Genomic DNA, 72,089 nt, shown 5'->3' on the forward strand with positions numbered 1-72,089 from the left:
ATATGTTTATTACCCCTCGTGGCCTTGTATTTCTAGAAGCACATCACTACAGCCCTCAGCCTATGGCCTCTAATGATAGCAATCTTTCTTGTCACTCCCGTAAGGGTAACAAGTGGGCACCATGGCCCTCATGATCAGGTAATATGTGTTTGGTATGGCCGTGAGATTCTGGATAGAGCACTGCCACCCCTGTGAAGAAAAACATTAGTTTCATATATTGATATATACACATGTGAGCGTTTCCCTATAATTTACAGGTAGATTTGTCGAACATTGGCATGAAACTGGAAGATTTCACTATTGATTTACTGGAAATGTGCGAGGACTTAGCCACAGTACGGACATTACTAAATGGTGCAAATGACCCTAATTTTTCATCGTTGGAGAATGGTTGTTGGAAAACAGTGACTGAGGCTATCGATAAAGATCAAAAGAAGGTATATAGAGCAAATTTAATGCAAAGACCGATTTATGTTTACATAAGTTAATGTAGCCCGTAAAGTGCCCTTACAGGTGAATATTATAGTCCGTGGGCTGGAGGGGCCCACCGTGCCCCCCGCCCCCATAAACCTACTACATGAGTATTTTTTTGTTCTTTTGGATCTGCTGAACTAGAAAAAAAGATGTTAACATTGGATATTTTGGGATGCACTACCTGTCTGCACTGGGGTTTTTTATTTGTATTTACTGCAAAAAATGGCGAAAAATGGGTAGGGGTAGGGGGTACTATATCCTCCCCTAAATTGAGTAAACTAGCATGAAATAGCGCAAAAAGCTTACATTGTTGGAAAGCTCAGATACTGCTCTTTCTGAGGAATACCAACTTTAGCAAAATTAATTTGTGTACATAGAATAGGACGACATTAAAATGAATTTTTTGACAATTTTGAAATTTTTTACCCAAAATACCATGTAACAATTGTGATTTACTTTTTATTAAGCAAACATTTCACAACTTTTTGTATTTAAATTATTTATTCCGACATATTAAACAAGAAAAAAGGTGTTAACATCAGATATTTAACTATACACTACTTTGGAGTCAATTGCGTGTATCTGTATGGGGTTTGCAAAAGCTAGGGGTAGGGGTACAACATTCTTTCCTTGATGAAGTAAACTGGCTTGAAATGCCATATACCTTATAGTTTTAGAAAGCTTAGATACTGCTCTTTCTAAAATGCATAAGGTTTTAGTAAAAAAATATAACGTCATAGAATTGGATAACTTTAAATCGATTTTCTGGTAATTCAGTATTTTTAACCGGAAGAAAATACGATAACTATTGTTTCCTCCAAATGAAGCAAATCAAACAGATTTATGGATGTTATTTACTAATTGCAATGTGCTGAAGAAGAAAATAAATGTCAAAATTGGGTATTTACAATGGATTGTTGTCTCTACTCACTAAAATTGCAAGTTTTGCTACATTGGTATATCGTGAATGGGCATTTTATTGTTATGCAATGAAATAATGCACAGCCTTAAAAAGAAGATTTTAAAACGCACACACATAGTCATATTGCCATTTTCTCCTTAAAGTCAATAGATTGTTGATGACTGTCTATTTTTAATTTTATAATTTATTTTTTAAATATTTTTTTTATAACATAATTTTGAAAAGACGTTTTTTGAAAATTGTCTATGCCTCCTTATCTTACTTATACAGCAAGCATTACTAACAATCTATTAGGCCGTGGGCTAGAGGGGGCGTCTACGTGCACCTTCCCCCCAACCCCACAGGATAACAAACCTGTATTTTCCAGAAGCCTTGGGATCCTTAGAATAAAAAAATAGGATTTTAACAGACAAAATATAGGGACTCAATAGCTGTTACGGTCATGTTTTGAAGGGTACCGCAAAAACACGATTTTGTGACCCACATGGATTTTTGTCAAACCTGTCTTCATGTGCGTCATCTGCTGAGCTTACTGTTTAACATGACCTGGCTTATGGGGTATCATTAGAAAGGTTATTTATTCTTCTTAAAAATGGTATATAGCAATATGCAATATCTTCTATAGTTTTCATGAAATATGGCCATAATTTACCCCATACCCCAAAGTTTATGTCGCAAATTACTGTCAAAACTAATCTAAATTCTACCAATTACTTACCTAGACATAATACATAATACATAATCCCAAGGCTTCTGAAAAATACAGGTTTGTTATCCTGTGGGGTTGGGAAGAAGCTTTCCGGCCACTGTAAGTTGATGGAAGCCGTCCAAGTGACACGGCCAGACAACAGAAAGCCAAAGTATACATTGAAATAGGTCTGCAGATGGGTTTAGGTTTCGAAAAGAATCGCTATATTGCAAAATTAACGTTTCCGCGTATCTGGTAATTCTTTTCTTCTTGAAAATGTTCTTGTCATTAAATTCATGGTTTATGGTCCCTTCGGATTTCGTTTTGGCCCTGTTTGTATTGTCAATGTCATATCAGCGCATGCATTCCTCGTTATCTGCAGATTTGTGTTACAAAACACATTGTTGCAACCTTGTAGACATGGAACGTCTTCATTCTTCTCACAAAACTTGCCCTAATCTGACCGCAAAAGACTTATTATCAATTTTTGAAGATACTTGTATTAAACTTGATAATTCTGCGTGTCAAATTGATATGATAGGCAAAGCAGTTATTTGTTTTGCTACTTACCCTACGTATACCTGTATTTCCTCCGACAGTTCATCAGCCATTCTCATACTCAAGAAATCCTACGGTCAGCATGGTTGAATAGCCAACCTAAGTGGTCAGAGTACCCAGGATTTTGGTGGACTCTCCTCTACGCCGTATTTGCAGTGGTTGTCTGTGGATTGTTACATCCCCTCCTTGCACTTTCGCACATTGCATGGCCTCATACACCATTCATCATGTCACCAAAGACTAGATTTATCTCATATTTGTTCTCGTGTTTAGCATTTGTATTCCATTTCCTAACTTCGACAAACTTTGTTCTCTACTTTTTGCAAGCATTAGGCTTTTCAGTATATGAACTGCAGCAAGCCATAGCCTTTGGTTTCAGCAAGTACATACGGGACGCTTGGAATATAATTGATATCTGCAGCTTTACAAGCATGGCTGTCATTGCTTTAATTGTAGTTATTCTTCGTCTGTCTGTATGGCATGAAAGTTTTCGTCCATTATTCGTTGTAGGGATAATTTTGTTAAGAGTACAAGTAGTTACTGTGGTATTTCTCAATTTTCGAATTCTTCAATATCTTTACCTTCTTAAGAAGCTTGGTTCAATGCTATTGATCTTTACTCGGATGTCGTCAGACGTGTATAACTTTTGTTGCTTGTTCATGCTTATAGTCATTGTTTGTGGGATTGGTATTTTTCAAAATTATAAATATACTGTCTTACGAAGTAACGAGGAAACCGAGAGCTGGGATAGGTAGGTGTGCAGTAGCAACTGCCCTTATATTTCAAAGCACGGCAAAAGAAATGATAGCATCAATATTTGGAATGCAGTGTAACCAATCCGTGACAAATCGCGGCCAATCTGTTTACCGCAACGAAATTTTAATAAAGAAATTTGAAAATAGATTTTTTTGTTGATTTTTCTTGTACGCTAAAATCTATTGAATACTGAAATATACTGATATTTCTATTTCCTATTTTCAATATAAGCGTATGATTTCGAAATAAGCATAATGGTAATTCCAGATAGCAGATTGCGGCCAACGCGAAGCCTTGTTCCCTCACCAGCCCGACGTAAATTGAAAATGGGAAATGCAGGCTATTTCCTATTTCCAATTTGGTGCAGACATGCGCAGTGGCATGCTGCGTCACCAACGCAGACGTCAGAGACGTTGCGTCGCACGGTAATTGTTACACTGTAACACAGTCCCTCGGAGGGACTGTGACTGTATATTACATTCATCGAATCATCAGCCCGGAAGTGGATTCGCATTTGGTGCCAGATTTGCTCTTCACAAAGGGGTTATAAACCTGATTGTGGTTCTATAATGGAAATTTGGATACCCAAGCGTGTTCTCAAAATCATGGAAAAGCGGGAGTTTTTTGTTCATCATGCAAACACGTACTTTTTGCAAAGGTTTATCCATGAAAAGATTGGAATAACACTTTGAAATCTGGTAAACAATGTTCTTACACGTACAACTATTTCAGCGCTGAGGTGAAAATGTGACTATTTTAATAAGGGCATCATCATGAACACTCTTTTCCCAAAAGTTGTCTTGTTGCCCCAGACTGTATAAGTGGTGGTCATCTGTTAGACAACAACAAAGATTACACTGATGTGTCAAGACGATGTCATTGGTCATTGACATGGTTGTAACTGTATCTGTAATTATTTCACTGACTCTTAATTAATTAGGTACTTTTTTCTGGTTCATGTTTCTCCTATATTTCGCACTATTATAAGGGTGTCTGTTTTCTTGAAAACCCCAGATCCAAGTAAGGAGTGTTTTGAAATTTTGCGTAACAAGCATAAGTACCAAGCTTTTTCTGTGAGTGCCAAGACCGTGTTCTGGGTTTATAAAAGAGCATTGCATATGCCAAAATGGTCCGCTATGTACCAGTCAATAAATTTATCAAACCAATCAAATGCCTGCGAGAGATGTTTTCATCTTGGAACAATTTGTCAAAGTGCCAACCTGTTGTCAGGGCCTGGTTGGAACGGGGCAAACAACACTTTGACTATCGACAGTCCCTTGTGCCTTTTCTTTTCTATTATTGTTATTGTCTCTCGCACATACGGGGTTGGTTTGGGGCCCGGGACTGGGGCCGCAAGCATAGCGCTGAAGGCGCTAGTCAGCAATGCCCCCGGTGGTGTCACTGTCGGGGGAAATGGGTATCCATGCGTGGTCCTAAAATCACGGGGAGGGGAGTGTTTTTTATTCCCTATCTCGGTCCGTGAAATCGAGAAAAAAAGGGTATTGTCGTGAATTACATTATTGATTTATATTTTATTGCAATGTGTTATTATTATTGTTTACATTGTTATTCAGTCATTTCCTGTTCAAACCAGTTGTGTTCTAGTATTACACTCGTTTCTGTGGGAAACCGACACAAACTTTATAGACCAGGCCACTCTAGCCAATCACAATGCAGCCCGCTAAAATTGTTTTGCCCTACCGAGGATATAAGCACGCATGCCATGTATTTTGGGCAGTGAGAGTGAGCGTGAGCGAGAGAGCACATGTAAGTCATGTAACAGTACTGCAGTCAATAAACGTGCGTTCCCAGTTACAGTTCAGCCAAGTGCCATTGTCTTGTATCGTCACCCACTCATTGCTGTGAAACGAACCCCCTTCCATTGTGGCTCACCCACAATTTGGTGCCGAGACCAGGATCACAGCTAACCATGCCGACTTTACAAGCTCTACTGAAAAGACGAGAAAAGGCGAAATTCCTTCTCATCGGACATCTGGAACCGATAGAAGATCTCATCAGACAACATGACACTACCACAACCAAATCAAAGGATTACCACGAAATCATCACTGGGAAACCCACACTCGATCGGAAACTTGAAAGCCTACTGACTGTCTGTCAAGAACTGTACGATCAATTAGACATTTCTCATGCAGAATTCGGAACTACCGCCGATCTCGAACGAGCTATCTCCGCCCGATACTCAAGCGTCGCCGTATTCATTGACACAGTCAAAGCTGCTGAACAGGTACGTACCACCGCCGCACAACAAGTCAACACCATTGATACCTCGCAACAACCGATTCCAACACAACAAAATCGACCGGCTACTCCATACAAGACTATACAACTACCAAAATTGGAAATCCCGATCTTCTATGGAGACTATAGACAGTGGAATCAATTTTTTGATAACTTCCAGTCCGCCATCGATGACAACGAACATTTGTCAGACGTGCAGAAATTCGTATACCTGCGCAGTTTCCTCGGAGGTGAAGCCAAACGTACTATCGATGGATTCGCGACCACCGACGCAAATTATGCTACCGCTGTCAAACTACTGAAAGAGAGGTACGGTCGAACTCAACTCATTATCAACGCACACATGAGATATTTGTGGGAACAACCACCCCCTTCGAACAATCCAGAAAGTTTGCGACAATTTCACGATGAACTGGAAACCACTATTCGCGAACTCAACGTCATGGGAAAGAATGAAAATGACTTCAGCAAACTACTCATCCCGATGCTACTCGAGAAATTACCAAAGGAATTCCAAATGCAACTTGCACGTGGTCGCAGCGACGATTCGTGGACTCTATCGGGATTAACCAAAGCCATGACCAAGGAAATTCGCGTATTATCAGTTGGAAGTAAACTCTCAGAACTGTCTACGGTTGATGGAGATAACACCCCCACGGTTTCTGCGTTCTACACAAAAACTGCTCGCGGATCTAACCACACTACCACTGGATTTAACCGCCGGAAATCGCATACTACTACTCCCGCGAAACGATCGCCACCTACTCAAAGAAAATGCGCGTTCTGTAGCGGACAACATTCTCCGAACAATTGTATCAAGATCTCCGAACCAAGTCAGAGACTGGAAATTGTCAAACGCGATCACTTATGCTTCAACTGTCTAGGTAAACATTCTGCGAACTATTGTAAATCCAGATTCACTTGTCGTGTGTGCAAACAGCGACATCATACCGCCCTTCATGATGAGAGCAAGGTCCGTTCAACCTCTCCAAACTCGGACTCCAAAGCTAACCAGGCGAGCGTCAATTTCACACACGCATCACGTGATACGACCTCCACGGAACATATGTCTCCTCCTCCCCGCATACTGTTGAAGACTGCGAAAATCCGCGCCAGTTACAGAGGTAAAGAAGCCATCGCCAACGTACTTTTCGATGAAGGCGCCGACCGATCATTCGTTACCAAACGATTTGCCAAATCGCTCAACGCAAATGTACATAACACTGAACTTTTGAAACTGAAATCGTTCAACAACTCGCACACCGACTACACGTCCGTTTCTGCCATATCACTGCAACTACACACGCCATATGGCAAACGCGTACTCATCGACCTCTTGTGTGTAGAGGAAATATCGGTTATGACCCCGTGAAGATTTTGTTTACAAATGTCAGATGGCGGGATTTGAACATCACGCTGCCGAGGCAATGGTTTGCGTTGATTGCCTTGTTGCCAGATAGCTGAAGTTGTATTCACTGACAGTATGAATTTTACCTAACGGTTAAGGGTTGGATTTAGCGGTTGTGGGGTCACGGGGTCACTTGTCCACTCGCAAAGGCTTTCGGAAGTAAACAAGCTATTCAAAATGACGGAGTGGCAATGCAAGTGCGAGTATTCGCTGGACAGTTAATTATCGCCCATAACTGGCAGATTTGAAAGAAATCCCGTAACCAGAGTAAAGATTTGAAAATACGGATAGTTTTCACTCGGATTCGAACCCACAACATACGGCATCAGTCGCCTAGCTGAGAGGCCACAGACAGAACCACTCGGCTAAATCTCCACCCCCAAAAAAGAGTGGTTCAATAGCCGGCTAAGTTGTTACATTTTTCTGACTGAGACCGCTCAACACGTTGTAGAGTCGTGAAGCACTCACGCACGCATGCTCACTATCATACATCGCACATACACACTTTATCGAAGCGAGAAACGAATTTCATCGCTTTAACTGGGCTAACGATAACCTCGGGGACAATTCTGTCCACCAGCAGTGTTACCAACCCAGGGTAGAAAATACGGATAGTTTTCACTCGGATTCGAACCCACAACATACGGCATCAGTCGCCTAGCTGAGAGGCCACAGACAGAACCACTCGGCTAAATCTCTACTCCCAAAAAAGAGTGGTTCAATAGCCGGCTAAGTTGTTACATTTTTCTGACTGAGACCGCTCAACACGTTGTAGAGTTCGTGAAGCACTCACGCACGCATGCTCACTATCATACATCACACATACACACTTTATCGAAGCGAGAAACGAATTTCATTGCTTTAACTGGGCGAACGATAACCTTGGGGACAATTCTGTCCACCAGCAGTGTTACCAACCCAGGGTAGAAAATACGGATAGTTTTCACTCGGATTCGAACCCACAACATACGGCATCAGTCGCTTAGCTGAGAGGCTAGGTTTGAAGGTATTTCCGACCGGTCGATGTAATTTTTTTTTAGGTATATGCTTTATTTCGTTTGTTTCGGGCCACCGGTCGAGTTTTCATGTCATACCTTGTATTCGTATACAGAACCGAGGTTTGGCCTTCGGCCTCACAGTGTCAGTCACTTCCCATCCGACGACGATCTACGAAACGTTCCATGGGCCTGTGCTCTCAGAGAACGACACTTACATACGACGGACGGTACCAAACATAACACTGTGAAAGTTGGTGACGTCGTTCTGATCCACAGCAACGTGGACAAACGCGTGAATTGGCATTTAGCTAGAGTTACACGTCTACTACCCGGTGAAGACGGAATCGTACGCACCGTTGAAATCAAGACCAGACTGGGAAAAACAAATCGCCCAGTCACAAAGCTGTATCCGTTGGAGATTAGCAGAATCCCGTCAACAGCTGATCTGACGTCACGTCCAGTAGGGAATCCCTTCAACGATGGCAACGCAAGGCAACCACAGAACACGGATGAAGCCACACGAACTGAACGCGCTCGTCCGACTCGCAAGGCTGCAGAAGTAGCCATGCAGAAAATCAAACATTGGACTTGTTGATTTTCGCAACTCTTGAATGATCATTTATGTACTCTTGACAGAAAAGGAACACATACAAGAGTTTAATTTGAACTCATTAAGTGAACTCAAGTTTTCAGTGAACATTGAACACTGAGATATTATTGTGTTCGTGTTACTAACATTGCAGAGTTATATTTCCATGATCGTTAAAAATATAGAATCAATAATCTTGGAGTTCTTTCTCGCGGCCGGGAGTATGTCGTGAATTACATTATTGATTTATATTTTATTGCAATGTGTTATTATTATTGTTTACATTGTTATTCAGTCATTTCCTGTTCAAACCAGTTGTGTTCTAGTATTACACTCGTTTCTGTGGGAAACTGACACAAACTTTATGGACCAGGCCACTCTAGCCAATCACAACGCAGCCCACTAAAATTGTTTTGCCCTACCGAGGATATAAGCACGCATGCCATGTATTTTGGGCAGTGAGAGTAAGCGTGAGCGAGAGAGCACATGTAAGTCATGTAACAGTACTGCAGTCAATAAACGTGCGTTCCCAGTTACAGTTCAGCCAAGTGTCATTGTCTTGTATCGTCACCCACTCATTGCTGTGAAACGAACCCCCTTCCATTGTGGCTCACCCACAGGTATTTTTCCAAAAACCTGGCTTAAGAAAGGTTTGAAATATCCCAGGAAATACCTATCAGACACTCAAACTTCACAAAAAGTTTCATTGTGCTTTTCCTATGCTTTGATGTGGTTTAAAACTGTAATTCGAAATCTAATGAATTTTATGAGTTTGACATTCCTGTTCCAAAGTTGACAGTTTCTTTCAGACTCTAATGTGTGAATTATGTGAAAACAATAATTCAGCATTGGCCTGATTCTAACATTACATCTCCCTCTCCTGGATTCTGTAAGTAAGGGGGTACTTTTGGTCGCATTTTCTTCCGTATTCCTCAAAATAAGGGGGTCGTTTTTGTTGAAAAATCCCAGATTAGGGTATTTTGAAATTTTGTGGAATAAGCATGGATGTCCATGCTCTCTGAGAGTGTCGCCACTGGGGGAATGCTAGCAAATGCCGAAGACTTGCACCCGGACATCGACCCTTTGAGTCAGCCCAATCCAGCGACGAAATGGCGCAAATGACTGTCGACAGTCTCAACAAACTTAACGAAACGTTGTTTCGTTTCAAGAGTGTCCGATTTGGGGGTCCATTTTTTATTGTATAGCGGTGTTATTACGTTTCGTGCATGCAATGCCTGTGCTAAATTTAGTTTGGCGGGCCATTGAGGGGCAAAGATCACGTGCCCTAGACGGTCATTCAAGTTAGAAGGGGGGATGACATTTATGATCTGCCTTCTCTCGTTTCGAGCTAATTACGCCAGCACGTACCAAAAGGGTCAGTGTATCGTGACGCCAAAGTCTGTTCAATTCGCGGGATAATCGTGATACATTTTTGTTACAATGTTATCATTTAATTACGTCGGAATCCCTTTACTGTCTGGGTTAGCGGCACTACATGTCATTGCGCATGACTGCACCAAATTGGAAATAGGCAATAGCCTCCATTTCCTATTTTCAATTTACGCCAGCCTGATAATAAACTGGACGGGGCGATTGGCCGCTTTCTGCCACGCAGTAGCACCATAATGCTTATTTCGAAATGATAAATTGATATTGAAAATAGAAAAAAAGAAATAGGGTATATTTCAATATGCGAAAGATTTTAGCCTAGCATGAACATCAACAAAAGATATATTTTCGAATTCCTTTATTGAAATAGTGTTGTAGTAAACAGATTGGCCGTAATTTGTCACGGATTGTAACCGCATAAGAATGCATTAATTTAGGAAACATTTAACATAGGGACATATTATTGTCTTTACATAAAAAATTAACCAAATTCTGATTAACTATCTCCGGGCCCATTTCTACTTTCTTCATCATGACACCCATTTGACAATTGATGAGTGATTTGCTTTTCAGGTTTTAGTTACTTTTTGATGAAACAGATTTGCTAGTATATTAATCCCCATTTGGGTGAGCGAGGTACCAAAAAATCCCTTTGCGAAGCAGGTTTGCATTTTACTCTGTAAAAAGGAATTGGGTTCATCTGCGTAAGATAACACGACATAAACGGATAGAATAATAACTTCATAAGACGCAATGTAAAATAAAACATACATATTAGAAGATCACTTGAGCAGTATTTGTTCACAGCATCAGTAAAGCAGTTTCATGTATTTCAAAATCATCACATAATATACGTATAAAAACTAAAACATTATTTAATATCTAACATTGTTAATTTTACTTCTGCTTCAGTTTGGATAAGGCTTTACCGAAACTAATATGGTCTGTCTTCGGCGCAAATTATAACGGCGAATTGAATATTTCTCCGATAAACATAAATGTCAATGAAACTGCTGAAATTAAGTATGTAGTAGAGCAACTCCAGGAAATCCAAGACTCGGTTATTTCCATAACCGGTAATATACTATACGGAATGTTTTGCTTATTCATGGTCGTCATACTGTTAAACCTCTGCATCGCTACGATGTCTGAAACCTACGCGAAAATAAAGGTAATTATTTTAATATACTTGTGAGTACACAATCCTCTACTTTGTTAGATACCAAATCAATATGTCTTGCTGAACTACACAGATCCTGCGCAGTGTGAAGTATATATTGATCTAAATTAACCAAAGTGCATCGATCCATGGCTTCTTTCCTCATTATATGAAAGTAAATATCTGCAACCTTGAGATATTTGACTGAATGAGGGCTTAGGCCTGATGGGGAATTACATTCTGATGCCCACATTTAAATTTTCGCTAAAAATACCAAACATCAGTAAAATAACTAATTTACATTAGGTGCTTCGACATTAAGAACGAAATAACATAATATATCGCGTTTGCTCTCTTATTATCTTGTGATTTCATAAAATATTATAGTAACTGTTTCGTCTGGATTTCCTAGGCTATCACTGAGCCTAAAATATATTGATTTTATTTTCCCGATAAATTTAAGACGGGGACGCCAGTCATTTTCAATGTCAATTAGTAGTAAATGATAAGAAATGTATATCTTTGGTACCACACTTTACAAGGCGACTCCTCATATTTATTCTTGACTTGGCGAAAGAATGGTTGAAGACACAGTTGCAGAAAGTTTCGTTCACTTTTGAGGCATGTACTACACGAAATGGTTGATTGGGTATTAATGCTACCACTACATGACGTAATACAAACTATATATAGGTGAATTGAAGTGCCATGGTGTTAAATGATTAAAATAGCTCATAACGGAGAAATGTGTTAATACAATGTTTAGGAGAAACATTAAAAAGCTAAGCAATCTTCGCAAAAATGCACCGATCTTCGCAACAATTGTAAGTTAAGAATTTTCTGACAAAATGTGCTGAATTTAGGATGTTACCATACACTAAACATTTATCAATTCTGCATTTGATTTACTACACCCGATGTATACAACTCACTTGGAGTTATGTTTTTTGTAGGAAAACATTGACATCGAATGGACTTTCTGTCGTACAACACTATGGATGGACTTCATCAGAGGACCCATCTTGCCACCTCCATTCAACTTGATCCCAACTAGCATCTGTATCACCAACATTTTCAAATGGATGTTCTGCAAATCAAACAGCACTAGTCCAGAGGTATACTGGTTTATTTCGTTACAGTATGCCGTAACGCTTTGCCAGAATCGCAAAACGGAGATGTTATCACAGCTTTCAAAAAGAATATACCTAAAGCATTAGTACAACTAACATTGTAGTATCATCTTGCTATGATCGGAATAACGAAATATTCATTTTTTTCTCTTCAGAATATTGAAGAAGGGGAGTTGCGCCACCAAGGTCATGGCGTAAACAATGAACTGAATTACAAAGATGTAAGTTGTGATATTTCTTCTTCTTATCGTTCATATTCTCACTTTCGCCACGTGTATGCCTTTGTTGACCATTTCAATTTTCAGCCGCACAGTTTCTAACAAGAGTGTATTGTGCATTCTCTAACAGGTACTCCGTGCTCTCACCATGCAATACGTCAGCAAGCACATCAAACTTTACAGTCATGAACCAGCACACAGACGCGGGACTACTTTACCGTCTGCAATGGATGATGAACTTAGCGATGTCGTGTGCATTTAAGATAGAATTCGCCTCGGGGACAGTCATTCGTACTCACAAAAATTTACATTGATTTCCTGATCTATCACTTGTGACAGCTTATTTTAAATATCTTAGAGTAAAAGATTCACCGTCTTACTTCTTTGAATTAAAAATTTAACCTTTTTGCATAGAGTTCACCTTAGGCATTGTGGCCATTTTTTATTTCAAATATCGGTAATATGTGTCAGGCAGTTTGTTTCTCCAGTAATTAACTTTTTACAGTGAAACGGGATAGTTATTATTGCTATTGTAAAAGAATTCTTGAAAGTGGGTTAAGGAAAGATTGAGTAAAAGTTTAAGTTTTTTTCAGTTTATAGGTTGCTCATGTTACGATGTTACATATTACAGTTCTGTACCATTTAGAAAACTTTATTTTAGTAAATATCTATAGGCTTTTGTTTTTTAAATTTTGCAGAGACTTAAATATCGTCTTACAAATCATGGGCATCTATGAATGAAGAACAAAATTCCTTTAACTTTAATGATATTTTGCCAGAAAATCTATTTTAAAGTAAAGACAATTTCAAAGTGGATATGTGATTTGAGTGACGAGTTACATATAATTACCAGAATGGATATTATTGCAAGTAGAATCCATATAAATCATTAAAACATGATTTGTGTTTATAAATTTTACTGTTGTTCCATGCTTTCCGTGTGAAAATGTTTCGGCAGCTCCTGACCTGCCTACTAGACATGCAGACATGCAGTAAAGGGCTCATAAGCATGTTATAACGGCAAATGATTGACACCCTGCATATTGTCTTGTCCCACCAGCTTTACTGTCGCAGGAGACAATCAATACACAACAATTACACTGCATTGTTATCATAATGTATGTACTTATTTACTCTGATTTTTTTTGTAATTTAAGAGGTTTTTAATCACTCTCCGGACAAGACAAAAATGAAAAGTCCATTAAAGTTTATTACAAAAGCAATTTGAAAGAAAACATTCAGCGATACTTTTTCGCAGACCTCAAAGTAATGATTTTTCATCGATAGAATTTACAAGCAACTATTTTAGTTCATAACGCTAGGTTGCACAATCAGTAAAGGTGACTTGCATACATGTCTTAACATGAAGCTTATATTGAGGAGCAAAATTTTGGTTTTTCAAATTAAATTGTCCTCTAACATTAAAGGATATTTCATGTTACTGTTTTAAATATAAAAGTTAAAAAGAATGAGCAAACTTCTGGATAGATTCTGCTTCATATGAGTACAGGAACAATTAGCGAGCAAGGGAGCACAATTGATTCCAATTGGTATTCATGTACATTGTTGGAGAATTTGTCCTCCAAATCCAACAAATATGTTGTCGATGAGGAAGTCAAGCATACTGATGATGGTTTTCTCTGTAAGAAATGTCTTGGCACCAGTATCACTTTAACAAAGTATGTAGCATTGTAACCTGAGACGACATACTTTAATGATCTGAACCGTTTTTGTAGACAAGCCCTTGATTGATGTTTTTCAAGCATTGTTCCAATTTATCTTGTCATGTTGTGTACTGAGTAGAAAAATCTAATGTTTTATAGATTTTATCTTTAAAAGTTATCTTGATTTTTAATTGCCAAAGAGTTCCTTGGAAATTTTTAAAATCAACATTTGATTTATTGATAGATGTTTTTAAGTGTCTCAGAATCAGTGATTTCAGTCAGTAGATAGTGTGTAACGAAAATGTGCTGAAATGGTGTTCATCTACTTTATACACGATTACATTTTTCACAGTCATTAAAAGCTCTCGCTGATGTATCCTAACTTACCGTAAACACAGAAGAGATATTAAGATTGCTACCGTAACGTTATGCACAGATTCGGTTTATGACTGTAGCAAACATAATTGAAACTAATTTGGGATAATTGGATCGTCATATTTTTCAAATTTCTCAAAAGTGTTAGGTTCCCTATAGCTGAATATTCCAATATTACAAATTACTCATAAAAACAAGTGTAAGCTTACAACTTACAAAGAAAATCAAAAACAGATGGGCTTTCATTTACGGATGAAACCGACATCACTTCACCAGCAAATTATCCAAAATTAATTCGAATCGTGTTAGTAATATAAATGTAATAAAAATGTATGTTTTACTTACTCCTTTCGAAGCTTTTATCATACCAAATGTTGGTATTAAGGTAGAATGCTCCTCGGCCTTTGTTCTTTGAAAACCGAAAGTCATTTTGTCCATAGCGTGAACACAGAAGTAGCATCCATTTTGAATTGTCTTAAACCGATAAATGCAATCTGCATGGTGACCCCTGATTTTTATTCTGATTTGGTAAGGGAATAGTTTTGTAAGGAAAAAGTTTGAGCAAAAGTTTAAGTCTTTCACTTTCGAGGCGTGTACTACCTTAATGCAATGCTTAAGGATTCGATGCGTGTGAGGTTGCATATGATATTGCTCATGTTTGCAATGATAGGACATTTTGAGCAGATGATATTAAGGTAATAAAAGATTTGTCATATACCTATGGTCAAAAAGCTAAAAACTGAAAGAGAAAATTGATGGTTAACCACATTTTCGGTTATACTTTTATTCCGCCATGCGTATAACATGAAACTTGATTTAAACAGGCGTCATTCACTGAAAATACAATATCTGTACTGCAATGAACACAACGTTTTACAGGTCTTCCACATCTCAACGAACATCACAATAAAAGATAACCGGACAAAAAACACCTCGCAGGGCCCAGGGACGAACTATGTATAGTTCCTTATTGTATTATAATCTCTATCCATCTACACTTTCCTTTTTAAAAACCCTCCCAATTTTGATCTTCGTGCAGAGTACAGGTAGACGGGCATTTGTTTTGTTTTGTTGACTGCTAGTATAACAGGTGTCACACGCGACGTCACATGGTCACGCCATGTACTCACTGCCTGTTTGGAAGAGACTAGTTTTTCCGTGACACAAATAACAAAAAAGTTCAATAGAACTACAGATTCGACACATGTTTGGAAGAGACTAGTTTTTCCGTGACACAAATAACAAAAAAGTTCAATAGAACTACAGATTCGACACACTATTACTGCGTCGTATTTTGAATACTGTATATTGAATAGAGCTCCCATCCATGGTATTTCCCATAAAATCTGGAATATAACAAAATGTTTGCACTATGTTACAGTATAAATAATGTAGCGAAGATGTTGAAAGTTTGATTTTAATTGCTTTCAAAATTAATGATCATTAGGCTGGACAAAAAATTGTGCTGTTCCGATAACCCGACCTACCCTATTTTTTACTTGCCGACCCTAAACTTTTTAGAGCTACGTAAACACGAAAGTAAATAAAAAGAAACAAAAACCCAAAAATCAAACGCTCTATACTTGGCATTTGATTTTTGCTTGAATGAGGATGTCTTTTATGTGTTTTTTTCCCTTTTGTATTATGTACATTTTTCTGGAAATGTTGAGGCCAGTGTTTGACGGCCCTGAACCCCTGAAAAATGCATATTTAAAGATATAAAATATTTTGGAAAAAAATGTTGCTGACCTACCTACCCTATTTTTGAAAACCATGTTATCGGAACTCATCTTGATTACAAACTTTGCCGATTTCATCAGTACGTCGTTGTGAAAGTCGGATACGCACGTCTGAGTCACTTACAGTCAGTTTCACTTCTTTCCTGCCACAAACAGACAAACAGAAAGACAGACAGCCTGATAGAGAAAATCAGGTAAGTGAGGAAATGGCACTGACACCGATGTTCACGACAAAAACACATAATTTTCACCTCAAATTTTCCTCAAGCAAACATCCAATCATTCCTTTCAAAACAAAGAATAACAATCGGGGTCGCAGTGCAAAGTGTGGTACTCAGTTGAGAAACGAATGAGGAAAGATTTCCTGATTCATAAAATTCAAAATGGCTACCTTCCCCGTGTTAATCCATGAAGAACCAGATATGAACTGAATATGCTCACGTGTTTTACAACAGGTTTATTAATAGTAGTGCCCTTCACAGAAGAATGAGATATATGTTATCACTATATGTAGCAGGTTTTTTCAACTTCGCACAGTACTCTCAGAGTTTAATCACTAAATACAAAACTTTATTTAATATGCAAATGAGCTGTTTATTAACTTGACACTGCTCAATGCTTTATGGGAAAATTTGATATCCATCAGATCAATATTTGTAGCAGGTTTTATTTAATTTAATGATGTAATTTTGTCACTCATTATAAAGTTCATTAAATATGCAAATAAACCCTAGATTAACTTGACACTGTTCAATGATTCATAGCACAATTAAATATATATGTATATTAAATCAATATCTGTAGCACGTTTCACAAAATTTTGGTGCCGAAATTTCAGAGTTACATACCTCATTACAAAGTTTATTAAATATGCAAATGTACCCTTAATTAACTTTACACTACTCAATGCTTTACAACACAGTTAGATATCTGTCATATCAGTATGTGCGGCAGTTTTCATCACATTTGATGCAGTTATTTCGGACTTATATGACTAATTATAAGACTTCATGAAATATGCAAATGAGCTAATTATTAACTTGACACTGCTCAATGCTTCTCAGTACAATTGGATATTTATCAGATCAACATCTGTAGCAAGTTTCATCAAATTTAACGCTGTAATTTTGGAGTAATATCACTAATTTCAAAGTTAATTAAATATGCAAATAAATCCTTAATTAACTTCACACAAGTATATGCTCTACACCACAATTAGATATCTGTCGGATCAGTATCTGCAGCAGATTTCATCACATTTGGTGCAGTTATTTTGGAGTTATATCACTAATTACAAAACTTCATAAAATATGCAAATGACCTATTAGTTAACTTGACACTGCCAAATGCTTCTCAGTACAATTAGATATTTATCAAAACAATATCTGTACCCAATTTCACTGACTTGGGTGCCGTAATTTCAGAGTTATATACATGATTACAAAGTTCATTAAATATGCAAATGAACCCTAAATTAATTTCACACTACTAAATGCTTTACACTACAGTTAGATATCAATCGGATCAGTATCTGCAGCAGATTTCATGACATTTGGTGAAGTTATATCGGAGTTATATGACTCATTACAAACCTTCATAAATATGCAAATGAGCTATTTATTAACTTGACACTGCCTAATGCTTCTAAGTATAAATAGATATATATCAGATCAATATTTGTTGCAAGTATCATCAAGTTTGGTGCAGGAATTTTAGAGTTATCTCACTAGTAACAAAAGTTCATTAAATATGCACATACGAAGATAATTGACATGACACTCACAGTATCATCATAATGTTCTTAGATTGTCATCTGTGAAAAGTTTTTTGAAATTTTGTGCTGTATTTCTTGATATATGTCTACACTGTCATTACCGTCTCCATAGGGAAACCATTGTACGGAAAAAAAACGATATTGCATAACTTCATTAATATGCCAGCCACACTAACCAAAATCTAATCAGTTCTTGCAAGTAGCATATGGTACCTGTGTACCAAATCTGACTTGAATCCGTTCAGGCGTTTTTAAGTTATCGTATAAACAGACAGACAGACAGACAGACACACACACACACACACACACACACACACGGACAGACAGACAGACATCGCTATGACATTAGCCCACGTGTTTACACACTTGAGCTAAAAATGGAAAGTGTAGACTTTTAAAAAACTCAAACCGTATTTTTTTCATTTGATTAGATTTATTTAGCACTTTCAAAAAACATATAATACAAGCAAGATAAAACCAGATATGAACTGAGTATGCTCACGTGTTTTACAACAGGTTCATTAATAGTAGTGCGCTTCACAGAACAATAAGATATATGTTATCACTAATGAGGCAGGTTTTTTCAATATCGCACAGTACTCTCAGATATTAATCACTAATTACAAAACATTATTTAATATGCAAATGAGCTGTTAATTAACTTGACACTGTTCAATGCTTCATGGGACAATTAGATATCCATCAGATCAACATTTGTAGCACGTTTTATTTAATGCAGTATTTTTAGAGTAATGTCACTAATTATATACATGATTACAAAGTTCATTAAATATGCAAATAATCCCTATATTAACTTGACACTGTTCAATGATTCATAGCACAATTAAATATTTATCAAATCAATATCTGTAGCACGTTTCACAAAATTTGGTGCCGTAATTTCAGAGTTACCAGTATATACCTAATTAAAAAGTTTATTAAATATGCAAATGAACCCTTAATTAACTTTATACTACTAAATGCTTTACAACACAGTTAGATATTGTCAGATCAGTGTATGCAGCAGTTTTCATCACATTTGTTGCAGTATTTCGAAGTTATATGACTACTTATGAAACTTCATGAAATATGCAAATGAGCTAATTATTAACTTGACACTGTTCAATGCTTCTCAGTACAATTGGATATTTATCAGATCAACATCTGTAGCAAGTTTCATCAAATTTAACGCTGTAATTTTGGAGTAATATCACTAATTACAAAGTTAATTAAATAGCAAATAAACCCTTAATTAACTTCACACAAGTAAATGCTCTACACCACAATTAGATATCTGTCGGATCAGCATCTGCAGCAGATTTCATAACATTTGGTGCAGTTATTTTGGAGTTATATCACTAATTACAAAACTTCATAAAATATGCAAATGACCTATTTGTTAACTTGACACTGCCAAATGCTTCTCAGTACAATTAGATATTTATCAAAACAATATCTGTACCCAATTTCACTGACTTGGGTGCCGTAATTTCAGAGTTATATACCTAATTACAAAGTTCATTAAATATGCAAATGAACCCTTAATTAATTTAACACTACTGAATACTTTACACTACAGTTAGATATCAGTCGGATCAGTATCTGCAGCAGATTTCATGACATTTGGTGAAGTTATATCGAAGTTATATGACTAATTACAAAACTTCATAAAATATGCAAATGACCTATTTATTAACTTGACACTGTCCAATGCTTCAAAGTATAATTAGATATATATCAGATCAATATTTGTTGCAAGTATCATCAAGTTTGGTGCAGGAATTTCAGAGTTATCTCACTAATAACAAAAGTTCATTAAATATGCAAATGAGAAGGCAATTGACATGACACTCACAGTATCATCATAATGTTCTGAGATTGTCATCTATGAAAAGTTTCATGAAATTTTGTGCAGTATTTCTTGATATATGTCTACATATATCAAGATATATGTCTACATACACACTAACACACACACAAACACACACACGGACAGACAGACAGACAGACATCGCTATGACAATAGCCCACGTGTTTACACACGTGAGCTAGTCAGAGGTATGACGTCACAAAATTCGCTGGTATCGACAAAGCTATAATATAATAGTATCTAAACTTTTCTGTTGACTCAACAATAACAGAGGGAGTTAACTCGAATACCAATGGTTGAAATTCACTGCTATTATCTGATTATGTATTTGGGTCACAAATATTGAAATTACAATTGAAGGGCCTAATTAAAGGTAGAGGTAAAATAGACAAAGATTATCGAGAGTTTCAAATAGCCATGACAGATATCGTACATGCTGTTGTTCTATCATATGGCACTTTCGTATCCCAAAACGCGGTTTGTATTTCAAATTTCGACTTCATCGTCGGAATTTTTCACAGATTTCGCTTTATTTCTGTTCTCGCTAACAACTTGATTGAGCATACGCTTCCTAACATCAATAGGTATTTCCACTGTGAATAATAAACTTTGGTAACCAATATAAATGATGTCGGTTGGCGGAAATCGACGGCCAAAATTTATGTTCCTTTTAATTTTCTTTTTGATGGTGTGTAGTAAACTACTTTTAGGCTAATATGTTTTAATTGCAGTTCGAATTTTGACACGTACGCCTGGGTGCGAATTTCTGGTTTACTAGAAAGGTATGTTTACAATCTTCAACGATAGGTATTAGACAACGAAAGGAAGTGTGACATTTTAGTTTATTCTTCACTCTTTGAAAAGCGTTGTGTTGTCCTGATATTTTAACATACGAAATGCACACATGGACTGTAGAGTTTTGTAACAGTTTATTTGAATACGTCAAAGTATGACTCAATTTTTGTCGTGCAGATCTACATTAAAGAACAATGAATGCCGTTTCACCGAGCGCATTGAGGTCAAAGGTCGAAAAGTATTCTGATATGGGGAAAGTGTAAATGTCTCTATAAATGCAAGTGAAGATAAGCTTATCGTTCCATATTCGTACGTCTGAACCAAAGGTGACCCAGGACCCAAATAAGGGCATACCAGGTTCAATTTATGTACGTAACATTTTAAATTAAGTACATTTCTGAGAATTATCAATATTTACAATGTTGGTGAAGGAAAATTTGATTTTACAGGGCATTAGTTCGTCAGTGGCCAAAACGTGGAGTCGTCACATCAAAAATTGACACTTTCATTAATCAATCAACCAATCAATCAATCAGTCAATTATAGCCAAGTTTACGCAGCGCAAACATCCAAAAACCAATGTTTTGCTCTATGACGTCCAATGGCTAAACACACTGTATTGTTCTGGAGAACATGCGTGCAATTTAAATTGTCTTGCTAAAGCTTAAATGTTAGGGGATTCTCTCGTGTTGAGTGGCAGTGTTTATGTCCAGCGTATGAAAATGCTCAGCCACCATGGGTGATGGTTTTGTAGGCTGTATATGTCAAACATTACTTGGTGGATGAAAGAAATGTTGGAATGTAGGACTGGAGTAGATCACTGATGTACGCTGGACTCTGGTAGTGAACAGCCTTGAAAGTTGACAGCTAAATTTTTGTAGTCAATACTGAGACGAACTGGTAACAAAGGCAATGGAAATGAATGAAATCTTGGCTGATCGGCGCAAATTTCCTGGTGCGTGTGATTATGCTCGCTGCAGCATTTTTAGTTCGTTGCAAGAGGCCGATCGTGTTACCTGGGAGTCCAGATAGACTTGAATTACAATAGTCAAGTTTAGCTGTCGAAGTTGCATGTAGGTTAAGGTTTGGCATGGTTCATAAGTGAGATAGTGTCGTCACAGATTCAATGCGTCTGAGATGGCTGTAGATTGATTTGCAAGGTTACTTAAATGTGTACAGTCACATGTATTCTACCGTATACGGTAATATTGCGAGCATATGAGACGGGAACGATGGAAGTAGAACCAACGTTGACACTGTTTAGTGGAGCAGGTGCACAGTTGAATTTTGAGCGAATCAGGAGGGCTTCTGTTTTATTTTATTTGAGCTAAAATTAACGGTGATACTGTAACCATTAATCTATGATACAACTATTGCTGTCACATTTGGTATATATACACCGGGAAATGCGTTTTTTTCTTTTAAATTGAATTAATTTGATATCAAACATGTTTAGTAACTGAAAGGTAGAGTCGGAAGTGATGTCAAATGGAAGTCCCTACCTGTCTGAGGTGAGGTACGGCCTGTTTCGTCACAAGCGACGCGAGGGCGTTGCAGATTTTACAAACACTCAAAATATGGAAGCAGTTGCCCTTATAGAGTTTATTGATACATTTAAGAGTTTACATTGCATATAAATAAAAAGTTTGGCAACAAAAGTATGGCAAAACATGCTGGCGGGACATGTGATGACAACAGATGGCGGCAAGCGCAATATTGCGGCAAAGATTGAACAACAGCGCGGTTCATACATTTAATAGGAAAGCATCGCTCCAATCTGTGCGATTGTAGAAGCTTTGTTGTCGGACCGTGTGGAAGCTCTCTGAGTCGGTGCTACGTTAGTCTTGCCAGAAGAATATGTGAAGCATTGTGTTCTTTATAAAAAATATAGAGTAATATTTGAGTTTTCATATTATACCAGAGGATATCACTAAGCAACGATTCAACCCCGGGCTGTACATTCCATGACAATTTTCGTTCTGTTTACGCAATTATTCTTTCGCACATTGACCCTATATTTGTCCAAATTCTATGTCAGCATATACTTTTAAAATTGGCAGGAACTTTTGACAAAATTTAGGATATATGTAGAAATACAGTTTTGAAAATACTCGAGGTTTGGGATATTATAGGAGGAATTATCTTATAATGTGACCGAGATTAGAGATTGCATGTTCGCTATATGGAATTTTTTGTAACTTTGGCCGTGGTCCAAATCTATGCTTGTAAACCCGTTAGGCCAAGATGTGTAAATTATTGAATTGTAATTTTTTAAAACTTAGTATAGAGGTGATCTAGTTGATGAACATCAAGAATAGAGACAGGGGGACATAGATCCGTGTTTGGTTAATTTTTACAAAGAGGTGCTTCATATTTTGGTACTCTGTGCTCGATTTAACTTGTGTCATATTAGAATTTGATTCAGTACAAATGACACTAATGTTGTTATCACAGAGAGCAGTTAATATAGAGTAATGGACGAGTTATCACACATCACTCTTGGACACTCATCTTTCCCGTTTTAGTTGCGGAATTGACCGTATTCCGATTTGTTTGTCAGCCGGAATGGAAAACGGAAGGAAGTTCAAAAATAGCTTGCAGAAACTTATCGTCAGAGAATTTCGTATTTATTTCGACTACATTTCAAATTCTTGAAAATAGATTGTTGAAAATAAAAATTCAAAAATCCAGTCATATCTCTTTCCCTCAAACCATTACTAAAGGTTTTAACTTTGAAGATTGGAGTATGCAAGACTTTTTGACAATTGTAGCAGAGGGACCATTGGGCGATAAATTGACCTAAATTTACACATTTTAATACTTTTATCCCATACGGCATGTCAGTTATGGCAAACCACCGTCGTACGCCGACATGATTTGCATTAATCCCATGAAAAACGCTCGGTACTTTATTACACTACTAAAGGTTTGGAATTTGAAGATTGGAGAACGCATGAATTTCCGACAATTACAAAACAGTGACGTTGGGTAAATTGACCTCAATTTACACATTTAAATACTCTTATCTTACATGACATCTAAGTTATGGCTAATAAGCGTTGTACACTGACGTGATTTGCATGCTCCGCTGGTTGAGTCGGCATAAATTCCATGAAAAAGCTTCGTCACTTTTATAATATTAACCAATAGTTTGTTAAGTGCGTCCCTACAGTAATGTTGGCCATTTCTACTGGTCGCATAGCTTTCATCACGGTAGTTCCCACACATAAATAGAACAGCTATGAGCTTTTTGAAAATACCTGTCTCGAACCTAAGGCACGTTTTCTCTGGTTAGACGCGCATGCGCGTATGACGAAAATATTGGAAGCACATTCTACAACAGTGGCTGTGACGCGCAACATGTGACACATACTAACAAAGTCCAACGGTTTGATATCGTATGGTACTATGTTGTGAACATCCTTTATTTTGAAGATCCTGTGAAGTTACGACTCTATCGGTAGGTTGTTTTACGAAAATATTTCATGCCGAACAAGCGTTGAGTAAGATTAGACGAGTAATATCGGTGTACTTGAATGAATTATCGCCCACGGCTGCAAATTGTATGAATGTAGCTAAAATTTTAGTTCAGGGTTTGTTGGTTTGTAGCAGGTTTAACGTGCATGTACATTGACAACTTATTACTCTGTAGCTAATGTTCTTAGTGATGTTGAATGTAGGTAAAATTTAAACTAACCATCTGCGATAATACCCGCACTATGTAATTATGTCCCGTTCTGCGTACATATCTTAATGTCCCGCAGGCATGATGCATGCCAAGTCTCAACGATGCCAGTTTATCAAATACGCGGCTTACCATTTTAGTTCTTACACTGCTCTCTTCAATTTTAAATGGCGCGCCCATAAGCATGTGCATGCAGTTCATATGGTGATTCTGTAGAGAGACATGGCCATCTCTCTTACAAACTGTTAAATCAAGGTTACACCAGAGCAAGACTTGTCTCTACATTCAAACGCTTTTTTGGCAGGTATCGCAAGCTGGTAAATAAATACAGCATCTCTCTTCGACAAATGATCGCTGATGGCATCGGTGACATTTGGCCTTAGTTAGTGACCACTACTATCTGACTTATAGATTGATATATGGCGGGTGCCACATGTGGGGCAGGATGCGCGTACTATTTTCGAATATACCTGACATCACTTCTTGGTCTTTTGGCCACAGGTCCATATATCTTTCTTTCATGATTTGACTTTGTTTGTGTACCGTCTATTTACTGTCTGTTCTGTGCTGTTTTGTGTCTATGTTTACAACTATTGTCTTACGAATTCTTACCTAGTGTTATTGGATTATGAATTGGTATGATTGCGATTATTTTTTTTCCAAGAAGTTAAACGATGTCTGGCGATTATTAAAGAAAGTATTAGGATTTATGATACTTTTCTGACCCGAAACCGTCATGGCCGCTCGCATATTAAGTTGTACATGTCATCTGCCGTCCAAATGTTTTGAGCCGTCGTTTTTTCGCTAACAAAAGGTTAAGGTGACAATATCATCTGAAAAGATCAGGAGAATGTATACAAATGGAGTGGAGCATAACAGCCCCCTGGGACAATGTATCTTATATTTTGTTCATCCGTAACAAAATTGTTGGAAATATTTTTAAGCAGTCTAATTTAAGTAAAACATCGCTACAAAGACACGCGTCAACGCTAACATTTGATAATAATTTCTCAATATGGAAGCTATATTAATAGGCTTTTCAGAGAAGACAAATTTCAGAAAAAATAGACACTAAACCCAAAAAATCTGTGGAAGCTATTGGACGAGTATTTTTAGAAATGATTGCCACCAAACAAATGTCTAAAAAGTTAAGCAACCTATATTTAAGAATTTAATTTTGTTTAAAGCAGAAAATTTTTACATCAGACGAAAAATTTGCTTGTGTAAGTTACGTCATCATTTGAATAAGCTCGGGTAAGATTATCCTGCGATTAGACCAGTACACTTTAAAGCTGCCCGATATGCGGATTCAGTGTGTAAGAGTTTTGAAGTTTATGTCGTAACATATAGAAAGATTCTGGAACTGACAACGAATTATGTTGTAGAAATTGAAGTTGTTTAGTGAATATGGAACCAGGGCTAGGCCTAAGGGCCGAGCCACTCATACACAAAGCTGAGAGTCTGCCTGTGAGCGTGTGGCTGCGTGATTCGCTCTCTCTACAGTTTGTCCTGTCTATGTGAGTGAGTGTCCATTTATTACAGTATCTTGGCCATAAAGAATACATTAAGATGATATACAATACTTAGATTTTTACCGACATTAGAAAAGACAAAAAAGTCCAAACTATCACAATTGCTCGTGCTTTGCATGCTACAATTATTTTGTTTCAAACCACGCCATCAATAAATTGAAATGATAAAAACAACTCAATGTTACAAGTGGTTGAAGTACAATAGAACATGGGGTAGTACGCAGAATACCTCCATGAGGAATAAGTTACTCCGGGGGAATTTTTTTAATGTGTAAACGAGTTAGACCATGTTGTCGATACCATGTTGGTAGTTAGTGGCGCCATTATTGTTAGAGTCCAAATCGAAAAGAATTGCAGCTTTATTAATAACGTCTAAGGACGTCAATGTATCTTGAGCGTGAAATATTTAATATTAGCGCCAATTAGTAAGATTATGTCATTCACGTAAGGAAATTGGAAAATTTTCCAACAATTAGGAAAGGTTAACGTTAATCTTACATTATTTGGACAAAATTGAATGTGGCGACCCTTCGTTCTCTGTAATCAATACTGTTGCTAACTGATAAGCGGTTTTTTACAAAAAGATCATTTACAATTCTCGTAAGCAAATTTGCATAATTTAAATGGTTGCAAAATTAGAGAGGCTTCACAATCTTTAGTATCAAGTATCAAGGTAATAGATGTATATTAATTTCAAGATATCTCAGTCTAGTACAGACAATTAGACCGATGTGAAGATATACGTACGTAAGTACATATAGACACACATAGATAGATAGACAGACTGATTGATTGATAGACAGACAGAGAGACAGACAGAGAGACAGACAGACATCCAGACAGACTAGATGCAAAGCAAGACAATGGGGACAGATTCGGACTCTTGGATGTTATACAATATCGGACTCTCGATGTTATACAATATGTACCTAGTCTACCACTCGTGGGGGTCATTTTGAAGCTAATACATTAAACAAAGTTTCAGTTTCAATTCGGAAAATATGGCCAACAGTTTCAGTCTTTCAGTTCGAGATGCGGACTACTTTAATATTAAAAAAAAACTACAATGATTCATCTTACTAGGATATAGCACTTGAAAACACTCAACCTTTATTAGTGACAAATAATCTGACACATTTACTGTGAAATAAAACTTTTTTAAGACATTCTTTTTTAAATTTAATGTTCATTATTTCTGTAATATTGCCGAAAATCATATTTATGCTGAATTGTTAATTTTTTTTTGTTTTCTTATCCCCTTTTTTGTCTGCAGTGGCGTCATATCTCAAAATACGACAATGACTGGACAGAGACACGTTTTATTCTGGGGAATGATTGTATTTGCGAGCTTTTTCATGGGCTATATGCTGGCTCAACTCGGAGAGCGTGCAAATCACTTCGGCGTACACTCCGAATATATCAACAGTGCACTCAGCAACCTTGATGACTGGAGAAAAGCTGGAATACGCAATAGGTGGGTTATAAAAATAAATGATATTGTGAAACAAATAACAATATCACAAAGGAGTGAGACGAATAAATTTATGCATGTCATTTTTCATATCAATCTAAAATAATATAACAGTAAAATGTGTTCATCGAAGCTTCCTTTGCAGAGGGCCACCGTGTTATTTTTACAATAAGTTTTATACACTCTAATCTTCAAGTTCCATACTTAAGTAAGTGCTTTTAGGGAAATAGATATGTCTGAATATTAAACTTATTTGGACTTTTTTGGAAATTAAGAGAGCGCAGTTGAATCGTCACGTGAGTTTAATCATCTGGAATTCTAATGTAAAAACTGAGCTTGTTTCCTTCTAATGAACAAAATGCTTCATTATTCTGTCAGCATGATCTGCGAAGCACTCTTATTCTTAAAGGGTCATTAATTCTAAGTTTTGATGATTTTTAAAATTATTTTTATTTTGCATGTAAACTTCAAGTTCTTATGCTACTCCTAAAGCAATGTTGAATCATCATTTACCTGATGCGTAAAAGGCACTGCCAATTTTTACATTTGAATTATACATGTACAAGCTGCGTTGTTATTGTTGATAAGTGAATTCTGCGAGCCATGTTCAAATTCTTCGCTAGTGTTTTTTTCAGTCGGGAGAACCTTCGTTACACCAAAGCTTTTCTAGGCATTTGACACAAGAATGCCTGAATATGTATAAATTATGTATGAATGGTCCTTGTTATGTCCCGCATAACCCTCTTACCGAGCTAAGCATGGCAACTATGTATTATCTATTTGCGGTACAGACATTTGCTTTTGAATATGTTAATGTAATTTTAAATGCTTTGGTATACCAAGGCAAAGACCTATATTTCGATGCTTACCTTTTGCTTGGCGAGGAAATTAATTAATCAATGATTGACCTGACAACAGGCTTAACTGTACGCGCTTAATATAGAGCGTATCGTCGGTCTCGGTGGCCATATGCATCACAATGAGTAAATGCGTATATGTATAAATTATGTATGATAAATCACGTGTTTCTGGATAATTCTAATGCCCTTAAATGCTCTTCAATCTCAGCCGATGTAAAAAGGAAAAACCATGGATACCGTGCATTTCTGCACTGAAATCTTCACATACACTCCACAGACTCGTCTTATGTAATGCATAGGGATGAATGTTTTCAACTGTAAGACTGCATGATCTGTTTCCTTTGTAATAGTACCAATTTTGAAAATGCGGAAATTCAAAATGACCGTTTAAATTTCAATTTACTGGCCAAATGTTTTGAAAAGGAATGGTTCCCTAATGCAGTAAAATCCCATATCCCTTCAGAGAGTAGAATTCAGAGAAAACCAGGAGAGAATAGGAATACATTTTGAAGTTAATTTCAAGAGTTACAGTTATTGGTGCTTTAAGTCTGTACATAAATGTGTCCTTGACCCACAAAAACTAAAATGACTAAAAATTTAATGGAAATTTCGTAAGCGTTTTTGAGTTTGCATGACGGAATGTGGAAGTATCATTTATCCATTGATTCTCTTTGTAGATTTAGATTTGTAGTTTATCCAAACGAAAGCTGATTTGCAACAATACACTTTAGGGACCAATATTTCGATAATTCTTTCAAAAAAAGTGTTAGAAAATTATAACATGCTTTTCATTTTGGTGAGATTACTCTCTATGAATAAATTCGTGCTGATTTATCCAAATAATAATGATTAACATTTTTTTGAACACTGGGCAAACGTTCTCATCTTTTTGATTGCCTCTTCCTCAGATGGTGTTTTGTCGGTTTCTGAGGCTTACTACATGAGTGTTTACATGATGTTAAAATTTGCACATACATTTTGGCAGGTAGAACAACATTTTGATTAAAAACATCTGTTCTTCAAACATACTCCTCTGATTGCTTTCAAATTCTTGCTCTAGGCTCCCTGGGATCGCTTGACCCTGATTGTGCCAAATAATGACATTTCCACATATTGTCATGTATCTGGAACCTTTTCTCAATTTCGACCACAACAATCACGAATAGCTTCGAACTTTTTAGACTAGAAAGGGCTTACTTCAGATTTGACAAAATGACGGTGAACTTGAAATTAATGAGGTAGCAGATGTAAATCAAGACTCCGACAAAGAACGGCAAGAATATAGAGCTAGGTAGTCTTATCTTCCTTTTATCCCTTTACCAATTTTTATCTGGAGAGTCCACCCCTTTCCATTCTGTTTAGCGCCATAGGCTTTGTATGATGCAGTCGCTTTATATCGCTGCTTTTAGCCTGCACAACAACTCGTCATCTGTTGTGTAAGTTTATATGTAGTTCACATTCTTTTACCGACCCAACTTTTAGTACTTTTAAGACTTTTTAATGTTTTCATTCCATGGCATACTTTCTTTAATTACCAGTTTTCATCTTCGTTATCTATTAATTCAGTTAAATTAGATTCCTGATGAAGATTCCGTGTGTGGAATCGAATCTTAGAATTTTAGAAATAAACTCTATTTTCGGAAAGAGTCGTGTTTCTCTATCAACTCAATACGAATCTCAAAACCGAGTTTCACTCTATCTAGTACCTAGCACAGTAGTTGAGACACGAGTTTTCATAGCAATATATGGCTATTGGACTAAATGGACTACTCGTTGGATAGTTGTCAAAGTCCTTATGTCAAACGTATAATATGTAAAAAATTATACCAACGTTAAATGCCGTTATTTTCTGTAAAGTGTTTTCTTAAACAAGTAAACCTTCAGCGGGAACTTCGATTTTAAGGTTCCTTATGACTACATGTTACATAAGATGACGTTGAAATCGGAATTTGCTCAGAGTGGTTGTCATGCTTTCTATTCTTACCACTCAACGTACGCAACCCTAAAGTGATCTACCGGCCTTACCTCACTTCTGTGCCACGTTCGTTTCGTCCTGTGAATTCCCAGGCAGTCTTTAATTTGCTAAGGACGAATTTATCATAAATGTTTTCGGTCACACGCATTCCTTTCATTAACCACACAGAATGATGTTGAGTGAAATATTTTTACTTCTGCTATGAAATAAAATGAGTTAATCCTGATCGAATACAATCTTTCATCAGCTTTGCAGAAGAACCAGATGATAGACAGCCAACAGTGGAAGGAAAAGGGTAAGGGTGAGAATCTGCATTCAAAGTTTAAAAGGTTGAAACTCAAAGCAGAGCTGATTTAAGTTTGTAGGACCCACTTCATATGGTAATAACAGTCCTGGGAGTCACCAAATATAGAAAATAAGATCTCATGATGAATTTTCACACAATCAAGTTTCTCTTTAAGATAGTTGACCCTTGCACTGGCTAAAGATCTCACTATGTTAAAATCATCCAAGCAAATAAATTTTAGAGAATTTACAAGTCGAAATGCGATTAAGAAAAAACAAACGGAAAATCAGATGAAGTGGCACAGCTGCTGTGTAATTGGTGCCACATTGCTTAAGAGAAAAATATGTTTTAATTTAATGATAATAATTAAATGGGAATCAGATATACCGGCACAGCTGTTGGGCGCCATATTTCATAAAATTTGTCCTATTGCAATTGCTAATATCGTGCCTAAGCCTTAAATTATGTGATAAAATTATGATATTATATTTAAGTCCATCGTGTTGAAAGTGCAACGACTAGAAAAGATATTACTATAGGTTACCTCCAATTTTATGTAAACCTGGCTAAAAAGTACATAATGCAAATTATACTATCATTTTAAAATCAAATTATAAATTTGACGACGAGCAATACTACAATTGATATTTCAAAGCTATCAGACAGAATTTTGAAAACTCTGAAATTATGATCTAATGTGAATAATCTTGACAAAAATATTTACACATTCAAAGTATTTCATTAGTTTTTTCAGTAAAAGCATTCGAACATAGCAATATACCAACTTTGAAAGTTATTAAGGGCACGAGAACCAATTTGTTTTTATCACAGATCTGGATGCTTTTAAAGCTACTTTGTTATCAAATTGAGGAGGCTACTATGTAAGAGGGGAAGATATTTTAACAAAGATGGGAAATGGCAACTCATAGGTTTATGTTTACAAAAGCAAAGCAATAGTTGTAAAAAGTGTGGCAGTTAGGGTGTCAGACTTATTTGAGGAGAATAATGTGTTCAAGACCTAGTAAATCGTGATTTAGGGACACTCATTTGGAAGGTTAGTCGATTTGGAATTTCATGACCCTAGACGAGTTCTTTTCTATGAAGTTGTTTTGTTGTTTTGCATTTATATTTGTACCTGAAACAATTTTACCTTGGTTGCCCCGAAATTAATGTTGGGAAACTTTCGTAATTTGCATTCTGAAAGAGTTTTAGCTTGGTTAGACACCCTCATACATTGCATGATCAAAAATGGCCGACAAAGGTCACTCCTTAAACTTCACTCTTAGCCCTAATATCCTTATATGATGTGTAATACCTCTCACTTCTCATGTTATTTTGTTAATCAAAGGTCAAATTCACAGCTTAAAGGTCAGTTTAAGGTTAAATTTTGACTCTTACCTTTACAACAATTGATAACAAAAGTTTCCCTAACAATTATGATTGACTTTATTCGATTTTCTTTATATAAGGAGAATGTTTTACACGTCACAAGAACTTATACTTAAATTAAAATGGTGTAAAATAACACAATAAAACAAGAAATGTTATTGTTAGAAATGAATTTTAAATGTTTATGTGCTTCCACGCATAATCAGGATCAAAAAGATCATCCCCATATTGTCATTGTTGTCACCATCCTCTTTGACATCATCTTCATCATCATCATCATTCCACTTCAATATCATGGTGTACACTAGCCTCCCCAACATTCACCAGGCCAAAATCCTCCTCATCTGTCGCTTGATCAACTTGTCTGTTCATGCAGTCATCTCCACCAGAGCAGTAACAGTACGATGCCCGTGACAGATGCTCTAAGTGTAAGGTACATGCTTCGGTAATACATTCCTTGACCTACACCTTACATGAACACTGGATCACGTCAATGCCTACACTGAATAACTTCGCAAAGTTTTGTCATCATAGGCTGCTTCGATGATGAAGAGGAACCGTAGTTAGAAAATTCGATTGTTTGGAACTGGAGATTTGTTCTCTGTAATTCAGAAAGAAAAAAAACTGACACAGTGGGCAATTAGTTTCTTTATGCAAACACATTGCATATATCGCGACAGGGTGAATAAAATTGATGACAATACAATGAAATACTAATGATAACAATACAGAAAGTTTATATTCAGATCGCCGAATAAGGCGTAGAGCAATGTCAGGCTTCCTGTTTTAATTTTTGATGCCACTATTTATACTTGAACTTACATCTCTCTCTCTCTCTCTCTCTCTCTCTCTCTCTCTCTCTCTCTCATATACATTAATGGTTGAAGACCAAGAAAAATATTTCTAGACTGTGGTGCAAATGTAGCTTCAACAGTCAATCTTTTTAGAGAAACATACCCGGATGCAAAAGAATACATCATTCACTCGTTTGAGATTGATGCAAGACTGATACCATATTTTGCATATTACCGGGACAAAGGTCACATACTTCACTGCCCTGTTGGTGTTGCTGAAAAGGACGGTAAGACGATAAACTTTATTCTTGTTGAACTTAATAGTATATATCTTTATTGCTCATAAAGGCCACCGGCCCAAATTGCAGCTTTACAGTACAAGTACAGAAACATTAGTAACAAGAGACAGAGTACATAACATAGTTAGAAAAACTCTTTTCTCAGTTTATCTGCTTTGTATACAAACAGTGCTAGCTTGAAAATGTCTGATCTGTTAGAGGAAGACATCAGAGAAAACAAACTTGTCTAGAGTTGGCTGTAAATAAGACCAACGTGGTAAATATTGGAATCTCCGACGCTAATATAATGGGCATATATATAAAGTGATATTCGTCCTCTATTTTATGCAAGTCACAAATTTTACAAGTTTTATTTTCGAAAGCAATACCCAGGGCTCTACCTTTCTCGACGTGTAGGTCTAGCCAAGAACTTCTGAGACGGGCAATGGCCCTCTTAAATCTGGAAAACATATTTGATGTTAAGTAATCTTCAGTGTAAAATACAGACTAGAAATTACAATACATACAAAGTTTGTCCTTACTACACACATCTGAATGACAATTTTGTTTGAAAATATCCAGTGCTCTAAATGTTAAACGTTTGGTGAAAATATTTAAGTCTCCTGCGCTTTGCCAAAAGCTGGCTTCTCCAAAACCGTGCTCACAAATAGTAAATGCTTCACATGAGTAGCCCAGGATTCTTTGTTGTTAGCATCAAGAGTCACGGCAATCTGATAAGCGTGTTTTGCCACTCTGTTTGTGGGCATATTTAGGAGTTAATACCGATATGACAATTTTTTTTTTAAATTGTAAATGAAGACAGGAAATCTACCGCAGTCCGCCAAAACAAATGCATCCGGTGTAGAGGATATGACTTCCATAAAAGCTTTGCAATATTTGAGTTGTACTCGTTCAGCAACACTATACATGCGGTATCCCCAGATTTCAGCCCCGTATGTTAATACTGGTAAAACCATTGTATCAAATAGTCTAAAATATTTACGAAAAGGTAAAGTATGGGTATTTCTAATCATACGGAAATTACAACCCATAGCTTTCCTAGCTTGATCTGATAAGGTAAGTACAGCTTTACTCCATAAATTTCTGCTGAATATCATCAGACAAAGGTTTTTGTAATAACTTTGAGTTTTCATTTGTTGTCCATTAAAACAACATTTTTCAGTCTTTTTCAAAACGCTACCTCACCTAAAAATAATGATTTGTGATTTGTTTAAGTTTACATTCATTTTCTATTTGGAGCAAAGGGACTCTAAAACTCGAAATAGTCTTTGTAATCCGACAGGAGTCTCACTAAAATTGTTACATCATCAGCATTCAATAATGAAAACAAGTCATACAAATTTTGTGTCAGTTGTAAACCCCCATGACCAGCATTTTCTAACATAGTATGCAATACGTTAATAAAAAGGGAAAACAAAAAGGGACTTAACATACATCCCTATCGCACGCGAACTGAACAGTAAAAATAGTCGGTTCTTCGTTGTTGGGATTTTACACAAGATTTGAGTCCATGATACATTGATTTTAAGATATTAAACATTTTACCCTGTATACCCTCGGAGCACAGTTTGTACAGCAACAGATTATGATTTACAGAGTCGAAAGCCTTGCTGAAATCCACAAATACACAATGAAAGCGCCCCCTTGATCTACTATATTTGAATCATGACATGTAACGTAAAAATATTATCCAAAGTGCTGTAACCACATCTGAAACCAGTCTGACACTCAGTAATGCAGCCAATCATCTCCATCCATTTGGTCAATCTCTGATTCAAGACAAAAGTGAAAATTTTACCAATCGAGTCCAGTAAGGTTATACCTCGAAAGTTATTCGGGTCGTGAAAACTACCCTTCTTGTGTAATGGGACGATAATACCCCTACTCCATTCACCGGGAAATACACCAGCATTGAAAATGGCATTATATATAAAAAGTATGAAACAGGAAGGAGACTATTTTGGCATATCTGAAAAATTCATTCGGTTTACAATCAGGGCCAGGAGATTTACCTGTTTTAAGCATATTCAAAGCGTGTATTATCTCATCATTACTAATGGGACGATTGAGTGTGTCGTACTCTTGTTGAAAATTTTTCCCCCTGGGAGGGTTCAATAGTATCTAGGAGATTTTCAACCATAATATCAAAACTAGTTTTCTGGCATGCAGAGTTAAGTAAAATTTCGAAATGGTTCATCCAATCAGCAGCTGAAATATTTAATATGGACTGACGACCTCCCTTAAAACTTTTGACTAGTTTCCAGATGTTTTGCCCAGTGCTTCTGAAAGACGCATACATTTTTTTCTTTGTTGGTTCTACTGTAACACAAGGCTTTAAAAATTGCCTTGTAATTCTTATAATTTCACGGACTCTCCTGGTCATTTGATCCTCTAAATTGACGGAGGGCCTTGTACAGTTTTGCTTTTGCTATTTCACGTTCTTTGTCGAACCATTTTGTTTGCAACACGCTACTGTCATCCCAAGTCTACCGTAAAATTACAGTAAGGCCAAAGTAATTAAATTCTTTGTTTTGCGTCCACTCTAAATGGGAAAAGGTACGCGTCTAAGTGGCTAAAAAACACACACAAGAAAATTAACACAATGTAATTTGATTGCAGCAAATGAAAAATTGTAACAAAATTTTAGTTCAGAAAAGCTAAGCGGTCATGTCCTAAAATTTCCTTATTCAAATAAATTGTGTGTTTTTTTCATGAAAACCTTCAAAACCTAGGCGGGTGGGGACGCAAAAAAAGAATTTAAATTACTTTGGCCTAATTTGCTGCAGCCCAAGTCAATAAATCATAAACTTTTGCAACTCGATCATTTATATAAGTCCCATCTAAATCAAGAATGTAGCTGATAAAACATTTTCATTAGATTTACCTCGTTTCTAGTTGTTCCATACTTTACATATTTTCTGGATAACATAGCATTTCAATATTCATAGTACCAGACAATGGAAAATGATCGGAATCACTTCTATCTTCAGCATTATTATCAGAAGTATCGTTAAACAATCACTAGATGCAATCATATAGTCCACTACACTAGTCCCCCTATTTGCAATACCTGTGAAATTGCCTACTAAATCATTCCCACATCTACCATTTAAAAAATGAATGGAGTGATCCCGGCATAATTCCAGTAGTCTTCTACCAAAAACATTACACACACAATCTTTTGATTTACGTTCAATATTAAAGTCATCAATCTCATACTCAGCCCAAGTCTCAGCCACCTCTGTTCTAGATGAGTGTGAAAAGATAGGCTGATATTCAACTAGCATTTAAAGTCATATAAATATGAGTAATCTGACGAAGTCTTCAAATATGCTGTGACAAAACGCTGTATTTTGTATTCTGTATGTTAAAATGTCAGAATAAGGTTAAATAAAGGGTGAGAGAAAAAGTAGGTGTTTCACTTCCCTTTTTTGTCTATTACTAATCCAAACAATATGGGAAATAAATCAAAAATTAGCGCCCTGCCGTTCATACCGAAGTAATCTATGATTAAGTGTATTACCTACTAAAATTTTTACCACACATGTCATAAAAATTAAGTAGTGCATCATAAATTTTCATTAGGGGACGACTGCATTAACTTGCATGGTACCTGAAACCCGAGTCCTTGCCTGAGCAACGCGGGTGACAAACAGAAGACTTTTAATCGCCTAGGTGTGATTGTTCCATTGTTATGTTTATCTAATCCAGCTGGTGCCATTGTAGTGCCATTGTAGGAAAGGCAGGTCTGTGAAATTGATCCTCTAGGGAAGTAGGGTATTCCTAAGTTAATGGAGCCTTCCCGTAATGTGGCAGCTGCTTTCCGCAAAAGCTGCTCGTGCAAAGTGGAAAGGCCCATTGAATGTGGAAGTATGATTTCTGTTTAAAAGATTAATGCTGGGATTATAGGATTACAGGGTTATAGCTACTGAAAATGTGAATGGGACACCCTTTCCGTTACACACACATCATTGCCTTGCAACATACAAGCCATACATCACCAGCGTTTCCACTTAACGGAATTTCGACTTGCAAACGTGTACATTACGAGTCGTTAGCACAAGGAGAATAGGGTCAAAAACAGATCCTAAGGCAAGGAAATCTTTCACATTGCATAGATTCAATCCAAATCCAAAACCGATATTGATCAAAATCTCGCACGGGAAAAAGGAATAGCTATCAAGATGAACAAAGTAAACGACGTGGCATATTGGACCAAACAGAAAAAAAATCCGCTGGCAACAGAATAAGCTTATTAGCAAACAATTGAAGAAAATTGACCGGGGTACACAAAGGGGACAAAATTAACTTCGGCGCTCAAAGGTTTAAACTAAAAATCCTGAAATATTTTTAATTTTTGATGGGATGGTCACTTGGATGGATATGTCTAAACATTTTCTCTCATTTCGATCGAATTATTCTAAAGTAGATATTTTAGCTTTTGGGTCAAAATTAGTATTTTAAACTTTTCTATAAAACCAATGATTTGATCAATTTGATGTAAGGTATGGATGTTCCTTGACTTGAAGTCAAGCAGTGTCAGTCAATCACTTTAGTTTTTGAACAATATTTTATCCATTTCTGGCTAATTTTGCTAATGTTACCGTTAGCACATGTGCATAACACAAGGGCTACATTTAGTACCTAAAATCAAAACCGACCCCTTCTTGTTCTCAATCTTGTCTTTTTTTGCGACGTTTTAAGGTTTTCCTCGTGTATTTAGGTCTACTGTACCTTAGTTGATCTGCGGAGCTCTCGACAAGCCGCCCATATAGTCTGCAGCTGAAATCTCATTGAAAAATCTCCAAGCAAGATGGCGCGATATTGACAAGAGTGATGCATCCTGGTAGCAACTGATCTACGATGTATTTACGTCAGGTAACAAGTGCTGATTAACAGAAGGTTATGGCTTAGTGTTTGGGAATTTGCTCTGCAGCGTTGAAGGAAGTATGCCAGTGTTACATACCTATTGTCGATGATCGGTAATTTTCAGGACAAATGTTTAATTTTAAAAGACCTACTATACAGTTTATTCATAACGTCAAAATTAAGAGGACCGCAAGGTAATTTGGCCTTAGTATGCTGGTAGTGCTTTTGTGTAGTTCACAACATTTCTTTATGAACTATATGAGGCTTATTTAACCACGCTCTACACTGCGTTCTTGAAAAGATTTAAAGTTTAAATCAGCCTAAAAAAGTCAAGAAATCACTATCTTTAATGTTATGTACTGATATAATGGTCACATCCGTGCAAGATAGTATAGATTTTCAAAAGATCCGTAAATGTTGTTAAACAGCAAGCCCGAGTCAATAGCTGATATTTTTTCTTGAATCTATTATCCCCTTACCTTACCAGATTATTTTGTATCCGCGAACCTTTTCAATTCAATCAATTTTACTATAAAATTCATGACAGGTAATATGACTGCGTATAACGAGGGAGTGTGGTTTCCAGGAAAAATAAACAGTGGACGGGATATGCAGTGGGGCGGTGGAAGTCTGTTTGTTAGTGAAAAAGAAGGCGTTGATAAACTAGATGGCGGCAAGAGGAAATTGTCTCGGCATGACGTCATCCCTACAGTTGACCTGTCGCAGTGGATTCAACGAAATGTCAACAAAGAAGACTATGTCATCTTTAAACTGGACGTTGAGGGCGCAGAGTATGGAATTTTGCGGAAGATGCTGACAGATGGGACATTTGCATGGATTGACAAGTTAGTATTGTTTTATCAATCGACAGAATCACTCATGACAAATCGACATTCGCCATACATTTGCCTTTACCTTTCTCCTTGTCATTTTCTGTTTTTTTCCTGTATTTGATTCTCCCCTTTATCTGTCTCTGTCGCTTACGTCTGTCTGTGCCTCTGTCACGTGGTATTGCCTGTTGATCTGTCTGTTTCTCTCTGTCTGTCTGTCTGTCTTTGTCTGTCTGTCTGTCTGTCTGTCTGTCTCTGTCTCTGTCTCTGTCTCTCTGTCTCTCTCTCTCTGTCAGACAGAGCATAACAGAGCAGAGCAGAACATTAAAAATGTAACAACTTATAGTATACTGATGCATTTTCAAACTGTACATTGAGCTGACGAATGCAACTCGAATTTTGTAATATTAGGACTTTTATGACTGCATTTATGAAAGCAAGTAAACCTCAAAACAGCATCACGGGGCCCACGCACTTGCAAACACTCGGAAAAGGTACCAGAATAATAATCAATAACCCTAGAATGCAACATGGTGCTTCAATCCATCAAATTTAAAGCATGTGGCACTTGTGTTACTTATTTGTAGGCATATTTGTTATATAAAGTTGAAAGGTCGTGTGGGTCTTTTGCTATTTTGGCAAAAATGTATTCCCAAATTTGTTCCTGTGTACAAAAAGTCAGACCTATAGCTCTATTGGCCACCTAAGAATAAGATATATACATAATTAATGAGGTACAGGATGTGGCATCATAAGACCCCACACCACAACAAATATCAATGGTAAAGAACTTGTGGTTACTGATTATAGGCGAATATGCATCTTTTAGGTCCAATGTCATCGAAGTCACGTGACATTGTGTCAAAAAAACGTTCCTCCGATGGTTATCCCTGTTTACCAAAAATCAGACCTCTAGCTGTATTGGCTTGCCAATAATTAGATATGTGCATAATTAATGAGCCAAAGTATGTGGCACTATAAGGACCCCTTTTACACCCAATATGAAGGATGTAGTACTTGTGGTTACTGATTTATAAGCATTTAGCATAGCTTATGTCAAACGTTATCGATGTCGCATGATATCTTGTTAAAAAATGTTCCTTCTTTAGTTATCCCTGTGTACCAAAAATCAGACATATAACTGTATTGACTCGCCCAGAATTAGATATGCACATAATTAATTAGGTACACGATCTCCCATCATGCCAAATATGAAGGGTGTAGTGGGTTATGGACATACGTGTATATTTGAGGTCAAAAAATTGTGTTCCATAGTTAGTCCTATATACCAAAAATCAGACCTCTATCTCTTATGGTAAGCCAGGAATTAGATATGTGCATAACAAATATGACGGGTGTAACACTTGTGGTTACTGAGTTATGGACATATATCCATATTTGAACTCAAAGGTCATTGAGGCCACTGACATTTCCTCAAAAAATTTTGCTCAGATAGTTCTCCCTGTGTATCAATACTCAGACCCATACGTCTATAGGAAGCCAAGAATTAGATATGTGCAGAATAAATAAACTACAGGAGTTAGCTGGTCATGTGACACTTTGTCAAAAAATCAGACCTTTAGCTCCACTGGGAGCTATAATTAGATATGTGCATAATTGGATCCATAATTTGATATGTGGATAATTAATGAGGTTCTCTATGTTACTGGGTCAAAGGTCAGAGGGCATCCCCAAAATTTTGCAATAAAATCGTCGTCCCCAACTGATCAATGTTCATTAGACACTGACCCTTCCGGAGTCTTACATAGGTCAGAAAAGCAATTGCAATAGCTAAGCTGCATAGGTACAACCCAGGTCAAAGGTCATTGAGAGATGTGAAAGATTATACTTTGGAAATCATCTTCTCTAAAGCGTTATGATCTGTGACCTTGAAATATGGCATTAAGGAGCCTTGACCTACTGTCGACAAATTTTGTTAACAGAACTTTGATTGATTTATGTATATGTGAATGAGATGCATTTAAAAGTTTCAATTGAAGAAGAAGAAGAAGAAGAATTTGTTGTAGAGGAGGAAGAAAGTTTAGGGCCCAAGCTCCTAAGGGGGCTTGGGCCCCTAATAAGCCTGAAAGCATCCCTCGCTAAATAATTGATACAGTACAATTGTAATATAATTGTCCGTTTCAGATTTTATGGGGAATATCATTCTTGGCAGCCAACAGGCGAAACGGCTGAAGAAAAGAAACGACTCACTGACGCTGTAGCAAAGGACCTAAGGCACATTATCACGTGGTCAGCAGAGACGAAAGAATTCAAAGACTTTGACATAGTTAACTTACCAACGGTAAGCAACAGAACTTCAAAATTTTGCTTTCAAATCACAGCATCGAGCTTACTTTGTTCTGTCAGTCATCCTGGTAGTGCTGAATTTAATCTCTGTACAATTTCAAGGTTCCATTGGATAACCGACTATGGGGCGATGGCAATCAGGCAAACATTGTTCACGGGTCATCGACTAAGGTTGTTATACCTTAACGACTACAAGCGCAGATCTAGTATAGCAATATTGACTGTTGCCATCTAGAAACAAGTTTATGGTGTAAAGCAAAGCACAAAACACGAAGAAGAATGACTGTATATTACTTTAACGCTGAGCAAGCACAGTTATTTTTGTCAAAATGATTTTGTTATAGCAACAAAGTGGTTTTGTACGTCTGACGAAGAGACTAACACACGAAAGTTTCGAAATGTCGTCGAGAAGAATCACAAGAAATTGATGTCAAGTGGCCAGGGTCAACCCACTATCTATTCATGGGTGTCTCACCGTGCATCCTAACATCAAAAAATAACCAAATACAACGATCCACTCACTACATCGTATCATGAACAACCGTAGACCGATGTGTGAAGTTTGCTTTCATTTACTCTGAATTGATTTCAGTCATGTTCTGATTAAACGCTCTTTTAAATGTGTCTTTTTACAGATTCCTGATAATACGCCTGGCTCAGAAGGGCAAACTATTAACAGCTGTGACGTCATCAATGATAAAACTGTCGTATCTATCGTTATAGAGGTTGGAATGAACGCCAAAAGAGCGCGAAAACTGATCGCTACAATAGAAGCATACCATATTGATGTCCCCTTGACCTTGTTCGTGTACGGTGACTTTGCAGAGGAATTCCCGGATCTTGTTAAAGAGTGGAGTAAAAGATATGAAATTGGAATTCGATTTGACGGACCGATGTCCTCTGGTCACTGGGAAATACAGTACCAAAATGCCATACGATTTTCAATAGTAAGCGCCGAGAGGCGATTGTCTGACATTGGTCTCCAAGCCCGCTATATTCTTCCACCTGGTGTTAACAAAGTGGTTTCTGACGTTGTTACGAAGAGGAAATTACGATTGATACAACCAACGACTACATTCCCTCCACAAGGTATATTTTTTCCCAATCTTGAATTCATTCGTTCTTATAAGCCGCCTTAAACACCACCGCCTAAGTGTTATGCAAATTCGAATTTTGCAATCTGTAAAAGGCACGTTGGACTCTAAGAATACGTTTATTTCGTCGATTTTATTTGACTTTACTGTGACTTATATAATTATTTTTTTTCAAGGTCGCAAAAAATGACTCCGAAATACTTTGAAGTCCATTTATAAACGTTTTGATGGCAAAGTATGTATGTATGTATGTATGTATGTATGTATGTATGTATGTATGTATGTATGCATGCATGCATGCATGTATGTATGTATGTCTGTACGTGTGTGTGTGTATGTATGTATGTATGTATGTATGTATGTATGTATGTATGTATGTATGTATGTATGTGCGTGCGTACGTACGTACGTACGCACGCACGCACGTAATGTAATGTTTCAACTGTAGTAGAATTGATTTATCTATGTTCGACTGGAATTTCTGCCCAGCTGATAATGGCACCTGACAGTGTTGGCAACACCTAATTTAGATAATATGTCTACTTTGCGTAATACCAATGCGCCTAAGAAAAGCAATATATATATATATATATATATATATATATATATATATATATATATATATATATATATATATATATATATATATATAATACTGTAATACCTAGAATTTCCTTTTTCACAGAATACCTCACAGACTCTTTGAATTTTTTCTTTCTTCAGCTGCAAGTGCCAATCTTACATCAGAAAACTACCACAACTTCCGAGATGTCGAGAGAGTTCCCAAGGCTTTGAAAATGATCCACGATGGATTGGCCAAGTCTGGAGGAATTTTAAGTCTAGACTCTGATTTCCCCGATAGTTACATGGTATCAGTTTTCTTGTTAGATTATCTTTACCAGACATCAGGACATGGAATTGTTGATTTTCTCAAATGTATTCAGTAGCGCCGACTTTTTTCGGGATGCCCCAGCTTGATATATAACCCTAGCCGGTAACAGGACAGTTACCCCCTGGACATTTAGTCCCCGGACAGTGTCAACTACCATTTACCCCCCGCTATTTACATGTACCACCGGACACTTATCACTCGGACACTTACCACACAAGACATTTACCACCCGGACAATTATCCCCTCTCTTAAAAATTAATCTTAAGTGACGTATGATTCATTATCTCTATTTTCAAACAGTTTCAATTTGTTTTCACATAGCATAGACACTGTGTATGATTCAAACAGCCTTATGTAGTGTATTATATGCTAGTGATGAAGGAATTAGTAAATATTTTATGAAACATCTAACGCACATTCTACAAGATGTGTGTAACATTCGATGCAACCCGGTTTTGACAAAAAAAAACAGACAAAAATGGAAAAAGAGGCAAATATAATTAGTTGCCTAGTGTTAGGATGAAGGTTAGGTTTCTGGTAAGCCAATAAAATGACTCGTATAGAGACATTATTTTAGTCCGTTAATACCATACAGTTGTTAATGTAATGTCATTTATAGTATTCATTTATCATATAATGCATGGTTAAACATACGGTGTCAAGTTCAAGATTAACATTTCAACTGACAGCCGCAGACAACTCCGCGTGGCGTAGTGATTGGAGTGGGGTCTTTAGTTCGGGCCTCCCAGGTGTGATTCCCTGTTGGGCATAGGGTAAACATTAGAATGTACAGTAACACTTGCGAGGCAAAGTAAAAGGTACACCATGTGTCACCCAGCAGGAGACAGTACTAGAAAAGATGCACACACAGTGTTCGCGAATGTTCGGGAACCTTCATTTTTTATCATTTTCCATTTGACATCATTTTTCACAAAGTTATATAGTCGTTATAAATAATGTTAGGTGTAAGTATCCCAGTGGTAAATGGTTGGTGGTAATTGGCCAGGGGGTAAATGTCAGGTGGTGATTGTCCAGAGGGTATTTGCCTAGGTGGTAACTGTCCTAGAACCACATAGGTCACCTGGTTTGGCGATGCGATTTGTCTATAAGTGAAGATATTAACCTGCTTCTATCTTAAAGCTGTCGCCAAGCGGATACTGTCACCAACTATGAATTTTGTTCTATTTGTTTTGTACTTTGCGTATCGTTTGCTCAGATTCCAGTAATTCCCTCTATTGGAATCATAATTATGTATGTGGAAAAGTTGCTTTTGCTGTTACAGTAATTGGTTTTTCCAGCATTTGTCCTTGGTGTTTAGTGAATTTTCTTGTCCTATTTCTGTACTCATGTCGACGAGATTATTGGTCGACTTGTAAACATTGGTTAAGTTCATGTAATACCTGGTATTATTGTCTGAAACGACTGAAATAATTTTGTAAATTATCAATGACTTGATTGGGTTTTAACCATTTATCGGCATAATACAGGGCTAACATACTTTATGAATATTATTGAAAATATATAATAAGATATAACAGGCTGCTTCTTTAAGGTAGCATGGACTTGAGGAATTGATATTTGATCTCTTAAAGTTGCCCTTTGTTTTTGTGGGGGCTTGTTTTAAAGCTCTCAGGGGAAGAAAATTCTCATGTTAAATTTTTGTTTAAATCGGAAAATTATTTTCCCCATCGGGTTAAATCATAAATGATGGCCATTTTGAAACTCAAATATTCATATATATCCGTTCATTTGTTTCTGGAGTAGCAAACTTTGACAGGCGACCCCTGATTCTTATTGTTGGTTTAGTAAGAAATTGGTTGCAAATTTCATTGCGGAAAGTTTTATCAGATGTTTAAGTTATACACTTTTGAGGAGCATCATTACTTGGTGAAAAGTGCTAATTTACAGGGGTTTAGGAGTTATCCGGTCAGTCATCATGACAATTGCCAAGCAAGTTCGCTGTTGATGATGACCACTTGCGTAATTCACCTCAAAATTGATACTTGATCTGGCTGCAGTAACTCCATGGGCAACAAACTGTAAACCCATACACTGATATCTTCAGTGCATGCAGTGATATCATAAACAAATTTGAGACATAATGCATTCATATTATTGAACATTGGAACCATACAAATAATGTTAAACAGAGTGATAAAAATAAGGCACAGGATAAATAAAGCTTGCAATACAGAAAACCTGCCTACTGCGCTAAAAAGATTTCTGTAACCTTAATGGGCATTATCTGATTGAACAGTCCCACTAAATACTTTTTACTTTAAACACTCAATTTAATCTGATGTAAGTACAATTATTGAACACCACTCCATCTTTCAACCACTTTCCCAATCGACTTACACTCAAAGAAATTGTAAAGGAAGAAAATATACATAAGATCTCGATGAACTGGCATTCCTTGATCACATTTTTACTGATAGACAACCACAGCCAATAGGCAGCAAAACTCAGCGACGATTCCGAGCTAAACTGACACAGTATTATATATCGAATCGCTGCATCAAATCAAAATGATTTATACACAGTCCCTGGATAAGTGACATTTTGGTGAAATTTTCGCATTAATCATATCTTAAAAAAATAAACGTGAAACAAATTGTCTGCATCTTTTGAAAACCAAAACTTGCACTGAAAGTTGTATTTAATCATCGGTAATTAAATGCAGGTTTTGGAGGATAAAAACCATGTCTTCGTGAACCTCAATGAAAAACAAATGGCGGATGTACGGAGTGGGACTATTCTATTCAGATAACCGGGAACGGAGGGTCATAGGATCATAAATGTACTGGAAAACGTTCAATTTTCCTCACAATGCTGTCACGGGAACTTCAACGTCCCATTATTTCAACATTTTAGTTTTTCTGATCTGATAAGTTATTTTACAATCTTTAACGACCCATTATATTCTCCCAACCTTTTCGTATTTGAGTTTAATTAGGGTAGGAGCTTACACACTGATGTACAGCATACATGTACTTCGGTTGGTTTTACTAATGAATGCAGAGTACTCATTCCTGTCACATATTATTAATTGCACTAGTATGGTACTTATTAGCGACTTTGTATACACATTGTGTACCCCATGTAGCGCTCATGCAGCCAGATCAAGTACCAAGTTTGAAGGTGAATTAGACAAGTGCTTTGGTGATTTCCGATCAAAGTCTCAGTAAACATAGTAGCGTTTGAATGCCATATGAGGTAGTAATGGTCACTTGCCTTTTTGACAATGTCATCCGCAGTGGTGTTTTGAGACCTCATAACAGCGCCACCAACGTTGTAATGTAAGCCCTCAAAGCATTTTTCACATACTACGGTGATTTCAACACGTAGATTGCTGAATGGTTTACCTAATTGATTGATCGATCTACTACTACTCTCTAAGGCAACAATACACCTAAAGTGTACACATAACTCGATTTGTTCAACTTGCAAAGTCCTCCAACAAAATCGTCAGTATTATACTTCAGTCTACTTTGAGAAAATTTGAAATCACATCATTTTCTCAGAAATCAGGTTGATGAACAGATTTGTTTCATCTATTTATGACACCAGTCCTGTTTAAAGCAAAAGGTGCTGCATTAGAGGATGAACAATTTACTTAGCGAATTTTGGCTTGATCAGTAATAAAAGTCGATACTTCAATTGTTTCTGCGATTTGGTCTATTGAGGTACTATCAGATGACGAGTTTAATCAATCAGCAATATTTTTTTATTATTTTAAAGCTACTGGAAGACTCGTATTCATATTGCACAGTTGCAAAGTTTGTAAAGGTCACAAATAATGTTCTTATTTTGGATATATATATATATATATATATATATATATATATATATATATATATATATATATATATATATACACAAAATGTATACAATGTGCCCTCCCGGTTATCACCATAATGGCTTTATGGCAACCTCTGAACTTGGGCACAGAGTGTACGGTTACACATTGTTGAGGATTGAAAATATGGACTCACCAGAGTGCTCCAACGGCAATACATACCATGAGCGAAGCATAGTGCCAACAGTGAACGCCCCTTATATTACGCAAGAGGCTGCCCAAACAATCTCAGAGTGCTCTAACTACTATTAAAGCAGTGAGCGAAATACACAAAATGTATACAATGTGCCCTCCCGGTTATCACCATAATGGCTTTATGGCAACCTCTGAACTTGGGCACAGAGAGTACGGTTACACATTGTTGAGGATTGAAAATATGGACTCACCAGAGTGCTCCAACGGCAATACATACCATGAGCGAAGCATAGTGCCAACAGTGAACGCCCCTTATATTACGCAAGAGGCTGCCCAAACAATCTCAGAGTGCTCTAACTACTATTAAAGCAGTGAGCGAAATACACAAAATGTATACAATGTGCCCTCCCGTTATCACCATATGGCTTTATGGCAACCTCTGAACAGAGAGTACGGTTACACATTGTTGAGGATTGAAAATATGGACTCACCAGAGTGCTCCAACGGCAATACATACCATGAGCGAAGCATAGTGCCAACAGTGAACGCCCCTTATATTACGCAAGAGGCTGCCCAAACAATCTCAGAGTGCTCTAACTACTATTAAAGAATATTATATATATATATATATATATATATATATATATATATATATATATATATATATATATATATATATATATATATATATATATATATATATATATATTATTAAACTTTATTTCAGACAGGTACAAGGACCGTCCATAGAACCAAAAAAAAGCTACACAGTACACCAAAAGAGTACAACACCAAACTACTAGAAAGTACAGACAGATTACAAACACACATTAAAAAAACAGGAACACTGAGCGACAATAAAAAGCAATTCTAAGACTAACGATACAGAAGCTGTCTCCAATAGGATTGCAATCCAGAATACCTACAGTCTGACAAAAGTAAAACTCTTAGAAGACTGTTGTCGGTACATTACAGTCTCCGGACAAGATTGTACACAAGTCTTCTTCTGAAGACTGGAAAATTATTAACACGATTTTCAACAAAGGCAGCCGAGATACTAGCATTTCGCGATAAGTCTAAAAACCTGCGCAAAGCATTATTGTGACAAACATGCAGGCTACGAATGGACGAAACATTAAAATCACAATAGATGTTATTACTAAAAGTATTATAAAGTCGTAACTTAACACTCAAACAGCAATTACGAAACTTTCTCAGAAGTACGTTTGCTCTACCACATAATGCCCTACGCTGGGAGGCGATATCATCATCATCCTTTAAGTCTAATGTCAAAACATGACCAAGATACACAAATTTTGACACAAAATCAATACTATAACCCCTAAGGGTAGTTGGTGGAATAATTCTGCATTTGTTTCAAGATTTAAAACACATACATTTTGTTTTTAATACGTTATATACAATATCATTCTCTTCAGCAAAATTCTGGCAAATTTTGAGTTTTCTTAAACCTTTGATAGAAGGCGCTGCTAAGCACATATCATCTGCATACGATAAAGTATTAAACATTGTACCACCTATTTCACAACCGATCCCACAGGCAGACGAAGCTCTGTTAAGATCATCCATGTATACATTAAAAAGTATGGGAGACATGATGCCACCTTGACGCACTCCGTTTGACACAGTAAAAGTGGAAGAAATTACTTTTCCCCAACGAACACAAAATTTTTGGGAAATAAAACGTGCAATTTGCCTATTTGTCCTATTTGCACAGCTTATATATATATGTATATATATTTATATATGTATGTATGTGTGTATGAGATGTAAAAATATTGTTCGGACTTTCGGTATAATTATTTATTTCAAAACAATCTTTCTCTGCATTTATGAAACGTACGTAAGTTTTGCTTGTGTTCGATTTTTAAATGTGTATGCTTATTATTATTGTCCTATTTGCACAGCTTAAAAAGCAGTGTATGAATACTGACATTATCATCAGAAAGAGGAATGGATTTGCCATACGGAATATTTCTTATTTTAGGAGCCATTGATTTTTCAAAATGTTGATTTAAATTTTGTCGAAAGTTCATGTTTTCATAAAAATTATTATTATTAATTCATTAGAGAAACTTCAATATACAATATATTCGGACTTAACCGTTGTGAGCTTTTTCAAACTTGAAGGGCTTATTAAGCCTACTGAGTACTAGTGCGCATAATCTTTTCAATACAGTGGGCCATGTGACCTGGCATTGATTGAAACATTGCATTCTTTGGAATTTGCATAAAATTTGATCCAAAAAATGTTAAGAAGAATTTTAGACGACATTACCATTATGCTTTATACCAAATTTATAGCTAATTGACCTTGTTGTTTCGGAGAAGAAGATTTTTAAGTGATTGTTATTTTTCCTTATCCAATTAATTATGCTTAATCACTGTGTATCAGTAAATAGAAGGGACTAAGGTTTTGTTCCTGGTAACATAAGTCAGTATTAGGCAAACTTAGTTTTGACAAAATTTTAATGACCTTGAGTGATCTTGGACATAGTTTAATGTATCTATGCTCCTATTCAAACACCGTTGCACGTCATTTGGCATAAAGGTAAACTGTACAACCTTAATCCTTCATATGGTTAACATGACAACTGGTCACATGACCTAGCGGCCAGTTTGGATTGAATCATTAAAATCCATCTCATTACCATAGAGCTCTGTCAATCGAATTCTGTAAACACATTTCCCAGAACGTAGGGCCAGGTTCCTGTTCACTGAAATTCAAGGTCACTGGCCCTGTCGATTTTGAGAAGAAGATAACTTATTATTTTTCAGATTTTTCTGTGACCTTTGACCTGACCTATACCTCTACAACTAACAGAGGGAAAATGTGAAACTGTTAAAACAAACATTGAACATGTGACATAAATACAGGTTGAACATGTTGCCACATGTATCAGAATCCCCTCAAGTGTGTTCAACAGAGTTGATCGCTCTGTCCAACACTTTTAATTTAAAGTAATCGTGCACCTTGACGGAAGAATATTCCATATCATTCATGTAATTTAGTGGCCAAGAGTATGTGAAAAAGTAATTTGATCATTGAATATTTTTCATTCTACAAGTGAATGCTAACGTAGCTATCTGTAAGATTTTAGTGTCCGATGCATAAGCTTATCTTTTTAAATACAAAACACTGTGTTATATGGGTCTACTGATCGTCCTGAACACGAGCTGAAAATTACTTATTTAAGTAGTTACAAATTTTTAACTAACGTCTTTGCTACATTGATGGTCTCATGATCAGTGTCTCGCTCAGCAATATTATACAGTTTCTAGTGATTATGATATATTCAATTAGCATCCTTTAACAAAGAAAAATAATTGATACTTGCTATATATATTTAAATTATTATATAAATTACACATACTTTTTTATGTTCATGTTGTGATATTTATGCTGGGAATACTTAGCATGGTCAAAATGCACTGACGGAGAATGAGTTAAAATTTATGGAAATTCTGCAGAGCCAAATATATATATACTTAACTTCTGCATAAGATATAGGTGAAGATTCCATTGGTCAACATGTACTTGAATTCTGAAACAAAGCAAAGAAATATGAAACAGTATAAATCTGTAACACATAAATACAGGTTAAATGTCACGTTGTGTTATCATATCATAGTACTACTATAAGCAATTGAGCTAGTAGTCTAATTACTGATACAAAAAGACAAAATGAGAGGAAAGACAAAATGCCATGTGACATCGATGACCTTTGACCTCAAACAAACATTCGTTCCTGTAAATCAGTAACCACAAGGCTATATATACCCTTCGTCTTCGGTATGATGGGTGACCTGATTACGTAACTTCTTATATCTCATTTGTTATGTACATATCTAATTCTGGGCTCGCCATTATAGCTAAAGGTCTGCTTTTTGGTACACAGGGATATGTATGGGTGGAAAGTTTTTTGAAAAAATGTCACTTGGCTTGATGATCTTTTACCTCAACTATGCATATGTGCCTATAAGTCAGTAACCACAAGTGCTATACCTTCACATTCAGTATGATAGTGGAACTGATGGCACCTCATCCTGTACCTTATGCCCGTATCATATTCTGGGCTAACGAATAGGGATAGACGTCTTACGATTTGTACAAAGGGACAACTAAGTAAGGAATTTTTTTCGACGACATGTCATGTGACCCAGTTGAAATTTGACCTCAGTTATATTTATACGTCTATAAATGAGTTTAAATGCTACTGCCTCCATATTTGATTGGATGAGCCAGCTAAAAGCACTCCATCCTGTACCTTATTAAATATGAACCACTACGGCCCAAAAGTATGCCTCAGTGTACGGTATTCCGCGAAGCATTATTTCTATGGAACAGGGCTTTCACCCGGTCGCTATTGACAACGGCGAACATTGTATCAATTTATTTTCAATAGATTATCGATCGAAAATCTGTTTGGGTGCCGCTCGTGCTGGGCGCTCGTGTGTTGAGGTCACGTCATAAACATTTCCACAATTACCCGTATATTGACTTATACACTTTAACATCAAGGTATCCGTTGGTTTCCTGTACTGAAAGTATATCGACGACACTTTTTTCAGTTCTGGTGATAGTTTTACGTACGTTTCAGCACATTTTGGCGCACTTCGGCGTAGTTTGGCGCCATTGTGAACGGGGAACTACACGCGAGTGAGTGAGACAACAATGTAACAATTTCGGACAAAAGAATATCGATCGATAACGTTCACTGCACGATTACAGTGGAGACTCTACGCCCGTTCGCCTCTGTTCTGTGTTATTTTTGCAGTTTACTGGAATTTTCATGGTTGATATTCGCCAAAATTTGGTGTAAATTACAACAACCTGACAGGTATTTAGTCTGCACAATTTAAAAGACGCTAACTGATTAAAATGCGTCAATATAAGACCCTGATTCTGCATATGCAAACGCCGTAAGATCGCCATTTTATTGAGGGCAAGAGCAAAAATTCAGCGATCGGAAAAATAAAATGCAACTAAAACAAGTTTCGTCGAGAAATTAAAAAAACTAAAACCACAGGAATTTTGTATATCAATCAAAGAAACACCGTGCCACTTTTCACTATCATTGGTTCAGAATTGAGAAATTTGAACGAGCGAGAGTTGTACGGTCTGTTCAGTACATTAAACGCCATTGTTTTCTATGGGAAATCGAGCTGATTAGACATATCGTAAAATGAAAAATACTTCTGAAAAAAATCGTTGGTTTAACTTTTTCATTTCGCTGTTATTTTTTATAATATTTGGTATGACAGATATCATGAACGGTAACTAAAACTCTATGGTTTTATTTTTTTGAGTTTCCCTCTTATTTTTATGAAATGACGAGTTGAAGATCGTTTTGCTGTTGACTGTGTTTTTACGTAATTTTGCATATGGCTGTTATCGCTTACGTATTTTTGGAATTCCCATGTGAAATTCTTCCCAAAATATTATAATTGTAAGGGCAGTATATACGGGAAATAGGACCTGTTACTCTTTCATTAATATTTAGCTGTGCAGCAAGGAAATACGGCGAAATTTTCAACATGACGCGGGAGGTGAAATTTACTCTGTGAACGCGCACTCCACGTATGTGTGGCGAAAATTCGGGACGCTAATACCGTACAAAATGGGGCGCCTTTGGGCCGTAGTGACATATCTTATTCTGGGCTAATCAATAGAGGTAAGATTTTTGGCATATATGAATAAATTTGGGAATATAGAGACACAGACAATTGTCAGCTCAATTTCACAAATATGCCTATAAATCAGTAACCGCAAGTGCTACACCCTTTATATTTGATGGGATGAAGCACCTTACGGCATGGGGGGCCTACTGATTTTCATTCAGGTATCTTTTGCCAGTGTTTGCAGGTTTTATAACCTTAATTTCAATATAAGTACTCTCAAATACTGGTAACTGTTGTTCTTAAAATCTGGTATTTCCGAAATTATCTTCAGTAAATCACTTGTTTGTCATGAGAGAAAATGCCGAGAGAGTTTGACCGGTTGACCTCGCTGTTAATTTTATGCAGGAAATTACAATAACAACGCTTGGTCGAATGACGCAGTGCCTTGAGGGTGGGATCGCCAGTGGTATAGGGGGAGGAGTACCTTCCCGATGGTGATAAGTGGTGCGGATTACCGTCGCCTAGGTGACTTGCGTTGCAAATACCTGGACTGAACCCACGCGTGGACTGAACCATTTGGTTTTTTTGGGTGTCGATGGTACTTTGACAATAAAAGTAAAGATGCACAGATATCGAGTTTATTGTCTTGTTTATGAGCGGCCAGTATTTCCAACAGCATGAATTACGTGCATTTGCCCTAGAAGAAATAAATAATTTCGAATAAAACATCGCGAATATAACCACATTCCTTAAGCTCGACGTACCCCAAAGAACCATGAAATCGCCCGACTTTCGATTGAAGAGATGAGTTTTGCCAAACCGCGTATACAGAAAAAGTGGCAGATGACTTTATTTTTAGAATCATAGACAGTATAGCGAGATGTAAAAAATGTGAAAGAGGCTCCCCATCTAACTATCCTAAATGTTTTTGTGTCGAGTTTGTGTTTGATTCGTTTCGAAAATGTGTTCCTACATTCTTATCCGATTGTGTGTGTTAATAAAAATGTTTGTTTCGCTTTGGATATTTGTAGAGAAGTTTGGATTAGTGTGTACGGTAATGTTTTGTTTGTGTGGGGAAAGCTTATGGCGAGACGCAGCCGGACCTATGTTGTTACAAAAGTTGATAGAGTCGCCCTTTGACGCTTGCGTTTCGAAACCCGGTTGTGGTTTCTCATCAGTCGCGGTGTAGATTCTTTCCTTAGTTTGTGTTTGTGAAAATTTATTTTAATGCATTTTAGTGGTCTTGCTTTTCGATTAGCGAGGCAAGTATATTAATTTTTGGTCACGTTGTGAGTCCGTTTGGTGGTTCGCTTTGTTTGTTCTGTGTTTCTTTACTTCGGTAAATTTTGTTTTGACTGGTGTGTCTTTTAGATTTTTGCGGAGGTTTGTGAATTTTTAGGCAATAAGTACCACAGGGGGTACGGATTTTATGTTTATTGGATCAAGATACTCACAAGTATCCTGGTTGATGTGCTTGTTCTCGTACATTTTGATTCATAGTTCGTTTACTTTGTTTACTGTTTGTTCTGGCTTGTTGTGTATAATACTGAGTGTTGCGTAATTGCCTTTCGCATTCGAGTACGTAATCGTTTGTGTTGACAATGACGAAAACCCGACCCTTGTCGAGGGTTTTTTTTCCCCGAAATTTGTCTATTGTTTGCAAGCTGGTTTATCGCGATTCTTTTAGCACGCGACATGTTTTGTTTCCTTGTTTGAAAGGGTATCTCTAGAAGTGCGAGTTTAGCAGCTTCAGATAGCTTTCAAGTTTTTGGTGTTTGTTGTTTGTGGAGCCCAATTTGACTTTTCTTTGAATTTGTGTTGTTGCAATTGTTTGTGTCTCACGATGTAGCGTAGTCACATTTTACGACTTTATTTGTTGAAATCCTGAGGTGGTTTTATTCTGTTTGGTTTTGTTGGCGTCCGAATTAATTTTAAGGCCTTTGCCTAGTACTATTTTTCGGAGTTTCATAGTTTGAGCGATGATAGGTTGTTGAATTTCATGTTGTTGTCGGCTTTTCTTTGGAAATAGCTGATTTATTTCCACGGCCATTTTTTCTGTCACGTTATTTTTATGTGTACGATTTTTGTTATTTCTTTTAAGTGTTTGTGTGTTCTATGTCATTTTATTTTTTTTTTTTGGGTAGTTCTCTTTTTGGAGTGTTTGGTGGCCCTGAAAAGGGCCGCTTGGTATGGGTTTTTGTTAGCGCCTGGCGCGTTTGTTTTGGCGATGAGCCTATAGCTTCTTTATGCTTCTTTTCGCCGATTCGATGTGCTTGGTAAGTAGGTGTTTGCCGCCTTCTTGTCACTGTGTGTGCGTACATGGACAGTCTGCATAGCCCTTGAATGTGGTCTCGATTTTGATCAAACCATGGAGGTACCTCCATGATCAAACTTACAATTTAGGAGTATATATCAAAACTGATAAATGATTTATGTTTTCACATGGGTTCACAAAAAGTTTCGCCCCGGTGTTCATTTTTGGCCCAGGAATTCCATCTACCCACCCTTTACAGAGTAGTAAGCTTATGGGGCAAGTAGACATGGATGCGCCGGTGCGATTCAACGATCAACCTCTATATCGCATCGAAAGTCAACAATTTTACGGCACGGACTATGATTTTATAAGTTTATACACAGTCCCTCGTGGATAGAGAGACTGTGGTTTATATAAAAATTATAAGGCGCGGGGTATTATATATTGACTGATTACTGTAGCTATAGATAGGCTACATTCAGGACGGGCAGCGACGGGCAGTAATTAGTAGGCAAAACCACGGTCCCTCCACAGAGGGACCGTGGCAAAACAGGTGGTTTTCACCGTGGGCAGAACTCGGTGCAATGATACTGAACATTAATAGTTAGCCTGTCACCTTGAAGGTAATGCTGTAGGTGAAACAAGTAAGCTTACTTCAAACGCACGATGGTACAAACATTCCTACCTCCATGGTACAAAAACACCACAAGTGAAACGTACACATAGAAATACACGCGTTCCTACGTTGTGCCCACCCGGGCCACGCGATTAAAATATGACTGATACTGCTGGATAGTGTTAATTGGGTCGGTAAACAGTCAACTAATAGTTTAATTGACTACCTGGGTGATTGGCAGGTCGTGTCCAACGACGCATATGCAAAGCAGGCCAAAAGACAAAAGCCCCCAAAGTTATTGACAGCTGGCCAGGGGTCACCATGAATACGTAATGAAGCTTCACTACGCAGAAACTGCGTAGTCAAGCCCTTCTTAACCGGTCAAACTCTCTCGGCATTTTCCGGCATGTTCTTACGAAAATTTACAAGACAATATAATCACAACCCGGAACTCTCCCTTAAGCAACAGTACATTGTAAATGACGATATGTAAAACGTTGTTTTCCACTGAACCGGTTCTATGCATTAACTGCCACATGAAAATTGTCGTCGGAACTATAGCTACCCATTGAATCACCTTACTCGGCTGTGAAATAATTAAAGGGTTTAGCTGTCAATTTTTCGTTTGACATATCAGTTACACTTTATTGTTCTACTTGTGGGAACCTGTTGCACTAATACACAGCATCCAAATTGTCAACTCAGCCAGTACAACAATGTTTTGACTGCACTGTCATCGTTGACAAGAGACATATAGTCTGGACTAAAAAATAAATTTTAACAGTAACGGTGGATATAGTTCACAATAATAGGGATGTACTGCCATCCTGTTTTCCGTCAATTTTTTTTTAAAAGACGACCGTTTGTCATATATTTTTAACTTTTCGATATAATATTTTGAAGATCAAAAGTGTCTTACAACCAAGATATTTTTTTCGTCAACTTAGTAATATTCTGACAAACCATTGTGTCTTCTTAGTGCACTTTAATATTGTTCACATTGTTTGATTATGAATACTGAGTAACCTGCTTTTATCGACCTTCTGATGGGAGTGGCAACACACAGTAAAGAGTTTGTGTGTCATAACAGTCAATCAATGGAGGAATCATTTCTACCTGTTTGTAAACACTTTGTCAGGGACCATGTAATTTTCACTGAAGTAGCGATCTGTTTCGAAAATGAACCCATAATTGAGCCGTAAATATTTAAACAACTCTTTGGGTGTTGCATAAGTAGCCAATGAGATATCAATAACAACATTGTGCATCAAATCTGATTACAAAAGTAGAAACTTCTGTACGTATCATTCCGCAAAACTTCACCCATCCAAACACGTGATAGTGGTTGTCAATTTGTTCGTGTTTTCCGATAATGTAATAACAACAGATTTCCATGCTATTAAGAGTGCAAGTACAATGTATTCGATCTTGCCGTATATTCTGGTGTCCATGCAATCGCTAGATAGTCGCTCTTGTCAGAACGGCCGTGGAATACACTTAAACCCTTGTACAAAGTACGCGATCACAGATTGACATTTGGTTCTGTCATAATAATGCGCATTTTACCCGACATAGTAAGCAAAATAAACTCAATGATAACGTGCTATACAAAGAACAGGCTCCCTTACACCAATTGGCAAGTGTACTATGCTAATAATACGACAACTGCACACCTACCTACACGGAGCGCTCTTGTTGTCAACCCTTTGAAAGATTGTCCTATTTGCAAAGCCAAAAACACCACATCCTTGCGTTTAAAGCTAGATACCTTTTGGTAATTTGCGAGGTTGTTAATGACTTCCCTGCAATTTTAGTATCTTGTTTAGAATATAAGGTGTGGCATACACAATTTATGAATATCTGTAAGTAGGCAAATATAGCACCCCTTTAACTTGGCACACTAAGGAGTAGCTCATTAGCGTAATAAATATAATAAATATAATGAACTGTTATCAAATATATCAAAATGCTTTCAATGATTTGCAGGGGCTTGAGAGATACATTGGACATAATAAGGTAAGATGGGCAGTCGCTGTAACTTTAGATGAATTTCACACCGCTATTGTTTCGTTCGTCATTTGCAAGTTCTAATTCTAATGCCCATAGCATGCTGAAATTGTAACTGTTTAGCATAGTCGCACAGTCTCTAAACGTATAAAATACACTGTTAATGGTTACATTATAATTTGAGTCTAAAATAAACACTGTCAAGAAATAATGGGTAACCCTCTTCACTTTCAACTCATTATCAAAGGGTGATAAAAATGGTAGATACACATTTAAAAAGCAGCATGGTTTTGTTGCAGAATTAGAAACAGTATTTTACGTTAATGAAGTGAGCGACAAAGTTACCAAAAGTCACAGCTTCAAGTTATGCCGAAAGGGTGATGAAAATGACAGGTACACATTTAAAAAGATGATAATATCTTTTTATTGAATAGTTCTATCATAAGGCTCATGATTTTGCTAAGTAACAACTGTACGCAGTAATAAATGCAAAGTTCATCAATTATATAACATATCAGTTATCGTGCATGACGTGCATTTACCTATAAAATAATTAGCATCATAAAAAGCATCAAGGATAATTTAGTAAAACTTACAGGTATGGACACCAGGACTTTTCTAACCTTTTCTAAACTGTAGTTTTTTAAAGCTGTCGCTTCGGCACATGGTGTCTCATTTCGAATGTTTTGTATAAACACTGCCGAGAAATAATTGCTGGAACCCTCTTCACTGTTCACTCATTATCAATCGTCGAACTGTATTTTTCTAGCTTTCCATTAAATAAACAATCAGCACCGCAGCAATTATGTTAGAGATAACACCACTGTTGTTCTTCTTCCCGATACAAAACAATTCTCGTATTTAGTATGCTTTTTAGATTATTAATTATTCATGGCAGTAGTTTTCCTTATTCCTGTAAAAGCATGAAGCTTAATAGAGGCATGTTCTCCTACAGAAACACCAAATTGGAACATCAAAGTCCTTAAGTCAATGCTAAAACGTGAACATCTTGGCAATAGAACAACTAGTTAAAATAAATGAAGTATATTTCTCATAAAAAGCATATATATAGTAAAAATAATTCACCAACAGCTACCTTGTCATTTCTGTCATTTTGTTACGCTTTTAGTGCACTCTTCAGATAACTCGGCGCCCATTTTTAATAAAATCTTTATTCTTGGCAACCCACATTCATAATATTGCTCATTCTCTTCATACCCCATGGCTTTTTCATTTTCATAATATCTAACTTCACTTCATTAATGTACTGTTAAATTATTATTTCAGATAAATCCTCGCTGTTGTTTAATATGTAACCAGTTTTTCGATTTGGCCCTTTAGTAAATTATGCGTCTGCTACAGTTTCTCATCCTTGCTTCTGAAATCAGCTGCTATAACGATTTCGAAATTGAAAAAGAGGCCTAGGAGTTCTAGAGATATTCCCTGTTGGGGATGGGTGTGGTAAACCTCTTCAAATACGTGTGTTAACAAGTCATGATATTCCTTGCATGTAATTTTAAGAACAAAAATGGACATCATATATCACGTAATACGATAAGCTGTATCTTCAAAACACACAACATTTAAAAGTGGGTTATACAAAATCTCCAGAATTTGCCTTCTTACATGTCTTAACATGCCCATTTTTTGTAATTTATTTCGCGTTTCAAAGCATGTTATAGAGTAGCCCTGTAATTATCGATTAGGAGCTGCATTCCAATATGAATAGCTATACCTTGAATTTGAACCTCTTTATCAATAAACATTTGAAACATTAGAAATCCTACAAAATTCTGTCGCCAGTGCATATGCAGAAATTGCATGTTGACTTCTTCGTGCAAACTAATAAGCTGCAAAAGTTTCTTTGCAGTGCCAATTAGAATATTTCCTGTTAGGATATGCACTTATCTCTGTTGACAAGGTAGTTGGCCAATGGAATTCACTCTGTCCACTTTAATTTTCATGAAATCTTTACAACACTCAAACATGGACAACCCTCTAAACCTTCTTAAAGTAATTAGAACTACTGTGACATTTCAGATTTATAATCTAACTTCCAATATGAATCATGTAGCTATTTAAATCCTAAGTGGGTTTGTGCCACATTATTTTAGCCGACTAACTAGAACAAACGTTATCACTAACAGCGGTGGTGCTTTTTACAGGATGACTTTATTCCCTCGAGCAATTAAGCTTACTGTGGTAGAGTTGCCTCTTTTCTCTTTCAAGTTTCCAGCTTCCTGAAGCAAATGCTGTATGCCTATACCATGTCGTGTATAGTAGACAATCTTAAGAAAACGAAACGGGAATATTGATTTTTCAGTTCCTTTTGCCGGCGCGAAAAAATACGAGAGGGGAGTGAAAAAAATGCCAGGGTTCGCACAGTCGAAAATATAATTGTGAGTGAAGTAAGGAGGAAAAAACAGTGCTCCCCGATCAATCTTCCAAGTCTCTCCCTGTGTATAAAATGGTTCTATTCTAAGTTCGTAAAATATCCGGTCAAAAGTGGTTTCTCCAGTCCACCTTTTACATATCAGGATTCATTGACTATCTTCTCGAACAAATCGTGATGACATGGGTAACTTGTCGGGAAGTGGTTTGTGCCATATGTCCCCAACCAAGTTCATGGACTCCGCCATATTTTCTTGTATAGAAACAAATATGGAACATGCAAATTATGATTTTTTCAGTCGCTATTAATAAACTGTATCGCTGCCATTAGCCATAAGGTACTATTGTCCTCTCTCATCACTGGTACACAATATCGTTCAGATACGCTAGATACAAAAGAGAGAAAACAGTAGGAATTGAACGATAGCATTGCATTTTTTTAAAAGTTTTTTATTAAAGCTTTTGTATTTTGCGGACAACAATACAAAGACACAAGAAAAGAGACAAAAACAAGAAAGACACAATATTGGCATACAGAAAAAATAAGCGCTTTGAGAAAAAACCCTAAATTAAACGTCTTTCTGTAATGACCATTTTTGTGTTATGGATTTCTATTTGCCATTATGCTTTGCAATATATTCCTCAACATTCCGTGTTTGTTTTATCATTGCTCTTAATCCTGGAAATATCGGTAAACACTTTGCATTTCACACTTGTACAGATATTGTTTCCCAATCATCAAAAGGTGGTTTAAGATGCTTGGAAAATCTACGGAACCAAGAATTACATGCTGTAAAGTTGGAAACTCTGAAGTATTTACAAGTTCATTATACGATTGGGAAAAGTATCCCAGAATTCTCTTGCGTAAATGCAAAAATAAAACAGATGATTTCTTGTTTCAACTTCCCTGCGACAAAAACTACAAAGTGGATCAGTGACATTCAGAGCTTTCATTTTAAAGAGATCGTTATTTGTGTAGAGAATACAATGTAATAGTTTAAATTGAAAGCTTCTAGCTCTAGTATCAATTGTACACTTAAATGGAAGTAAATATAACTTTGATAGTTCACCAACGGAAATATTAAAATCTCTTAAAATATAAGCAGAACTGGTAGGAAGGGCAGTATTCCTTCCCCTTAAGATGTTCTTAATTACAGTTTTACTGGCTTCAAGAATATTAGATTTTTTGTCTATTATGTATACAGAGAAATCATAACATAAAACATTTGGAGTAGTCAATGGTGAAGATGGTGGCGCTATCCTTAGATCAGGTGGGGCATGTTACAACCGATAACGTAGTAACTAACTGATAACGTAGCAAACCCGATAACGTTGTAAAAATTTACCGATAACGTAGTAATTTTTCCTAACCGATAACGTATCAACAAATTTACCAATAACGTATCAAATCAACTGACAATGTATTGGATCAAATGAATCATGGGAAAATATTCCTAGGGATAGATGTATCCTCGATCGATCGATCGATCCATTGATCAATTGATAGATCGACCGATTGATTTATCGATGTACTGATATATCAATCGATCGATCTTTCTATCGACTGAATGATTGAATGAATTGATCGATTGCTTGATTAATACGATTGGTGTATATATATATATATATATATATATATATATATATATATATATATAATATATATCGATGGATAGATACATCGATCGATTGATAGTGTATCAAATCAACCAATAATGTGCCAAGAGAACAATAACGTATCAAAGTAACCGATGACGTATTAAATCAACCAATTATGTATCAAGCCAACCAATAACCTAGCCAAGTCAAAGAGTAAAGATTCCAATCAACCGAAAATGCACCAAGTCAACAAATAAATTATTAATCGACCGATAATGTATTAATAAATGGAAACTACTGAATATTAATGAGTGTTGTATCTTTCGTTTTTATATATATAGTCATTCAGTTACACCTTCAGCGTTACAATCGTGATATTACTCAGACATCACTAATCGAATTTCATCAATTGGGGAAATGCGAACTAATTAATAAATATTCCTGAAGGATGAATTCAAGATACAACACACATGTGGGTATCTTTATCGACACAATTTCTAAGTTGGTAGGACTTGGAAAAAGTTTTCAACATGACCGATTTTGAAATTTCTTTATTTACAACGTCAGCATATCAAAATGACAATAAGCTTACAATGCTACTCTCTCTCTTGGACTAAATTACAGGTAAATCTGGACTCATTGTTCAATGGAATTCCTTATAATCAGTATTCATTGATTTTGCAAGTTACTCATATAAGCAAGCCAAGTCAACAGATTTTGTAGACAACATATTGCTTTTTCATTCCTTTTTATCCTTTCTGTCGTGATTCACGTCAAGTCATATATTATTTGAATAAGATTACGAAGACATCGCAAAATTATTGAGTATTATATTATAGAGCTGATAGGAAAAAAATCATAGGCCAATTAAAATAAAAAGTTTGTTTCTCATCCTCGCGCGCGTCAATTCAGACCCCCCCCCCCCGTCAACCTTTTTTCTGCTCATGAGGAAATAAAATTTTAAAAACCCGCAAAAATACGCGATGCATAACACAGTGCTGTATAAAACAGAACTGTAAACAAAATAACTGACACAATAACATTCCATTCAGAACTGTACACATGCGTTATTGTTATATTAAAGCCGCACTTTTCAATCCCAGGTTCTCGCATTAGTGGAGTTCTCCTCCCAGTCAAACACTTGGCCAGTACGATGTTTGATTTCTATAACATTGATTACACAAACTGATCTCAACCTTTTGTCACGTTTTGCTAATCCTGCAAACAGAGTTTATGCAAGCTTTTGATTGACGGTTGGTTCAAATCGCCAACGGTCATTGATTCCCAACCACAAACGCTCGAATTTCCTAAAAAATGTCTTCCAGTCGAGCTAGACTTTGAATATGACCACAGAGTTCGATCGGCAGCAACTTCGCGCTGACCGCTTGGCAGTCTGTCTGTGTTTTTGCGGCCGGGGAAAACTAAAAAGTGGCATTTTCTGGAGCGTGTGCCCACGTGTTGCCTGTTTGGTGTCTACATACACAATGAAAGCCGCCATACCTTGGCGTCCTTTTAAAGGGAGGCTCCGCCTTTAAATTGACAAAACTGTGCACTGCTGCACTAAAAGTCAACAGAACTGTTGCTATAGAGTTGCTATACAGTTCTACTCTAGTTATACTTCTCTAGGAAGCTGGGTTTTATTCAATATGAGCGACAAATTAACATTTCTCTCCCATTTACCTGGAGATATTGTAAAAAGTAGCGTGGTGACACCCTTTTATTAAAAGTGTAAACAAAATGGTATTATGTCAGGATTTTATTCGCCAAGTTTGGTCAAAATGACACCATTCAGAGCAACAGGAAGAAAGTTCGAAAATTATGTAGTGATATAATGCGATATCGTCATTTTGTAATCGATACTTATGTAAAAATTTCTTTACAAACATCATGAAAACTATACATTCGATAGATATGGATCTTAAGTCTTGGTATTTATTAAAATTAACTCATTTGCTAAGCTTTTTATAATTGCTTTCTTTAGTTTAAGTGAATTATATCATTTTTATTTATTTCTAACGACGCCAGTTTAACGTCCTTTCCATGGAAACAAGCGTGGTGACTCCCATTTTTTATTTCATTTTTGCACTTGCACAACTTTCAAGAATATTTGTGCAAAGTTTCAAGAAAATGACACCACAACTTAATTTTGACGTAATTCGTAGTACTTCACCTTAATTGATATATTATTGGTTGTTTTGATGCGGTATTGGTTGACTTTTCTATGTTATCAGTTGATTTGGTCTGTTATTGGTTCATCGACACGTTATCGGTAAATTCGTTGATACGTTATCGGTTAGGAAAAGTACTACGTTATCGGTAATTTTTTACTACGTTATCGGTTAGAAAAATTTACTACGTTATCGGTTCGTTACTACGTTATCGGTTGATTTACTACGTTATCGGTAAATTTTTACTACGTTATCGGGTTTGCTACGTTATCGGTTAGTTACTACGTTATCGGTTGCAACAGGGCGCCCTTTGTGTCAATAACTAGATGCAAAAATTGCCAGTTTTTATACTTGAAAGTTAGGTAGTACAATTGCCATGGCAAAGATAATAACGCCACAGTGCGTCCCTTTTAGTCACAATTGGTTGTTAGCATGGTAAGTGCAAAATTTTATATCAGTGTACTTTAGGTTACTCTACAGTTTATCAGTATACTTTATCAGTATGCTTTAAGTTATATATGTCATTTATTCGAACGCAAACTGGCGTTGTTAGGTTCGCAAAATCGTCGGATAGATTGTCAACCCGGATTAACTTAATAAAAAGCTAATGATGCTAGTATATGGGCGTTTGGTAACTTTGTAATCAGCTCTCTCTCTCTCTTACGTACAAAGTCGATAGATCAGAAATCTTTGAAATTGCTTGCTATAGAGTAAGGGGCTGGCCTGAGCACCCCAAACCCCCCAATCACACACTCAGTTTTATGAAAACAGGCCAGGGACAATAATACATGAACACAGTATCCTGAACTAAAGCACTCAATTAACAAAATGTAGAACAGAATTCTGCAAAATATCAAAAATTTTCCATTTTTATTCATGTGAAATACGGAATCGGTTAAAGTTTATGTTCTTTAGATTTGGACTTCTTCACAAATAGGGATAAAAGTGTTGATGGAATGGATAATGCTGGTTTTATTTGAGATATCAGCTTTGAATATGTAATAATTGTAATCCTTGTATGATGTGCTCCATCGAGTTTGAAGAATTGATCTTAGACGAATGAAAACGTCGTCGATTTGTATATTACCGCGACCTTCATAACAGTATCGGCCTTCTTTAAAATCTATAATCTCGACTTCATGTTTCCAAAACCATCCATCCATAATTTCCGACATTTGTTTTGATTGTCTCAAGTCTTTTGCAGCTAAGATGCAAATTGCCACAACTTTGTTGTCATGTTGTCTATAGGTGCACTTAAGTCTTGTTCACTGTGTTTGATTACAAGTAATAAGTTACTTGTTTTCCATCCATCTGTTGATATAAATGCGAACACACATGTACAATAAGGAGTAAGTATGCACGTCCAAATAAGCATTTTAGCAGCTATTGATTCTTATAATACGACTAACTTGCAAGTCTGATATTACTTAAGTTGACTTTTGAATGTCGATAAAAATAATGAAAAGATAATAAAAATACACTTTTAGTGTTCACACAAACATTACTCAACGTTGCATTACCTACACGATCTAAATGATTTAGTAAATGTACACAAATCGACAAAAATTGATAATACGGCGTTTCATTTAGATTACACGAATAATGGCACTACCTTAGAACCAGAGCCAAATGTTTCATATTGATTTGGCGAGCGGACCGAATGTATGGGTTACCCATAGAGGAGGAAAGAAGCGGCAGATTAATATAAGAAACTATGATTAAGATGATTATAAAGAAAGGATAGATTCATATTCTATGGAATATTATAACTCTAATGGTCATTTAAAGAAAATATATTTGAACGGAATGCCAAGGAGGCTATGCATGGAGCTAAGATTGTTATGATGGGATGAGTAAAATTTTCATTGATAATTAATTTTAACACCGACAACGATCAAGCAATAGATACATGAACAGTTTTCATTTAGAATACAGTAATGTTGGCATGACTGGAAATTCATTATGGCAATGGCGGAATATTTTAAGGGACACAAATTCGTATCTATTTCATTTCTTTGAGTCACTTCAACAACAATGAATATGATGTTATGGATAACTTGGCAGATCTGTCAATATCCCTTGGTATACAGGATTGATTCGCTCGATAACTCCGAAGGCAAATGCGGTGACGTCTTAGGCCACTCAAAGGCCACTCTTTGATATTATCACATTGAATACATACGCACTTCTGACAGTGTATCAACGCATTGATTTTAACATTAGATGTTTGCTCCTCAAAATGTTGTGACATATTTAGAATTGCTAAGGAACAATTCAAAGCTTAATTTACAACACAAAATGTGAGGTTTATGTCTGAAATTCTTGTAAAATGTTTTGGTTTGAACTGGGTCGCACGGATATTTTCAATGTATCAAATCAGTTCCACCCAATCAGCGGAGTTTGGAGCTTCTTCTTTTTCTTCCCCTTATGGAATGGGGTGAAAGCTGTATCCAACCATTCACGATAGAAGAAGACATATATAACCTCGACGCTCATATTGCTTTTAAATCGCTGAATACGAGTTTTGAAATCTTCTTGTGTCAGATTGCTGCTTGGTTGTAATTAGTAGGAAGCTGATTATCCTGTTCTTTCTAGTATGATTCTTTCAACTCTTTAAAGATTTCATCAAGAAAAACTACTTCCTGCTTCTTCGCTGGTTGCGTTTCCACTTGCGGTAGATTTGGAGCATCTAATGCTTCTGAAAATCTATCACCATCATGCTAAAAACTTGGTGCTTTGTAATAAAGATTTTCCAGAACGTTTCCTATGTACTGATAATCTCAGGATTTTTGTATCGATTTCTGTATCAAGTGGCGATTAATAATCACACTGTTCTTCAGATGTGTCCATGGATTCGTGTGTGCTTTCAAGTACTAAACTATCGTCGACGTCTGAAATATGCGACCCTGTAGATGTTTCTTCCATGGTTATGCAGTTAGATATGAGTGTAGCCGTCAGGAGGTGACAGCTAAATAGACAAGATGAGCAATGAATCAGTTATCATAAGTAACTCTGATGTTCGTGCTCTTTTGTAGTAAAGATTTTTCCAGAACGTACTATGTGCATTGGTTGAGTTCAATCCATCACTCTGGTTCTCATGGTAACTGAGTTCGATGTTTCTGAAAAATTATCTCCGTCATTTTTCTTCCAGAATATGCAATATTCAGACTGTTCTTTAAATGTGAACTGTCGTGAACTGTCGTGAACTGATTTCCAAGATCCATGTGTACTTTATGTGAAATAGACGTTTTCACCATTGTTACACACTTAGATGTGATGGCGAGGTGGGTTAATCATACGGATATGTAATAATGCTATAATTTCAGATTAGTTGATGCGTTTAACATCGTTGTAACATGTCAAGGAGGATAGCTGGCGCATTTCTGAATCGCACGGGACTGGTTTGATAAACATGTTATGAACGAGCGCTTGTTGCCATGGGAATGTTCACTTGAGAAGTGTTTTTCCTTTACGGTTTTACTGATCCCAGAGTTCTACTAATATACATTATTATACATCTACCATCGAGAACGATAGATTTTTGCGTGCGCTAAAAAAGCCGTACGGAACGCCCGTTCCGTAACACGTACGGTTTCAAGGCGCCCCATCCCCTGCGGCTGTATCTGCGCGTTCACTGCAATCTCCAAACAGAGATTGAAGCACAGTGGGGCAGCAGCGCGGCGAGGATAATTCGAACCAAGCTAGAGGGTCTCCGAGTCGTTGACCACGCGCCCCCACCAATCTCTGCTGCAGGCAAATTTAAATATTCCAAACTCGGACTTCTTTCAGTCCTGCGCGCGCCCAACTGGCTAGAGAAACGTGGTGGAAATAGTAAACGGATAGGAGCAATCCAGCTTAAGATCGCACTTTCCTCACACTGGTAAAAATAATACATTAATACACTGATAAAAACAATAAATTATCTGCTAAAACGGCAATCGCGTCTGCAAAACTGACAGCCGTTGGGGCATACATTTTGAATCATCAGTTTACATCTCTGTAACCTAGAGTAAGGTCTATGTTTTGCAAGTGTTCACGGAATCGAGGATCGATATTTAAACTAGTGTACTATTCATTTATCTAATTTTTTTTAGTTCGAAGTGTTATATGTAAAAAAGACAAAAAATGTATATCATGGAAAACGCGCAATACCAAAAAAGCTGGTGAAAACCGTCGCCTGTGGAAGAGATTAGTGTGGCTACTGCTGAGACTCCCCAGATAGGCTATAATTTTCCACGGCGCTACAATCTCTGTACGGAGATTGCGTTCACTGTAGAACGGTTTCAAGGGACCCCTTGGACGAGTGCCAGAACAAGTCTCGCGCGCGCTCTGTACGTACGTGTGTCTGTATAGTCTGGCAGAGACCCTGCGATTCGCGTTCTTCCCTGTTGGAACACGCGCGCGCCCTTCAGAGACGCGACGCGAATCCAAGGGTCTGGACGTTCTTGCAAGCGACCGGTCGGATTTCTGCCTGATCCGGGTACTTTATAGAACTGCACACATCCGTTAATCAAAAAAAATGACAAGTACCACAGCCAAATAAAATTAAAAATGAAAAATAAAAACATACTGCGTATATAAGTCTACCAGCTACTAGTAAAAGTTTTCTCCGCCCAGTTGGATAGGTGTTTCTTTTGACGACACTACCCTTATGAATATTCATACCCTTGCAAAAACGGACAGTCGCTGTGTCTGGCAGCGCGTGCTTACAGCTAGCACAGCGTAGCCTTCGAATGCAGGCCCATCGTGGGCGCGCACAAAACAAGGCACAGCGACTGTGGAGAGTCTAGTGTCTGTAGTGCACACACTCCAAAGTTTGCAGAAGCGCGTCCGAGATAGCGTTCCACACTGGCGCGATAAAATCGGAAGAAAAATTGTTGACATTGCACGAAGACAGTCACTACTCTGACAATTTGATGTCCCAGTCAGAAATGTAAGATGTACAATATTAAGGTTATTACGAAAATACCCCTAAAGATGCGCTCGGACATTGGCGCCGCGCATCGCCCTCCGCTTCGCGTCGGGCGATACGCTGCACCAATGTCCTCGTGCATCCTTTGCGGTATTTTCATAATAACCTGATATTATTTTCGTTCAACTTACAAAAATAAAACACTGAATAGGGGTGAGGTCAAGGCTCTAACTGTAAAGATGGTAGTTCACTTTCCTTGATAAAATGGTACATCAAAGGACTCACAAGAAAAATTGTTAATCAAGAATGTACTTTCATGCGAGGTATATGGTACAGTTTGTTTATCAATAGCGTTTTGTTTAAAAAAAACCGATGAAGTACATTTTCTTACCGATTCGAAAGTATTTTATATTCTGCTGTGAAACAATCTTAAAAGAGCGTCCTAAGTGCAGTGTGCTATTTACGTCCTGACAATTCTACCGGAGAAATAGCCAAATTAGTTGATAAGCTAGTCAAACAGGGACTTCCCCTACAAAAGCCGGATTATCGTAAATCTGTGCGAATGTTAAAAAACACGCTTCAGATCGGACGTGCCGTGTTTGGTCCAAGAATCCCATAATTTTGACATTTTAGGTGTTCATTGTCAGAGAATCTTGCATATGTATGTGAATATATAGCGACTAAACTTGAGTAGACAATAAACTCAAAAATTGTACCTTTATTTGTCGAAGAACGCATGTGTTTCAAAATGTGTCCCCTGTATGACTATTTGACATCCCTTTGCATATGTCACGTAAGTACCAATCATGATTATTCAAATTTCTCATACGGTCAAAGCAATGCTATGAGAATTCAAAAACTCCCGCCAAGTGTATGTAAAGTGGCTGCGTCATCAATATTCTCCCTATTGTGCGTCCATGGTCCTGTAATTTCCCGTTAAACATATTTGATGACAACACTAATAATATGATCTTAGCAGACAAGTACAAGGACAAGGTGACTTGACGCAAGTCAAGACGCAAAGACAAGGTGACTTGACGATTGAATAATTTATGATACAGTAGTGCACATTCCAGTTTTGGAAAATGTAAAGTCCGAGTGTTTGGACAGCTGTAACCTCCACGAATGTAATAATCTCCACAAAGGTAATATCAACCACAATCGTAATAAAATCAACCACAAATGTAATAAAACAGTCAACCATTAATGTAACAACCCGCAACCACAAATGCAATAAACAAATTAACCATAAATGTAATAAAACTCAACCATAAATGTAATAAACTTGAACTTGCATATGTGATCATTTGTTTATCAATGCCCTGAGTAAATAATAACTTTATTAAGACAAGTGTAATGTTATAACATACTTTCCTGAAACTAGGTTTCCTTTCTGAAACACAGAATATAGTACTTTGAGAACACTATCAGAAAACGGCGAGGTACTGATCAAACCGTTAGATAATGGAAGTGGAACAGCAGGTCTAGACACTGATAATTACATAATAAGGAAGCCTAAAATAACTCGTTAACAAGTGATACCATACAAAGTTTATGACAGGTGACTCAGAACAAATAACAGATAAATATACCACCTTATAACAGGAACTTACGACACAAAACATGTTGACGAGAACATATATCCATATTTCAATCTAGTCAAAAAACATTACGAACAGTACCTTGGACACAGTAGAGCAAAATTAGACTTCCTAAAATTCCAGCAAAGGAACAAACTTCAAGTGGGACAACCATAGGAATATCGAAAATCTATCGATTATTCCACACAATTTATCCACTTAAGATGAATTTGAGGCTACTGTTTATGAAGGTGCGGCAAATTTCGAAAAAAACGGCGTTAAAGGATCGCAGTGTTAAACAGTCTTCTCCACTCTGGAGTAGAGACTGCACTGACACTCAGATTACTGCTGTGTCTCGCTATTGCCAATCAGTTTTGTACGCAAAATAGGGAAACGTAAAATACACTTTCAAATATACAAAACACACTTAACGCAAGCAATTAAGATATGAATAATGTGAGGAGTTGCTTTGCTTATTACAAAGATAAACATTGAAGGGCTAATTCCTCAAAATCAACTACAAAATAGATTTATTACATTTATGGTTGACAAGCATTACATTTATGGGTGATTTTTTATTACATTTATGGTTACCATTTATTACAATTGTGGTTGGTGTTTTTATTACATTTATGGTTGACTTTTGTTACATTTATGGGCGATATTACCTTTATGGGTGCATTTTATTACAATTATAGTTGATGTTACATTTATGGAGATTATTACATTTATGGAGGTTACAACAGCCCACGTCAAAGGATGACGTGGTTACGGCTACTGGTAAAGCATTGGCAGGTTTATGTGAAGGGATGGATATTCATTTTCTGAATGGCAGGACTGGCAGTGATAGTTATGGGAATTTTACACAACAGCCTTGGGAGCCAGATGATGACGCCATTATGTCTGCCGAATTATTTGATTTTGTGAAATTTGGGGCTTTCGATCCCAGGGCCTAGGAGTGGCATTAAAACAGTGTTTACCTTTGTGCCAGAGGCGGAATAAACTATGAGTGTACCTATTATCCAGGAAATCTTAATCCTGATAGCTATGTGTGTACGAAATTAGAGCCAGTTAACATTTGGGACAGAAAAAACACGAGGAGTAAAAACAAGTTGTTGTTTTGAACGCAATCAATGTACTTCACCAAATTCATGTCTGTAACTCCGTACATGGAAATAGTCGTAGCTTGACGCACTTTGAACATAGCTCGTAACAAGGAATATTGGAATGCCTTTGGGACGTTGAGACCTATCACAGCCACTCATGTAGTTTGTGCATCGTGAAGATTTTTCAGATCAACAACTTTGACGTAAAAAGAGGACCAACCTTTCCTACCGTAATTTTTCTCTCCTTCGATTTAGCACAAAATTTTTGTATGGACTATTGATGCGGGGTTACATTCGTTACTTCGTAGCAAATCCTAGTCGTACTAACGACAGCTGTGTAAACAGTCACTTAATAAATTTTGCTTGCATTTACGTATGGCGGTGGCAAAAACAACACGAGGAATCTGGCGCATATTCTTACTTTACTACTTTAACCTGTTCGCCCCCAAATTCCCTGCTAACAGGTCCATCACCACCATTGATAACAATGGAACCGGGCCAAACCAAGATGGTGAAAGGGTTAAACAAAAATTTTGAGTTAAAACACCCAAATGTCGAACGGTGATCATTTAGAAATTTGAATGTTTCTGGACTGAACGACGCCAAACCGACCCGATCTCAGTCAATTGTGCCGTACATCTGTAACGTCCATAAATATAATAATCCCCATAAATGTAATATCAACAATAATTGTAATAGGTGCACCTATAAATGTAATATCACCCATAAATGTAACAAAATCAACCATAAATGTAATAAAAACACCG

The 72,089-nt window shown here is 36.8% G+C and overlaps 2 protein-coding genes and 1 long non-coding RNA gene across 3 annotated transcripts in view; all 3 read left to right on the forward strand.

The window, feature by feature from the left end:
• Positions 1-431, forward strand: part of LOC139123717 (uncharacterized) — a 3,590-nt gene extending 3,159 nt beyond the window's left edge. Inside the window, exon 3 of the long non-coding RNA XR_011549778.1 lies at positions 258-431. This is a non-coding gene — a long non-coding RNA (uncharacterized lncRNA). The remainder of the gene's footprint in view (positions 1-257) is intronic.
• Positions 432-5,328: 4,897 nt separating this feature from the next.
• Positions 5,329-7,032, forward strand: LOC139123733 (uncharacterized). Its single transcript, XM_070689888.1, has one exon. The coding sequence runs from the start codon at positions 5,329-5,331 to the stop codon at positions 7,030-7,032; it is 1,704 nt and encodes a 567-aa protein (XP_070545989.1).
• A 25,850-nt stretch (positions 7,033-32,882) lies between these two features.
• LOC139123947 (uncharacterized) lies at positions 32,883-44,137 on the forward strand. Its single transcript, XM_070690094.1, has 5 exons — positions 32,883-33,047; positions 38,476-38,773; positions 40,904-41,060; positions 41,701-42,154; positions 42,883-44,137. The coding sequence occupies exons 2-5, from the start codon at positions 38,481-38,483 to the stop codon at positions 43,104-43,106; spliced, it is 1,128 nt and encodes a 375-aa protein (XP_070546195.1). The 5' UTR covers positions 32,883-33,047; positions 38,476-38,480; the 3' UTR covers positions 43,107-44,137.
• The last annotated feature ends 27,952 nt before the right edge of the window (positions 44,138-72,089 follow it).

Source organism: Ptychodera flava, assembly GCF_041260155.1.
Source record: "Ptychodera flava strain L36383 chromosome 23 unlocalized genomic scaffold, AS_Pfla_20210202 Scaffold_23__1_contigs__length_28996876_pilon, whole genome shotgun sequence".
Lineage (NCBI taxonomy): Eukaryota > Metazoa > Hemichordata > Enteropneusta > Ptychoderidae > Ptychodera > Ptychodera flava.

Bases quoted from the DNA above. Each gene is read 5' to 3' on its own strand.
- LOC139123733 (XM_070689888.1), top strand. From the start codon at position 5,329: ATGCCGACTTTACAAGCTCTACTGAAAAGACGAGAAAAGGCGAAATTC.
- LOC139123947 (XM_070690094.1), top strand. From the start codon at position 38,481: ATGACTGCGTATAACGAGGGAGTGTGGTTTCCAGGAAAAATAAACAGT. The intron at 38,774-40,903 runs GTTAGTATTGTT...TGTCCGTTTCAG, and splicing joins ACATTTGCATGGATTGACAA to ATTTTATGGGGAATATCATT. The intron at 41,061-41,700 runs GTAAGCAACAGA...GTCTTTTTACAG, and splicing joins ACATAGTTAACTTACCAACG to ATTCCTGATAATACGCCTGG.